We start from the raw sequence: 72,089 nt of genomic DNA, 5'->3' as shown, positions 1-72,089 counted from the left end.
AGCCAAGGAGCAATGGGATGTACCACTAGGTGTGTGGGTGGCCTTACCATCTAGCCTTGTGTAAGCTCATTCTGTGGTGTTCACACAATGATGGAATTGCCGAACAAAGCATTTGTCAGAAAATATCTCTGTTCTCAAGTGATGAATGACTGCAATGTGGTCAAAGCAGGACTCCAAAATAAATTCTTAGCTTTGAATATTTCATAATAAAAGGTGAAAACAAAATGAAGCATTCTAACTAAAATTTTAAAATAAATAATTATAGTGTCTACTTAAACAGCATGAAACCATGAAACTCAGCAATAAATATTTTAGAAAAGACTAACAGAATAACTAAAATACTAGTTATTTTAGTATAAAATATTACACTAAATATAAAATAAAATGGTAATGAAATAATATTAGTAATATTAATTAGTAAATAAATAGTAATTAATATTAAATAAAATATACTAAATACAATACTAAAATAACTGGGGCTGGGGATGGTGGCTCACACTTGTAATCACCTTCGGGAGGCCTAGGCAGGTGGATCACTTGAGGTCAAGAGTTTGAGACCAGCCTCACCAACATGGTGAAATCTCTACTAAAAATACAAATGTTAGCCTGGCCTGGTGGTGCACACCTGTAATCCCAACTACTTGGGTGGCTGAGACAGGAGAATTGCTTGAACCCGGGAGGCAGGTTGCAGTGAGCAGAGATCACACCACTGCACTCCAGCCTGGGCAACAGAGTAAGACTCCATCAAAAAAAAAAAAAAAAAAGAATAACTAAAACACTAGCAATTTTCAAAACATGAGAGAAAAAAAGGAGGTGTAACAATAGAAAATAATAATGCACTTTTAATGCATTATTATAAATGCAATTATGAGGTGTACATAATTATATTCTGAAATTATGAAACATCTCAATGAGATGTATTATTTTTACATAACATAAATTGATAATGGCAAATTGATGTAAGATCAAATAAGAATTTGAAATTATACTAAGGAGCTTACACAGTATGGCCGGCGACATTAACTAGTGCTCGCTCTACTCTCTCTAACGGGAAAGCAGCAGAGTACAAGAGACTGAACTGTATCTGCCTCTATTTCCAAAAGACTCACGTTCAACTTTTGCTCACACAAAGCTGGGAAATTTTTATTAGTCCTTTAAAAAAAGTTAATATAAAATTATAGCAAAAAAAAAAAAAAAGGAACCTGAACTTTAGTAAAACAGCTGGAACAATACGCAGCGGCAGTGGCAGAAGAAGAGGTTTATTTAGTTGATTTTCTGTGGTTGTTGGTTGTTCACTAATCTCACGGTGATGGAAGCTGCACATTTTTTCGAAGGGACCAAGAAGCTGCCAGAGGTTTGGTTCTCCCGGCAGCAGCCCGATGCGAACCAAGAATCTGGGGATCTTCGCACTATCCCAAGATCTGAGTGGGACATACTTTTGAAAGATGTGCAATGTTCAATCATAAGTATGACAAAAACTGACAAGCAGGAAGCTTATGTACTCAGTGAGAGTAGCATGTTTGTCTCCAAGAGGCGTTTCATTCTGAAGACATGTGGTACCACCCTCTCGCTGAAAGCACTGGTTCCCCTGTTGAAACTTGCTAGGGGTTACAGTGGGTTTGACTCAATTCAAAGCTTCTTTTATTCTCATAAGAATTTCATGAAGTCTTATCACAAAGTGCACCCACACCAGAATTTCCAGGAAGAAATAGAGTTTCTTAATGCAATTTTCCCAAATGGAACAGCATATTGTATGGAATGTATGAATTCTGTCTGTTGGTCCTTACATACTCTGGATTTCCCAGAGAGTCGGGTAATCAGTCAGCCAGATCAAACCTTGAAAATTCTGATGAGTGAGTTTGACCCAGCAGTTATGGACCAGTTCTACATGAAAGATGGTGTTACTGCAAAGGATGTCACTCGTGAGAGTGGAATTCGTGACCTGATACCAGCTTCTGTCATTGATGCCATAATGTTCAATCTTTGTGGGTATTCAATGAATGGGATGAAATCAGATGGAACTTATTGGACTATTCACATCAACTCCAGAAACAGAATTTTCTTATGTTAGCTTTGAAACACACTTAAGTCAGACCTCCTAGGAAGACCTGGTCAGGAAAGTTGTAGAAGTCTTCAAGCCAGGAGAATTTGTGACCACCTTGTTTGGTAATCAGAGTTCTAAATGTCGCACAGAGCTTGCTTCACCCCAGAAGATAGAAGGTTTTAAGCATCTTGATTGCCAGAGTGCTATGTTCAATGATTACAATTGTGTTTTTATCAGTTTTGCTAAGAAGCAGCAACAACATCAGAGTTGATTAAGAAAAAAGAAGAAAAAATGCAAAAAGAGAACACATGTAGAAGGTGGTGGATGCCTTCTAGATGTCGATGCTGGGAGCAGTGCTTTCCATAACCACCACTCTGCAGGTGCAGAAAGCCCTCGATGTAATTACAGCATAATCATTTTGAATTGTGTGCATTATTATATCAAGGAGTTAGATATCTTGCATGAATGCTGTCTTCGGAGTTTAGGTATTCTCTGCCACTCTTGCTGTGAAATTGAGGTGCATGTAGAAAAAACCTTTTACTATAGGAAACTTTACAACACTTGTGAAAGCAACTCAATTTGGTTTATGCACAGTGTAATATTTCTCCAAGTATCACCCAAAATTCCCCACAGACAAGGCTTTCATCCTCATTAGGTGTTGGCCTCAGCCTAACCCTCTGGGACTGTTCTATTAAATTGCTGCCATGATTTTACATCCAGTTACCTCCACTTTCTAGAACACATTTTTTACTAATGTTATTGAAATCAATTTCTACTTCATACAGATGTTTTTTGAAACAGCGATTAAAGTTTTTCTTCCATGAGTTGAGTCCTTAAGAAAATGATTCCAGTTACACATTTTGCATATTTACTATTTTAACATTATTGGACCCTGCATTTGTAGTCCTTTGATGTCTTCCCTCTTCCTGGTGTCTCCCCCAGGACCCCAAATAAAGCAATACACTGTTAACACTGTGGGTTTATGTACTAATTCTATACCCCAGATGGGGAATGGGGGAGATAGTCTCTGGGCTTAATATTCTTTAAAGGGCATGGCAATTTAGCCTCCTTTTTATTGTAATGTGCTCTTTTGGGAAACAGTTGATTAGCAGGGAAGACTCAGAGTTGTAGATTGAGATCAGGATGTACTAGCTGAACTGTGGAAAACATATACAATTCTCTGTTCCTCAGTAAATGAGATTAGCATCTAATGAGTAGCACACCTTTACTAACTTACTAAGTGGTAGTATAAAATGATTTTTATTTAGTTAATTGCCAGAGAGATTTAGCGTAATTTTGCTCTGGAGTCAGTAAATCAAGTCAGCTGGGATCATTCATCTTAACTTTTCCTTTAGCAGCCATTTCCACTAGTTTCCACTAAGTAGTGTTCTATAAACTTTGATCCAAAGCAGCATCAATGTCTTTTCCACCTTGTGACTTGAAGTTCTGAGACTGTGATGCATGTGAGTGTTCTGACTTCATCTGTTCCTCTAAGGTGTTTCCCTCACCATGGCATTCATAGGATGAGATGAATTCAGATAAACATCATGAAGCAGAAGACATGAATAAATAAGTAGAACATAAATAAAATTGCAAAATACTCAATGGGAAATGACTAGTAATATAGGCTTTCAAGAGTTGGTACCTTTTAGCTATATTTGCAGATAATCTGGGATTTTAAGGAACTGAGAAAACAGCAAAGTTGACTAAATTTTATGTTTCTTGTCCTCTAAATATTTTGATAGTTTCTGGATTGATGCAGTGATGTTTTTGTTCCTTCCATATTTATAAATGAAACATCTTTTTTAAGTGTTTCTATACCTAAAATCTACTTGGTTTGAAATCAAGTGGTTTGAACACTGCTTAACTTTTATTTGAAGCATGTTGTTGACTGAAAGTTTCATTAAGAAAGTTTTCAATCGGCCGGGCGCGGTGGCTCAAGCCTGTAATCCCAGCACTTTGGGAGGCTGAGACGGGCGGATCACGAGGTCAGGAGATCGAGACCATCCTGGCTAACCCCGTCTCTACTAAAAAAATACAAAAAACTAGCCGGGCGGGGTGGCGGGCGCCTGTAGCCCCAGCTACTCAGGAGGGTGAGGCAGGAGAATGGCCTCAACCCAGGAGGCGGAGCTTGCAGTGAGCGGAGATCCGGCCACTGCACTCCAGCCTGGGCGACAGAGTGAGACTCCGTCTCAAAAAAAACAGAAAGTTTTCGATCAGTTTGATTCTATAATGAGCACAGCACCTAATATTTTGAAGAGCTCTGTTTTTAGGACCAATGCTTAAGGTGGACTTTGTTCGTAAACAATATCCCAATAGATTCGTCGACTTGAGGTCTGTTCTTTTTCCCTAATAGAATTAAGAATTCTAATGTTGAAAAACTGCACAAATTTGGGACAAAGCCTAGAAAACAGAAATGTAGATTGAATCATAATCTAAATCATGGTATGACAGAAGAGGGAATGTTTTGGTGCCATAATTTCTCCTTTCACTGGTGTTGGACTTAAATCAGTTTAAATGTATTTCTACACCACAATTTATCCTTCAATAAAAGTTTGTCTATTGACATTCAGAAACTTTTCTGTCTTGTTTTTTAAAATAGTCTGCTTGACCAAATACTATATATCTGAAGTTTAAAATCAATATAACAATGTGTATTTGTGAGTTTGGAGTTAGAGAAAAATTTAAAGTGTTAGGTCCCAACCTTTATTATAGACTAGATTCTTAAAACATTGGTTGAGGATGATCAAACTATGAATTTCCTTATTTCATTCAAGGTTATTTATGTTAAGCAGGACAAATTTATAAGCTTGATCATTTTCTTTATTTTTTTAACTTAGGGTGTTGTTCTGTTGTCCAGGCGGGAGTGCAGTGGTTGTTCACAGGTGCGATCATAGCATACTGCTTCCTTGAACTCCTAGGCTCAAGCAGTCCTGCTGCAGCTTCCCAGGTAGCTGGGACTGCAGGCTTCTGCCATCATGCTTGGCTTTGTCATTTTCTTTATTTGGCGACATTTTAGTTCTACAGTCAAATGTGCAATAAGCTGAAAATCTTATGAAAATGTATTTTCTGATCTTTCTCAGAATATGCTTCAGTTAGAAAATATTTCCTCAACTGTCATTAAAAACAGATAGTGTTCCTAGAAAAGCAAAATAGTACACATCTGTGCAATATGTAATTCACAAGATTCATTTGCCACAAACAGGTGAGTGAATTTGGGGGTTCATTAGTAAGCAGTCATCAAACTTCCATCATAGACACATAAGTGGAAATGTGATATTATTTTATTCTCTTGGATGGATAATTGTGATGGATTTGATGGGTTCCAGGCCTCAGGCTTTACAATCTCATCCACTTTGCCCTTCCTCTTGTCATAATGGAAGAGGTGTTGCTAGTTTGGATTCTATCCTTTCCTCCTTTCAGAGACTGTCCTGTGATTTCCTAAAACATTTCCATCAGTTTGTTTCAATTTTCTGATTTTCTTCCCTTAGGGCCCTCCACAGGCCTCTGTGCTAGTGCCTTGAATGATGGCAAGTGTCCAAAAACTTTTTCTTTTCTTTTTGAGACATTCTTGCTCTGTCACCCAGGCTGGAGTACATAGGCACGATCTTGGCTCATTGCAACCTCCGCCTCCCAGGTTCAAGTGATTCTCGTGCCTCAGTCACCCAAGTAACTGGGACTACAGGGATGCGCCACCACACTCAGCTAATTTTTGTAGTTTTAGTAGAGACAGAGTTTCACCATGTTGGCTAGGCTGGTCTTGTCTCCTGACCTTGAGTGGTCCACTTACCTTTGCCTCCCAGAGTGTTGGAATTACAAGCATGAGCCACCGTGCCTGGTCAAGTGTCCAAATTCTTATTCCAAAACTGAACTTTGGGCTGGGCGCCATGGCTCACACCTGCAATCTGAAAAGTTTGGGAGGCTGAGGTGGGAGGATTGCTTGGGCCCAGGAGTTTGAGGCCAGCCTGGGCAACATGGCAGGCCCCTGTCTCTACAATAAATAAAAGGAGGTTGAGGCTGCAGTGAGGTGTGTTCACACGGCTGTACTCCAGTCTGAGCAAAAGTGAAACCCTGTCTTAAAACAAAAATCATGACTTGTGCAACAGCCACCATTTTCCTAGATTCTCAACAGAATCTTATGGTGAAATTTGAAACACAAAGCTTGAGGTATGTGACTTCAAGATAGTAAGAAAACCATCAAACAGACTTGTCAAGGGATGTCTGATAAATTGTTGGATATTTGGCCTAGGGACCCAGACGATTGATTTTAGATTTGTAAACATCTTAATATGGAGGTTTTTTGTTTTGTTTTGTTTTGTTTTTAGATGGAGTCTCACTCTGTCGCCAGGCTGCAGTGCAGTGGCACAATCTTGGCTCGCTGTAGCCTCCACCTTCTGGGTTCAGGTGGTTCTCCTGCCTCAGCCTCCTGGGTGGCTGGGATTGCAGGTGCGCGCCACCATGCCCAGCCAATTTTTTGTATTTTTAGTAGAGACGGGGTTTCGCCATGTTGGCCAGGCTGGTCTTGGGCTCCCGACCTTGGGTGGTCCGCCTGCCTCGGCCTCCTACAGTGCAGGGATTGCAGGCATAAGCCACCGCACCCAGTCTTAATATGGAGAATTTTCAAACATATAAAGTAAACAAAATGATACACTAAACGTTTATATACAGGTTCCAACACCACCATTCTAGTTAGGCATATCTGTCTAGTGACTACATGCCCTTTTTAGATAAAATTTATTTAAATTGAAATACATAAATCTGACTGGGGATGCTGGCTCACGCCTGTGATCCCAGCACTTTGGGAGGCCGGGGTGGGTGGATCACCTGGGGTCAGGAGTTCGAGACCAGCCTGACTAGCGTGATGAAGCCCTGTCTCTGCTGGAGGTACGGAAATTGGCCGGGAATGGTGGCGCATGCCTGTGGTCCCAGCTGCTCAGGAGGCTCAGGCAAAGGAATTGCTTGGGCCCAGGAGGCGGAGGTTGCAGTGAGTTGAGATTGCCACTGCACTCCAGCTTGGGCGACAGAATGAGACTTCATCTCAAAAATATATATATATATATACATAAATCTAAGCTATAATTTTGGTAAATTGTTGTCCTTTGCCCACACCTTACCAGGACAAAAGGAGCTCACTTATCTCTACCCAGGCAATTAAGCAATCTCCACCACCACCACGCTCAAATGTTTTCATCATAGACTAGGGTTCATTTTTATTTCCTTCCCTGGAACTTTGTAATTCTTTCAGCATAAACATTGTTGAGGTTCAACAGTCCTTATTGCTGAATAGGACTCTATTGTATAAATATATTGTAATTTGTTCACCTGTTTTCCTGTTGTTGAACATTTTATTGGTTTCTAGATTTTGGTAAGTGTTATTAAACTGCTATGAACATTTGCACAAAAGTATTGTGACTTCTTTGCGTGTAGTGGTATCTTGTGGTTTCAGTCTGCATTTCTCTGACTAATGAACATGTTCTCATGTGTTTATTGGCCATTAATATGTCTTTGAGTTTGAGTGTGTATTTTTTAATTAGGTTGGTTTTTGTTACCAAGTTATAGGAACTGTTATGTATTTTGATTAAAATTCCTTGTCAGTTATTTTGCAAATATTTTCCAAATAAAAGAAATTATACTAAGGAATGAAACAAATGGTAAATATTTAATGTGGGTGTTTTCTGCTCCCTGTATTTACACAAAGACAGAAAGCTATAAAATTTATCCTATAAGGTAGATGTTCCTGTTCCCAATACCCTGACCAAGATAACCAAAAGTATTTTAGAATAATCTCACTTGTGAATACAAAACTATGTGATTAATAACAATGTCAGTAAGTAGAATTTAATGATACACTAAAATAATAATATAAAAGCATAAAGGGTTTATCCCAAGTATAGAAGTGATCAATATTAAGAAAAACATTAATATATTACTATAGCTTATATTACATCTCTGAAAAATGAGTCTATAAATCAGTAAATGAGTAGATATTAAAGGGTGTTTTATCAAGTCAATCCATTATTATTTTGAAGTCTTATAAAGACATGTAAGAGAATAATACTTCCTTAATATTATCAAGAGTATATTCTAAGCTATTAATAATAATTGACATTATGCTCCAAAGAGAAATAAGCCCTCTAAGGATTTCTTTTCAAACAAAGCACCTAACAAAAGTCCCCTGTTTATGTTTTTAGTTAATTCACTGAAAGTTATAAGAACCGGCTTTGTGTATCTTGGCTATCAAGGAGGTTGGAGACTCAACTTTCATCTGAAAGAACTCTAAGTATCTGATATAATTTGAATGTTTGTCCCCTCCAAATTTCGTATCAAAATATCATCCCCAATGTTAGACGTGTGTGGTCCTGGGATGGATCCCTGTGAATGGCTTGGTGCCTGCCCCAAGGTAATGAGTGAGTTCTTGCTCTGATAGTTCACTGAAGAGCTGGTTATTTATTTATTTATTTATCTATCTATCTACCTATCTATTTTGGGACGGATTCTCGCTGTGTCACCCAGGCAAGAGTGCAGCGGCATGATCTCAGCTCACTGCAACCTCCACTTTCTGGGTTCGAGCAATTCACCCGCCTCAGTCTTATGAGTAGCTGGGGCTACAGGTGCCCGCCACCATGCATGGCTAATTTTTTATATTTTTAGTAGAGATGGGGTTTCACTGCATTAGACAGGATCATTTCAATCTCCTGACCTTGTGATCCACCTGCCTCAGCCTCCCAAAGTGCAGGGATTACAGGTGTGAAGAACTGGTTGTTTAAAGGATCCTTGCACCTCCTCCTCTCTCTCTTGCTTCCTATCTCTCCATGTGATACACTGGCTCCCCATTCACCTTCTGCCATGATTGGAAGCTTCCTGAGTTCCAATCTTTGCTGTCTCATTCTTATAAGCCACCTGTCCTAAATCCCTTCTCTCTCAGGGTGTACTGGCTATTCTGGACCTAACTTTTAGAATAGTCTTTCTCCTTTGCAATAAATTACCCTACGGTGTAACTCCTTTGTTTGGTGTTTCTTGTTTACAGTTTTAAAAACTAAGACATCAAAAACTGAGGTCTCATAACAGCCATCAACACTATCATGCTTTGCTTTGTATTCTTTGTTATCACCATTTGCTTCTTTGATATGTCAATATTCACATTTTAAACACAGCCAACTGGTACTGAAGTCTACTATATAACATTGTTAAACCGAAAATTTAAATGATCACAAAATTATTTGTCATAAAAGCATGCATATTTCTCAACTTTCAGCTTTGTCACACTTGCTATCCAAATTTTTAAGAAATTCCTGACACAGTCAAATACATTTATCAAATTTAACTTTTTATTTAATGATTTAGATGCAATTGCAAAATGATTTATAGTCAAGTTTATTGTTATATTAACTTTTGGCTAAATTTGGCTTTCCAGACTAAGGAAAAACTAAAGCACATTTTCAAAAGTTTGAAGGACTTATGTTTACTGGTATCAATTGCTCTGTAGTAACATAAATAAATCAAACCTCATCTTTTTATCAATAGTATTTTAATAGTTATATGTCTGAGCACAAGCATCAAGGACAGAACACTAAATAATGTTAAGTGTGTATTTAAACTGATAAAGTAGACAGTGATCATCAGAGTCTAATAAAAATGATGGATGCAGCAACATAACATTTGACCAAACCATTCAGGGTATGTTTGACAAACAAGAAAGTTGCATAGGATCTGCACTTCACTACTAACATAAAGTGTTTCTGTGTGTGTGTGTGTGTGTGTGTAACTTTAGCCTTTTTTTTCAACCTTACAACCACCACATTCACATCCACAGAATACGAAAAAATAACTCCTTTTCCCAGAAGGCAGTGATTCATCTTTTATTTTATTACATCTGTTCCACATTGCTGTGTGAATGCTGTTGATGTGAACCCTCTTTCGCCAGAAGACTATCTGGGTGAGTTTGAATAGATTGACTCTGGAGAGAACCAGCTCAGCACAATCACTTGAACTGTCCCTTTGATTTTCAGGCAGTTAAAATGCCTTTGAAGAGTCTTCACTGCTGATTAAGTGAAGACTAATTAAAGTGACTAATTAATTAAAGTGACTGCTGATTAAGCAGAGAGTTTTACATGGAAACTAGTTTGTCAATTGTTTATGGACTACAACTTTAAAAATGTAAAATGTGTAACATAAATACTGCACAACAAAATAGGATAGAAATGATGGAGTTGGTCACAAAGGGCAACCAAAACTTTATTACAGCAGTATAGAAAAATATACATCTATGGTCAGAGGAAGGTAACTTGCAGGATTTGAGACATGTTCTCGAGGAATCTAAAATTATTTTTAGTTATGTTTTCGATAAAAATGTTTTTTAAGCATTTTTAATTTTCAAAAAATATAAATGCATGTTTTGTCAGTTTAGCTTTTCTGAAGAATTTAAATAGAATGGAGTAAAATAATACATATAAAAACAACTTTTCTGGTAATAGATCAGTTTAATTTTCAGACTAAAAAAGTTAAATTTTACAAATCTTAAGCTGATTAATTTGATCAGAAGTGATTTTTTCTTACAAGTGGGAGAAATGACAAAGATGCAGCTTTCATGTTGAGTGGGAAAGGAGAATATTACCAGAAGCTAGATAATTGTTTCACTAATCAGTGTTGATTTGCATTACTATTTTGCATAATCACTCAAATTATGTTAATAATAAATAGCGGCCTTGATCCAAAATTGTAGAGAAACTTATTTTTTTCAATCAGCCAAAATATTTACCAAAAGAAGGGATAGAAATAAAGGTATTTAACAGTTATAATTTATATAAAAAATAAAAATACTTCTAGAAATGAAAAAGGGGAGAAAAAAGAGATATAAAAACAAAAGAAAAGGAAGAAAGTGCTCACAATAGCTGAGGTATTGAATCAACCAAGTGTCCATCAACAGGTGAATGAATAAAGAAAATGTTATATATTTATGTAATTGAATGCTATCTGACGCTTAAAAAGAAGAAAGTCTTGTTATTTGCAACAACATGGATGAACCTGGAGGACATTATGCTAAGTAAAATACGCTGGCACAGAAAAAAATACCACATGATTTCATTTCTACATAGAGTGTAAAAGAAAATTCAAACTCATAGAAGCAGATGGTAGAATGATGATTGCGGGGGGCTAGGAGTAGACGACATGTTGGTCAAAAGTAATCAGGGATTTTTTTACATCACTTACCTTAACAAATAAGTTATTCTTCTCTCAGTTTGAAGGGACTTGAATCATATCCTGAAGAATTGAATCATATCCTGAAGGATCAAAACTGAAGGAATAATATATTTGTTAAAGCAATGCAGGTTGCACGCTAAAATGAGCAGAGCAGTAGGTCATCTGTAGATCTCAAGACCCTGATCTGAGAATGGGAAAACTCAGAGAGGTCCTTTGACAGTGCCTGGCCAAATAAGTGAGGACTGTATCAAAATCCCTGTGGCAGCACCATCCATGTTAACTGGGTTGTTTGGCCAAAGGGATCTTTGAAAGCAAATAGTTATTGAGTGTCAGGATGTAATGGTATACAGAAAAAGGCATCCTTTAGATCTAATACTGAGAACCATTTAGTTCCCTCAGGTATAGGGATTAGGTACCACTGCATGGATTGGAACTACAGCTTCATTAATGAGGCAAGGTGCTTCATTCCCTCTAGGTTTTTGCACTTCAATATTGGGGTATTGCAGGAGCTGTTACAGGGTTTGAGGTGGCCCCACATTTTCTGTTTATTAATAATGGCTTCTGGCCATTTCTTAGCCTCTGGCTTTAGGGGCTATTGTCTCTGTTAGAAAAAGAAGTGGGATCCTTAAGATGAATCCAGACTGGCCAAACAGTTATAGCTTGACCAATTCTTCCTTGAGTTGCCCACACTTCTGGATTAATATTAGCTTCCACCAGGAAGAGACAAAGAATTTGTCCTGGAACTATAAAGATACTGGCCCCCATGTGAGCTAAAATGTCTCTACTTCATAAAGGAATAGGACTTTCAGCCATGATTAAAAAGGCATGTGTAAATAATAGGCCCCCCAAACTACAGCTACAAGGACAGAGGAGGCCTGGACTGGAGAGGAGAAGAAGAAGGTTACCTCCAGTGTCTATGAGATCCACCCTCCTTTCTTCAGTTTCTCTAATCACCTGGGGTTCCTATGCAGTAATTGCATTTTGAGCCACTGGAGCCAGGAATTTGAGCCCCAGGACCTGTCAGTCCTGCTGGACTACTGTGATACTGATTCTGAATCCGGTGACCTCCATTTCTGGGGGCAGTCCAGTCTCCAGTGATTCCCACCACAGGCTGCACAAGGTCAAGGTGGCTTCTTGCTGCCTGGGCACTCCTTCCTAAAGTGCCCTGAATTGCCACACCGGTAGCAACTAGTAAATGCACCTTTGGGATCCTGGACTTTGCAAGTCTGCAATGCAGCTATGTCCTTTTCTTGTGCTTTCTCTTTCTTTTGAGCCTCTTCCTTGTCCCTATTATGAAAGGCTGAGGTGACTCTCCTCAGGAGGTTTTCCAAGGTGCTATCTGGTCCTACAGCTTGTTTTTGCAGTTTTCTTCTAATATTAGGAACTGCCTGTGTAATAAACTTGCCCTTTAGGATGAGGATGAGCTGTCTCTCAACTAAATTAGGGGGGAAGGAGGTATGTTTTATTAGTGCCTCTCTCCGCCTTTCCATAAAGCTCGAGGGATTCTCATCTGGCTTTTGGTCTTTTGGTGTATCACGAACAGTTTAGAGTAATTCAGAAGTTTGGCCCTAGTTCTTTGTAGGCCCTCCAATACGCACATTACAAAATGTTTTCTTTTCCATTCATCTATGGAGTCACTGGAGTTTCAGTCAGGGTTGTAAAGAGGTACTGCATCTCTTCCTATTGGAAATGATGGTTCCCCTAACTCTTCCCCTTTTCTCTTTTTCTTTTTGGACTACTACAGGAGACCTATTGCTCATCTCCAAAATTCTCTTCTACCTGCAGAGCTGTCTATTTTTCAGTGGTGGCTAGGGTTTTGTCTTAGGAGCAGCATAACATCCCTTCATGAGCGGTCATACACCTGAGTTAAATTTTGGAAAGCTTCTATAAACTTATCGGGGTCATCAGAAAATTGGCCTAAGGTCCTGGTCCTGCAATGTGAAAGGAGCTTGAATCCTAGTGGCATCACCTCCATTGGGGATTTTCTGTAAGGATAAGATTGAAGCTAGGGGATTGGGGAGTTTTGGAAATGGTGAAGCTGAAGGAGCTGATGGCATGGTTGGAGGGGGCCCAAAATGAGGAGAACAAGAAGGGCCCAGACACTCGATAGCTGCCTCAGATGATTCCCCTGGAAGTTTATTCTCTAGTTTTGGGGAATCACTTTTTGGGGCCTGCCAGATATGACTGCTAAAAGAGCTGAGTTGATTGTTCGATGTTTGCAAAGGTCTAGGTTGTCTTGCAGGGAAAAGAACACCTGTACATAGGGATCTCAGACCATTTCCCCTCCCATCTACAGGAAAGATCTAATTGTTAAGTGGATTTAAAACCAAGGCTTCCCTCCATGGGCCAGGCTAGTTCAAGATGGTAAGAAGGCCGGGCGCGGTGGCTCAAGCCTGTAATCCCAGCACTTTGGGAGGCCGAGACGGGCGGATCACGAGGTCAGGAGTTCGAGACCATCCTGGCTAACACAGTGAAACCCCGTCTCTACTAAAAAATACAAAAAAAAAAAGTTAGCCGGACGAGGTGGCTGGCGCCTGTAGTCCCAGCTACTCGGGAGGCTGAGGCAGGAGAATGGCGTAAACCCGGGAGGCGGAGCTTGCAGTGAGCCGAGATCCGGCCACTGCACTCCAGCCTGGGCGACAGAGCGAGACTCCGTCTCAAAAAAAAAAAACAAAAATGGTAAGAAGGCCAAGCCCTTGCACAAAAGAAAATTTGCTGTTTTTTTTTTAACAACAACAACAAAAAAAAACTCTTGGGGTCAAAGGCATCCCAATGCTTCAGAATACATTCCAGAGTAGTGCAGGTCGAGGATGATCTGTTACCCATCTAGAAAGATAAGTGAGAAAAAGTCTTCTTTTTAGTCTCCTTTCTTTTCTTTGGAATGCCCCAGGGTGGAGAGGAAGACAGTGGGGTGTCCCACAAACTGTTTGTCTTCCTTGGTCCCCTGAGCCACAGCACTTGTTAAAGGTGTACCCATGGATGCAAGTGTGACACTCAGCCATGGATCCAAAGGAACTAAGCAATGGAGTCAGTCATGCTTACCCATGCAGCTCTAGACCTTTACTGGGGATTTGCCTTTGACTTCCTTGGTTTATGTGATCTGTGTGGCTTCCCAATAGATAAATCTCAGGAAAGACTATGCACCAGTTGTATTTGGGCAAGGCTTCTTTAATGGAGGAAATGTACTGGATTGAACTCTATATTCTGCTATTATGGCCTGGACTAATATATTTATTCTTATAAATAAATGCAGTGACTCTAGTTAACTTCTGGACATAAAATCCCCTTACCATTTAAGTATATATATATATTTTATATATATATAAATTTTATAGATTTTATATATATATATATATATATTTTTTTTTTTTTTTTAGTTGGAGTCTCACTCTGTTGCCCAGGCTGGAGTGCAGTGGCATGATTTCGCCTCACTGCAAGCTCCTCCTCCCGGGTTCATCCCATTCTCCTGCTTCAGCTTCCCGAGTAGCTGGGAGTACAGGCCCCTGCCACCGTGCCCATCTAATTTTTTTTTTTTTTTTTTTTTTTTTAGTAGAGACTGAGTTTCACCATGTTAGCCAGGATAGTCTCAATCTCCTGATCTCGTCATCCACCCGCCTCGGCCTCCCAAAGTGGTGGGATTACAGGCGTGAGCCACCGCACCTGGCCTTAAGTACAATTTTTATTGGAGGAAGAATAGATGACTTAAAAGAACGTAGGGACCAAATGGTAATTTTCCTGCTGATGGGAAAGTATTGAGACTAAAATTTGGTTTTGGAGGACATTTTCCTCCTCGTTGTTGAGTTTTCCCATTCATAGAAGAAGTATAAAATTTGGTCTCTAGTAGAGGGGTTCAAAAAGGGAGAATTGGGAAACTGGATTATTTTAACAAAGGGACGGTAACAAGGTGCTGCATGAAGAGGATTCTTAGTCCACTAGGTGGCACTGTTGACCTTGAAATACCATGGGCTCGTCAGACCAAGGTTAAAGAGAGAGATGCTCACTGGATAGAAAAAGAAGACCCCCTGTTCCTAGAAAAATCACAAAAATGGCAATTCCTTGAGTTATGTTCCCAGTTACTATGGCATTTCCTGATCTTGCCTAACAGAACTATTTCCCTGAACTGTGAAAATTCCTGCAGCATTGCATACAGAGACTGGTTAGGAGACATGGTCTCAGACAGTAAAGAAGAGAGGTTGCAATAGGAAAAGCTTGGAGATCCTGTTGCCAACACCAGTCGGGCTGTTGGAGGCTGGGGTTACTCCAGAAGTCTTTGGGTAACACCAGGGTGTGACCCTGGACAGGAACCATCTTGACCTCTTGATGTCGTCCAGCAATGGATAGGCTCTGCATGGCGGGAAACCAGTTTGAAACAATGCTAACGTTGTCAGCACCCTGAGGGCACTGGGGGTTTGTTAAGTTCTCTACAGCAAAACTGTTGTCCAAATCTTGAGAATGATGGCCACGCTAAAGGTTTTTTTTAACTGGCCCAGTTTTTTAATTTTAAAATTGAGGACAGAAGGCCTCAAAATGAAAGGGAAAAGTTGGAATCCACTCCTATACTCACCCTTCTGATGAATCTACCTTGGATTCTGAATGGGATCCCACAATAAATAATTAAAGTATATTAAGTTTTCTCAGTGACTAAAATAAAAGAGATTGAAATTACTAGTCATTTACACTGTGGTTTTAAATGTTATTTAATGAACATGTGAAGTTTCTTTTAAACTCATTTTTAACAACCCATTTCTATTCATGCATAGCGGTGAATGTTTCTACACCAGGTCTTTTGAAATTCTATAAGCTAACATCTCTGAAACCTCTTGGCCTATAACCCAAGAAATGTTTTATTTCCAAATGTACAGCTAAAATAAATGACTCTACAGCATTATGTTTTATTTATTAACTACACTAGACAATAGAGTTAGTTTGCTACTCTACTCTTTTTGGGAAAAATGGTGAGTAGTTTAATCACATATTTCTTAGAATAAGCCATTTATTTTTGAAAATATGAGGCTGTGAAAATCATGCAAAATTACTGAATTAGGAAAAGAAAATATTTTTTAAAAAGTAAAATAAAATTCTTATGGCCATAGCCCAAGAATGATGAGACAGAGAATGTGGGTTATTTAAAACCACACTGCTGCAAATGCTCATTCCATCAAAACCATTCTGATGAAAAAAAGGAAAGAATAACGGGCCAGAAGTGCTTTTAGAATACTTTTCTGATTCTACTGAAATATCTAATTTTTATTTGTCTTTATTATTTGCCATATAGACATCTGTACTTACACAAAAGATGCCATGAATTCCAAGATAATATGCTCACACATATATTCCCCTAGAAGGGCCCTGGTGTGTTTGCAATCAAGGTGTAGCCTTTCTGGCCTTCCTTGTGCTGCTGTGTTTGTGCAAAACAGGAAGGCAGGAAGTAAAGCAGAGTCAATCAAAACATGTCCAGTTTCTACAGCCAGATGCACGTTGATGTTTGCATGACGTTGATGTTTGGACACTGAATAATTTCATTGCTCAAGTAGTGTACATCATACCTGATAAGTGGTTTTTCAATGTTTGTCTTCCTTCCTTCCTTCTTAGAATTCCCAGTGTTTATTTTTCCACCTTTGTTTCCATGTGCACCCCATGTTTAGCTCCCACTTATAAGTGAGAACATGTAGTATTTTTCTGTTCTATGTTAACTTGCTTAGAATAATGATCTTCTGCTGCATCCATGTTGCTGAAAGGACATTACTTCATTTTTTTTCTGTGACTGTATAGTATTGCATGGTGTATAAGTATCTCATTTTTCTTATCCAGTCTAAGATTCATGGGTTCCTAGCTTAATTCTATATCTTTGCTATTTATAAATAGTGCTACAATAAACGTGTGAGTGCAGGTGTCTTTTTTGATAGAATAATTTATTTTCCTTTGGGTAAATACCCAGTAATGGGGTTGATAGGTCAAATGGCAGTTGTATTTTTAGTTCTTTGAGAAATCTCCAAACTGCTTTCCACTAAGGCTGAACTAATTTGCATTTCTAGAAGTGTATAAAGATTCCCTTTCTTTCACGACTTCATCATGTGTTTAATTTTAGTAACAGCCATTCTAATTGGTGTGGGATGGTATCATGTTGTCATTTTGATTTACACCTCTCTGATGATTAGGAATGTTGAGCAACCTTTTTTTTTTTTTTTTTTTTTTGAGACAGAGTCTCACTCTGTTACCCAGGTTTGAGTGAAGTGGTAGAATCTCAGCTCACTGCAGCCTCTGCTTCCTGGGTTCAAGTGATTCTTGTGCCTCAGCGTCCTGAGTAGCTGGGACCACAGGCCTGGACCAACACACCTGGCTAAGTTTTGTATTTTAAGTATAGACGGGGCTTCACTATGTTGGCCAGGCTGGTCTTGAACTCCTGGCCTCATGTGATCCTTCTGCCTCAGCCTCCTGAGTAGCTGGGACTACAGGCATGCACAAACACACCTGGTAAATTTCATATTTTAAGTACAGATGGGGTTTCACTATGTTGGCCAGGCTGGTCTTAAACTCCTGGCCTCAAGTGATCCTTCTGCCTCAGCCTCCCAAAGTGCTGAGATTATAGGCATGAACCCCCACTCTGGCCAATTTGTTTTCTTTTTTTTTTTGGCAGCTTTTATGTCTTCCTTTGAGAAGTGCCTATTTATCATTTGTATGCTTTTAAAAATTAAATTTCTTATAGATCATATATATTAATCCCTTGTATTCAGTTTGCAAATCTCTCATTTCATACTATAGATTGTCTATTTGTCGATAGTTTCTTTTGCTGTGCAGAAGCTCTTTAATTAGGTGCCAACTTCCATTTTTTTTTTTTTGCACTCATGTTTAAGGTGTTAGTCATAAATTGTTTCTAGAGGCCAAAGTCTAGTGAAGTACTTTCTAAGTGTTCTAGGATTTTTATAGTTTAGTCTCACTGTCAAGTCTTTAATCTATCTTGAGTTATATTTTTGATGTGGTGAGAGGTAGGGGTCCAGTTTTCCCCCTGTACCATTTATTGAATAGGGGGTTATTTCCCTTGGTTTATTTCGTTGACTTTGTCACAAAGAAGTTGATTGTAGAAGTGTAGCTTTTTTTCTGGGCTCTCTCCTCTGTTTCATTGGCATATACATACACATATACATACATACACACACACACACACACACACACACACACACACATATATATATATATATAGTACCAGAACTATGCTGTACTGGTTACTGTAGCTTGTAGTACATACAATTTGAAGTCGGGTCATGTGAGACCTCCAGGTTTATTGTTCTTGTTTAAACTTGCTGTGGCTATTTGGGCTCTTTTATCCTTCCATATGAATTTTAAAATAGTTTACTTCTTCTAAATCTATAAAAAATGGCATTGAAGGCTGAGCACAGTGGCTCATGCATGTAATCCCAGTGCTTTTAGAGACTGAGGTGGGCAGATCACTTAAGATCGGGAGTTCAAGACCAGGCCCTAGCCAACATGGTGAAACCCCATCTGTACTAAAAATACAAAAAATTAGCCCGGTGTAATGATGTGTGCCTATAGACCCAACTACTCCAGAGGCTGAGACAGAAGAATTGCTTGAACCCGGAAGGCAGAGGTTGCAGTAAGCCAAGACAGAGTGTACTTATGGGTTATCATTAAGCATCTGTTATACAGTAAGCACTGTCATGTTTCTTTGCTGCATTTATATATAAAAACATCATCCTGGTCGGGCACAGTGGCTCACGCCTGTAATCCCAGCACTTTGGGAGGCCAAGGGGGGCAGATCACGAGGTCAGGTGTTTGAGACCAGCCTGGCCAACATAGTGAAACCCCGTCTCTACTAAAAATACAAAAAATTAGCTGGGCTTGGTGGTGGGTGCCTGTAATCCCAGCTACTTGGGAGGCTGAGGCAGGAGAATCGCTTGAACCTGGGATGCAGAGGTTGCAGTGAACCGAGATCGCGCCCACTGCACTCCTGCCTAGGCAACAGTGCGAGACTGTCTCCAAAAAAAAAAACCTGACTTACGAAGCCTCCCTAGTACATACCATAACAAATTGGCTCACTACATACATTTACTTATGTCAATTAAAAAATCTGAAAGCAGTTGGGCACGGTGGCTCATGTTTGTAATCCCAGCATTTTGGGAGGCCAAGGCAGGCGGATCACAAGGTCAGTTCAAGACAACCCTGGCCAACAAGGCAAAACCTCGTCTCTACTAAAAATACAAAAATTAGCAGGGTGTGGTGGTGGGCACCTGTAATCCCAGTTACTCAGGAGGCTGAGGTAGAACTGCTTGAACCCGGGAGGTGGAAGTTGCATGAGCCAAAATCGTGCCATTGCACTCCAGCCTGGGCAACAAGACCATGCCTACGTCTCAAACAATACAAAATCTGGAAGCGGCAATAACTAAAAGTAGGCTTACTGCCGGGTGCAGTGGCTCACGCCTGTAATCCCAGCACTTTGGGAGACCAAGGCAGGTGAATCACCTGAGGTTGGGAGTTCAAGGCCAACCTGACCAACATGGAGAAACCCTGTCTCTACTAATACAAAATTAGCCAGGCATGGTGGCACATGCCTATAATCCCAGTTACTCTGGAGGCCGAGGCAGGAGAATCATGTAAACCCAGGAGGCGGAGGCTGCGGTGAGCCAAGATCGTGCCACTGCACTCTATCCTGGGCAACAAGAGCAAAATTCCATCTCAAAAAATAAAAATAAAATAAAATAAAAGGGAGACTTATATAGGGTTCTCCAAGTAAAATAACAAAATGGAATGTTCTAACTAAAATACACTAATTGTGGAATTACATCTAAAAACTATTTTTGTGTGCAATTTTATAAAAATAATTTATAATCCCTGATGAGTTCACATAATGAATACTTCAAAAACTATAAAACAAATTATAAGAAACAGAAAAATTATGGGTCTAGCCTGAGTACCAGGCAAGTAAAACAGAGAAATTGCCTGGGGAGGTTATGAACCATAAGCCATAAGATCTTATAGTCATGAATTAAATACAAAGCAGCATATAGATTTGCCTTACACATATTTGAGGTTTTTAGTTTTCTAGTAGTCACCTTATTAAAATGTTTTCTCAGTTTCTTCTGAAAATAGAAATTCATACTTACAAAAACATACTTCATAATTTTCTTACACCTAAGGTTTATCTTTTGAGTAATATATCTTTCTGTAAATCAAAACTAAACATCTGTGTGCGTTTGCAGGCACAGAGGCCACATGTTCAAAGAAAAATATATAACAAATTTTTAAAAATAAAATTTAGGTCTCAGAAATATGGATTTTATTTTTACTTCTGTATAATTATTATTATGACCATAAAAATGACCCTGTAGTCAATAACAATTGTACATTTTAAAATAAATAAAAGTGTAGATAGAACTGGATTGTCTGTAATACAAAGAATAAAATGCTAGAGGTGAATACCTCATTTACTCTGATGTCATTATTACATATTGTATGTCTATATCAAAATATGGCATAAACATATACACACATTATGTACCCACAAATATTAAGAAAAATAAATTTAAATTAAAAAGATAAAAATTTAACCTATGGGAACACTATTCTTTAATGTATTTGCAGTTTAAGCCACTGGAAAAGATTACTACAGATGTAAGTCCACTGTGTTACCAAATAACATACTGTCACCATCTTTTACCCCACACCCTTGAGTAAGGTGGAATAGGTTAAAGTTAGTGGCAAAATAACACTTCATCAAATACACAAGTCTTAGCATGTTAAAAAAATGTTTAATTACAAAATTAAGTTCACACACAATCTAAATTTTTTTAAAGTACTGCATTTTATTACATAAAAGCACAATCAACAAAATGATACACTAATTTTAACTGAAAATGTTTTTTTCTCACTATACTGCAAAAGAATCAGTCTAAACATATACCTCAAGCAGCACTTAATATTCTAAGTTAACCACAAAGAGCATCTCTACATTTTCCTCATGCATCTTATATTTTAATTTTCGTACTCTTCCACAGAAAGGGGCATAAATAACACCCACCTTTAAAAAAGAATCTCTCGTATCTCTGATTCAGCAACAACTGATCACTTGATTTCACATGTGAATACAATAGGAATGAAGAAAAACATGAATTTGAGTTAAATAACATTATTAATTGCTTTTCAAAAAAATCTGTAATTTTTTTTTCCAAGAAAAAAGTATACTTTGAATGTAATTATAAATCTCCAAAAAATCTTCCACTTCTTTTAAAGTTATATATAAATAACTTATCTAACAATTCTAGTTTTGGATTTCCTATACTCAACACTCTAGTGTAATGTCTGAAGTGTCAGTGCCTCATGCCTTATGATTTCTACTGTGAATTCTCTGATATTTACATAGACTTAATTTTGGATTAAATATTTTTCATATTTACTGCACCTGCAAAAATATATTTTAGAATGAACTGTTTTCCAAGCTGTAGTTTTTGAAAAAAATGTTTTTCCATATTTATTACATTTGCAGGGTTTTTCTCCAATATAAATTCCCTGATATTGAACAGTTTGAGCAACTAATGCTTTAGGGTTTTCCTCTGGTACAAAATGTGTACAATAAGATCTATCACAAAAGTAAAGGTACTACAACCCTCTATTTGCAATGTTTGTTTTAAGAATACTCTTCTTCGTGTTAAAGGCTTGTATTTTCTGAAAGATCTTTTGACAGTAACTGCATTTTATTAAGTATGAACTCTCTGATGCTCAGATGTGAGCAGATATAAATGGCTTTTCCATATTCTTTATAGAATTTTTCTCAAGTATAAATGCTTTCCTGTGTAATAAGGTGTGAGGATTGGTTATAAGTTTGCCACATTCTTCATACTTGTAGGATTTTTCTCCATTATAAATTATCTTACCTACAATCAAGTGTGACAACCATTTAAAGGCTTTGTCACATTCCTCACATTTCTAGGGCACCAGTATGGTTTATGCTTAGAAAAGTTTGAGGTGTAGTCAAAATCACTCTCACATCTTTCAGGTTTGTAGTTTCTCTTTAGTATAATTTGAGGATTTGTTAAAGGCTCTGCCACATTCATGTTTGTAGGGTTTCTCTCCAGTATAAATTATCTGATGTGTAATAAGGGTTGAGAAGTTGTTAAAGGCTTTGCCACATTCTTCATATTTGTAGGGTTTCTCTCCAGTATAAACTATTTTATGTGCAGTAAGGTTTGAGGACTGGTTAAAAGCATTGCCACATTTTTCACATTTGTAGGATTTCCCTTCAGTATGATTTATCTTATGTTTAGTAAATATTGAGGACTGGTTAAAGGCTTTGCCACATTGTTCACATTTGTAGGGTTTTTCTCTAGTATGAATTATTTTATGTTTAGTAAGGGTTGAGAATACACTAAAGGCTTTGCCACATTCTTCACATTTGTATGGTTTATCTTCCATATGATTTCTCTTATGTTTAGTAAAAGCTGAGGACCAGCTAAAGGCCTTGCCACATTCTTCACATTTGTAGGGTTTCTCCCCAGTATGAATTATCTTATGTTCAGTAAGGGTTGAGGACTGTTTAAAAGCTTTGCCACATTCTTCACATTTGTAGGGTTTTTCTCCAGTATGAATTCTTTTATGTTTAGTAAGGGTTGAGGACTGGTTAAAGGCTTTGCCACATTCATCACATCTGTAGGGTTTCTCTCCAGTATGAATTATTTTATGTTTAGTAAGGTTTGAGAACTGGTTAAAGGCTTTGCCACATTCTTCACATTTGAACGGTTTTTCTCCAGTATGAATTATCTTATGTTTTTTGAGAATTGAGAATACTCTAAAGGCTTTGCCACATTCTTCACATTTGTAAGGTTTATCTTCCATATGAATTCTCTTATGTTTATTAAGAATCGAGAACTGGTTAAAGGCCTTGCCACATTCTTCACATTTGTAGGGTTTCTCTTCTGTATGAATTCTTTTATGTTTAGTAAGGGTTGACGACCGGTTAAAAGCTTTGCCACATTCTTCACATTTGTAGGGTTTTTCTCCAGTATGAATTATCTTATGTTTAGTAAGATTTGAGGACCGGTTAAAAGCTTTGCCACATTCTTCACATGTGTAGGGTTTTTCTCCAGTATGAATTATCTTATGTTTAGTAAGTGTTGAGGACCAGTTAAAGGCCTTACCACATTCTTCACATTTGTAAGAATACTCTCTAGTATGAATTTTCTTATGTTGAGTTAATTGTGAAAGCATGCAAAATGATTTGCCACGGTTTTTACATTTGAAAGGTTTCTTTCCAGTATGTCTTATCTTACTTCTATTTACATTTGAAAATTTATGAAAGACTTTCACATATTTATCACACTGATATATTTTGCTCTCAGTAGTTGTCAAACATTGGTTAAGTCCATTATAACCTCCTTTGTACACCTTACATGCATCCATGCTTTTATAGTCTTTTTTTAGCTGTAAATTCTCATGTCCATACTTTCCACATGTTCTCAGTATCACTTTTTGGAAAGAATCTTTTATGCTCTGCTCTGGCCAAACATCTTGGGCAAAATGAGAACACATAACTGAAAAAAATTAAAATAACAAGTTACTTCACTTACTAGACTCAGATGAATATATTTTACAAATTTAACCTATAAAATTATACAAACTACAACATAAGCAAGATGGCATAGCAAAATACTACAGGCCCTAATTCCTTATGGAAATATAAATGTAACAAAAACACACTGACCAAAATACATTTGTGGAAAAGTTATAAATGAGTTAAATGTGTACAGTGCCCCAGGTGAGAACAACACAAAGGGCTACATAGAAGGAAAAGAAAACTGTGTTACGTTTACCCAACACAGCTCTTCCTGCTCCTCAATAACCTAATGCCTTTAGCAGTAAATTGCCAATTCCTGGTTTCTTTTTCAGAAGACAAGAAAAATACTGGCACATACATCTTTATTTCTGACCTCTAGGGGCCTTTCCAGACACTGGTTTCTGTCTCCCATGCCATAAAGTGCTGAAAGAAATGGTGGTATACTTTGGAATGACAGTTTGTCTGCTGAGATCAAAGGTAAACATTACAGCAGCAGAGAGAATGCAGCAGCACCACGGACAACAAACACATGTAGCAACTGATTACTGACTTATCAAAAAACACAAATCAATTCCTTTAACTAAAAAGTAAACACAAAATTTCAGACAAGACACATCCTAAGAACATGTTTGAGAGACTCCGGGAATCTCTAACCAAGACAACTGGTTTAAGATTATGCCAGGGCAAGGCTACATAATAAAGATTGTAACAGGCAGCTTTTTTTTAATGTCCAAATCTCAATCAAAGATTACAATGTATACAAAATATTAGGGCAACATGGTCCGTCAAAAAATTATACAATTTTTAGAAAGCAACCATAAAAAATAAAGTTATAAATTAAAGAAATTGAAAATAAATTGAATAATATTCCATGAGTGAAATAGAAACACAGATGATTTTTGACAATCAGACAAATGACGATAACAACAAAAATATTAAAAATATCAACACCCCTTCAGAAATTGCAGAGGTAAAAAATACAAGAAAAAATAATAACTAAAAATCATAAAATAAAAAATGAAGAAGCTAGACAAACTAGGATACACACAAAGATACTTATAACACATATACAAGCACAATTTCAGAAGTTACAGACCAGAAGAGAGCCTTGGGAGCTGCAAGACAGAAGTAATGTGTCATTTATATGCATAGTCTTATGAGATAACCAGTGAACTGTCAACAAAAATTTTGCAGGCCATAAAGAAACTGCGTGAAACAGTCCAAAACAAAATTAAAACACAGAATGTAAAATTATTGGACACCATCAACTAAATCAATATATTCATGGAAGAAATCTTAGAAGAATATAGAAAAAAAAGTAGTACAGAGGATACTTGAAGATAAAAAAGGCTGAGAACTTTCCAAATTTTGACGTAATAAGAGAAAAAATACTCCTAACCAATAACACTCGGTTAGAAATCGTTTTACTTTAAAAAGAAAAAAATAGATTTTCCAAAATAAAAGGTAAGGGTGTTCATTATCCCTTGCACAGTCCTATAAGAAATGCTACATCGTAAGCAGGCACCATGGCTCATGCCTGTAATCCTACAGCTTTAGGGGACCAAGGCAATCAGATCACTTGAGACCAGGAGTTCAAGATCAGCCTGAGCAACATAGTGAGACAGCGCATATACAAAAAGAGAAATGCTAAAATGAGTCCACTATGTTGAAAAATAAAATAATGCTGGACAGCATCAGAAAACCATATATAAATAAAAAGCTCTCTATTAAATGTAAATATAGACAAACATAGAATTCTTTACTATCATAATGATGGAGCATCAAACCCTTAAAGTTCTTCTATAGAATATGAAAAACAAAATATAAATCTGAATAAATCTGTTAATAGAAACACAATATAAAATAATTTGTAATATTAGTAACAAACTAGAAACTGTTTTAAGATGTTTTTTATAATCTTCATTTTTCAAGATGATTACAAAGATTTTATAGAAACTATGCAAAACAAAAAATAAAGCATGTCACGATGAGATTAAACAAAAATTTAAGGAGTAAAACAGGAAATGAGAAAAAGCATATCTACACAAGAAACAATGAAACTGGTAATAGTAACATCGTTTCTTTAAAAAATCATTTTAAATATAAATTAAACTACTTAATAAAAAGAAATGTAATCCCAGGACTTTGGGAGGTCAAGGTGTGCTGATCACTTGATTGCAGGAGTTTGAGACCAGCCTCAGCAACATGGGAAAACCCTGTCTCTACAGAAAATACAAAAAACCAGCTGGGTATGATGGCACACGCCTGTAACCAGCTACTTGACAGGTTGAAATGAAAAGATCATCTGAATTTGGGAGGTTGAGGCTGCAGCTCATTGCCATGACCACACCACTTCAAACCAGCCTGGTTGACAGAGTGAGATCCTATCTCAAAAAGAAATAAATATGTAAATAAATATGTAAATAAATAAGAAAGAAAGCATGCAATATACTGCCTAAAAGAGATTCACTTTGGCACTAAGTCAAATAGGCTGAAAGTAACAGAATGAAAAAGATCTGTATCTATGCAAATAGCAACCACAATTGGGTGAGGTAGTCATAATTATATCAGACATATATGCTTTAAGTCAAGTACCAGCAAGAGATAAAGACTGATATATAATAGTAAAATGAGTCAATTTACCAGGAATCTATAGTTACCACATCTATCTACTCTTTTAATAAACAAGCTCTCACTTGAATTGATGGAGTGTATACTTTTTGATTACTAAGAGGACAGTGCCAAGCCATTCATAAGGAATTTGCCCCCATGACCCAAGCACCTTCATCCAGGTCCCACATCAAACATTGAGGATTACATCGCAGCATAAGGTTTGGAGAACGTGAACATCCAATCAATATCATAGACCAACTAGGCTTAACAGACATGTATAAAACTTTCTAGTCAAAAGCAAGGGAATACCCAAGATTCTTATTTGCAGCTGGTGTATTCTGTCAGGACACATATCAAGTCTTATAAGAATACTAGCTGGGTGCAGGGGCTCATGCTTATAACCCAACACTTTGGGATTTCAAGGTGGGAGGATGACTTAAAGCCAGAAGTTTGAGGCCAGCCTGGACAACATAGTGAGAACCTGTCCCTACAAATGATCAAAATATTAGCCAGGCATGGTAGTGCATGTCTGTAGTCCCAGTTGCTCAGGAGGCTGAGGAAAAGGATCACTTGAGCCCAGGAGACTGAGGCTGCAGTGAGACAAAATTATGCCGTTGCACTCCAGCCTGTCTCAGAAACAACAATAAATAAACTTAAGACCAAAATAATAAACTGTATGTTTTCTGACCAAAACTGAAAGAAACTAGGAAATAAAAGAAAGAAATGTGAAAATAAAACAGATTCTTCAACATATTTTTTTGCTCAAGGGTCAAAAAACTTCATTTTGGGCCGGGCACAGTGGCTCATGCCTGTAATCCCAGCATTTTGGGAGGCCGAGGCGGGTGGATCACCTGAGGTCAGGAGTTTGAGACCAGTCTGGCCAACATGGTGAAACCCCGTCTCTACTAAATACACAAAAATTAGCCGGGCATGGTGGTGGGTGCCTGCTACTCAGGAGGCTGAGGCAGGAGAACTGCTTGAACCCAGGAGGCAGAGGTTGCAGTGAGCTGAGATCGCACCAGCCATTGCATTCTGGCCTGGGGAACAAGAGCGAAATGAGGTCTCCAAAAAAAACAAACAAAAAAACTTCATTTTTTTAAGATGTCAATACAACCTACAGTGGTAAAGAAATTCAACATAATCTCTATAAAAATACCATAGCACACAGTTTTTAACATATTGTCTAAATTTTTAAAATTTGATTAAAAACTATAATTATGCAAACACCCATGAAAAAGAACAAATGGGCATTATACTTTCTGATTTCAAAACATATTAAAAGCTACAATAACAAAAACAATGTGGTACTGACACAAAGACAGATAAAGAGATGAAAGAACAGAACAGAGAGCCTAGAAATGAACCCTTCTGTATATGATCAAATGATCTTCCACAAAGTTGCCATGAGCACACAATAGAGGAAAGATAATATCTTCAAAAAATGGTGAAACTGGATATTAACACTTACAAAGTCGATCCTTTCCTTGAACCATATACAAAAAATATTTTAAATAAAACATTTAGACATAAAAAAACTAACAAATCTCTTAGGAAAAATATAGAAGAAAGACATCATGTTGGTCTTGGCACCATTTACAATATTAATGCACGAGCAACAAAGAAAAGAACAGAAAAATTGAATTACGCTATACTTCAAAATTTTTACACATCAAAGAAAACATTCAAGAGAGTGACAATGTCTCCTACACAATAAGTGAAAATATTTGCAAATCACATGTGATAGGAGTTAATATTCAGAATATATAAATAACTCTTCAAACTGAACAATAAAGTTGAATAACTTGATGAGAAATGAAGGTATGAAGAACAGAAATGAAGAAATTGAACTTTACCATATAAAGTTCATCATATAAAGTATCTATAAAGTTCAGTAATATTGAACTTTAACTGAATCTTTATCAAGAGATATATACATGGGAAAAAGTGTTTGAAGGACAGACGAAATTACTAATTTATAGAGAAATGCATAAGCAGCACAATGAAAAACAAAATCACCTCATACCGGTTAGAATGGCCACTATAAAATTTTTTAAAAGGCACCAAATCTGTTGATGATGCAATGAAAATAAAACCCACGTTATTTTTTGGTGAAAAACAAGAATGCAGCCATTATTTTAAAATATTATATGTTTCTCAAATAATTAAAAATGGAATTATTATTAAACACAGTAATCCCATTTATGAATCTATATCCAAACTATGCAACATAGGATCTTAAAAATATATTTGAACATCCATGTACCAGTATTCACAAAAGCCAAAAGGATGAAGCAACCCAACTGCCTTCTTGATTTATAAACACATCCAAAAATGTAACATATCGATACAATGGAATATTATTCAGCCTTTAAAAAGAAAATGTTTGTCACATTTTAAGATAAACTTTGAGTATATTTTGTCACCTGACATAAGCCAGTAGGAAAATGATGGATACTGTGTGATTCCACTTATATGAGCTATCTTAAACAGTCACACTCATAAAAACAGTAAGTGGAAGGGTGTTTGTCAAGTGCTGGAGAGAGGGTAAAATGGGCAGTTATTGCTTAATGGGTACTGAGTTTCAGTTTTACAAAATGTAAAATTTCTAGAAGTCTTGCATAATGATGTGAATATAGTTAACACGCCTGAAATGTACAGCTTTTTGGAGACAGGGTCTCACTCTGTCACCCAAGCTGGAGTTCAGTGGCACAATTAAGGCTTACTGCAGCCTCAAACTTCCAGGCTTAAGTAGTCCTCTCCCCTCAATCTCCCAAGTAGCTGGGACTACAGGTGACAACCACCATGTCTGGCTATTTAAAAAAAAAGTTGTAGAGAAGGGGTCTCCATATGTTGTCCAAGCTGGCCTCAAACATTTGGGTTCTGGCCAGGCGCGCGGCTCACTCCTATAATCCCAGCACTTCGGGAGGCTGAGGCGGGTGTATCACCTCAGGTTGGGAGGGGGAGAACAGTCTGACCAACATGGAGAAACCCTGTCTCTACTAAAAATACAAAATTAGCTGGGCGTGGTAGCACATGCCTGTAATCCCAGCTACTTGGGAGGCTGAGGCAGGAGAATCAATCACTTGAACTCAGGAGGCAGAGGTTATGGTGAGCCAAGATGGCGCCATTGTACTCCAGCCTGGGCAACAAAAGTGAAACTCCATCTCAAAAAAAAAAAAAAAAAAAAAAAAAACTGGGCTCAAGTGATGCTCCTGTCTTGGCCTCCCAAAATCTGAGGATTACAGATGTGAGCCACCACCATGCCTGGCCAGGAAATGTAAACTTAAGTAGATTTAAGATGGTACTACTTAGGTGTTTTTACAACAATTACTTTTTAAAAGAAAAACTAAAAAAAAACAGAATTATAAATCTTTCCAAAAATTACCTTCAAATTACAAAAGTGTCTCTCTTACCCAAAGGAAATTATATAATATTTATCATTAAACACACGGTGAAAAGAAGAGTATTTCCAGGACTACTCACTTAGACAAAACAACCATTGAAAATCAGCTAAGAAAGAATATACACAAGATATGCTGTAACCAAAATTAAGGTCATATTTATAGATAAAAACACACACATATATAATCAGACTATGATGGACATATGGCTGACTTATTTCTTAGTTAAACCCAACATTCACTTCAAGTGTACAAACAGTAGTGCAAATTGCTAAAACTGTAAAAACAAGAAACAAAATAAACTGATAAGAAACCTAAACAATAAACAGTAATACGGAACTGTAAAACATTAAGAGAAATGTTTACTCATAAAATCTAGTTTGCAATATTGATGTACCATTAAAAAGAATTTGTCTAGATAACTGCAATATTTGACTGTAACTGTGTACTCATGGAAGGCAAGTATGTATGGCAGTAAAATTTCAGAGAAAATGCAGTATAATCATACATAGAGGATTCTAATAAAAAACTTTTAATAAGTAAGCATTTTTAAAAATTGAGATAATTTTTGTTTTAAATATATGCTATTCTTACACAAGGTGAAACTGCTGCAATCCAACTTTAGAAGCAAAGAATAGCTTTACGTTTGCCAAATAAAGAAAAAATTTGTATTCTGCTGAATATAGTTAGTGCCTCTGATATATAAAACAAATATTTGGGGGATACATTATGTTATTACTTAGATATAGGCTAAAGAAAGTGGGTGAATGAAAATACTATTCCTTTTTGCCTGCAGCAAACTTAAATTTATAAGTAACTATTTTAGTAACTATGGAGTGCCTACTAATTATCTAATTTACTTCAGGCATAACATGTAAGTTCTAGCATATTGTCTGTCCTAAAGGTCTGATTCTAAAGCTACAGACAAATTTGAAATAGAAAACACAAAGTAAAAATGTATAGGAAGAGTGACATCAGAAGATAGGACAATAAAAGGTGCCTTATTTTGTTATCCTCCAACAGCAAGCAAATGCATCAGCCATCCCTCATAAAAATGCCTTTTGAGAGAGTCAGGGATCACGGCTCACACCTGTAATGAAAGCTACATTATACATTAAGGTTGGAGAATTGATTCAGGCCAGGATTTCAAGAACAGAATGGGTTATGAAGCAAGACCTCATCTCAAAAATAAGTGCCTTTAAGAGAGCTTTGAGATCCAGGGAGGCAGTTGTGAAATGCTAAACCCAAGATTGAGGAGTGTTGTTTTCAGAAGGCAGGCCCTCATTCAGGTGGCAAACTAAAGGACTCCTGTTCTTGGCTACAGACCAGAAAATGGCCCACCAAACTTGGTCCCACTGAGAATTCTGAACTTACTCGGTAACCGTCACAAACTTCTCCCAGCCACAGTCTGGAAAAGGTCCTGCCCTTCCAGTGGCCTGAAGGAAGACAACCATTTATAGCCATGCAGGCAGGGGGGCCTGCAGACTTTGACCTTTACTGCGGTCTCTGAAGCAGTTTAATGACTCAGTTCGAACTCTCTAAGCCACAGTTTATGGCCAGTTATATCTACACAGAAACTTACACAGTGGCCTGGGGAAATCCTCTCTGGTACTCAGTGAAAGTCATACTAATCCACATCCTGATATAAGGTCCACTATACGCAGACAGGACTACAGAAACCCGCCCTACTGTCTGCCCTACAGAGCAAAGTCCTGGAGGCTATTCAGTCTGTTCAAAAATAAAATGGAAATTACAATTACCCAAGCCCCTTGTAACAAGCCAGTAAAGGTGGACCCTAGTGTAGACCCAGCAGCCTTGTGACCAAGCTACACCCCTCTCTACTACAAATCCAGAGGGCATCCCATCACCCTGGGAACCCAACAAAAGATTTTTACCTTCTAAAATCAGTTTATCAAAACTTGAAGAGGTGTTTGCTCCTTCAAATTTACAAACACCAATGCAAAACTATATTGTGCCAATTTCAATGCTTCTATTTTAACACAGCACTGGAAGTATGTGGCAAAAGAATTTAAAAAGTTCTAAAAAGCCATTGAAATTGAAGACAGATAAGTAAAAAGTTGCTGTTTATAGATCACATAATTTTATACAGAGAAAATCATAAACATTTAAACCTGTCTCAACTAATACTCAGTAAATTAGCACAATATAAAATTAACATACAAGCTATGGTTCCATATACTTAAAATAAGCTACCTGATATAGTAGAGGAAAAAACAATCTTATTTGTAATAGCATTAAAACAATACACTTTTCCATCCTGACTAACACGGTGAAACCCCATCTCTACTAAAAATACAAAAAATTAGCCGGGTGTGGCGGTTCATGCCTATAGTCCCAGTAACTTGGGAGACTGAGGCAGGAGAATGGCATGAACTCAGAAGGCAGAGCTTGCAGTGAGCTGAGATCGCACCACTGCACTGCAGCCTGGGCAACAGAGTGAGACTCCGTCTCAGAAAAATAATAATAATATTAATAATATACTTCTGGGCTAGGCATAGTGGCTCACACCTGTAATCTCAGCACTCTGGGAGGCCGAGGCAGGCAGATCACGTGATCTCGATGGTCAAGCGATCGAGACCATCCTGGCCAACGTGGAGAAACCCCATCTCTACTAAAAATATAAAAATTAGCTGGGCGTGGTGGTGCACGCCTGTAGTCCCAGCTACTTGGGAGGCTGAGGCAGGAGAATTGCTTGAACCCAGGAGGCAGAGGCTGCTGTGAGCCAAGCTCGCACCACTGCATTCTAGCCTGGCAATAGAGCGAGGCTCTATCTCAAAAAAACAAAAAGAAAAGTAGTTTAACAGAGTTTCTCAAAATTATGCAGTTATTTGTGTGTCCTCAAAAGCAACGGAAAAGCAGTCAGATTGTGCAGTCCCTTACTGCCATGAAAAGGACTTTGGCTTTCACTGTAAACTTGAAGGAAGATCACCTTAGAAAATTTAAAAGCATTAGACAGAAGATGCCCCTATGTGAGAGCAAAACAAAAGTTTGAGGCTTCCCAGAAACTTTCTTTTTTGGAAACAACTTCCCAAATTACATTTTAAAGACTAAGGCTGGGTGCAGTGGCTCACGCCTGTAAATACCAGCACTTTGGAGAGGCTGAGGCGGGCAGATCACCTGAGGTCGAGAGTTCGAGACCAGCCTGACCAATATGGAGACACCCCATCTCTACTAAAAATACAAAATTAGCCAGGCGTGGCGGTACGTGCCTGTAATCCCAGCTACTTAGGAGGCTGAGGCAGGAGAATCGCTTGAACCTGGGAGGCAGAGGTTGCAGTAAGCCGAGATCGCACCTTTGTACTCCATCCAGCCTGGACAACAAGGGCAAAACTCCGTCTCAAAAAAAGATTGGCCTTCTCCTCGACTTTTGGACCTCTCATTTGTGTCGTCTGTTGTATTAACTGTCACCTACCTGGGGTTTTGTCTACCATCTCACGTCTCTTCATATTCCAGGGCTCTTTTCTTTGCTCCAGCCAGGTGATCAGGTCTGGCTTAGAGACAGCAATACCTGTTTTATTAAAAACAAGTAACATAAATCTTGCTCACATTCTCCAATTACCAACATAGTACATGCTCAGTAAAGAAGATGTAATAGCTTAATCTAGTAAATTAATCCCCAAATACTAATTTATGACAAATATCTAAATATTTTTAAAATATTTTAAATTTGTAGATTTTTTGTTTTGTTTTGAGTCAGAGCCTCACTCTGTCCCCCAGGCTAGAGTGCAATGGCACGATCTCAGCTCACTGCAACCTCCACCTCCCGGGTTCAAGCAATTCTCCTGCCTCAGCCTCCTGAGTAGTTGGATTACAGGCGCCCACCACCACGCCTGGCTAATTTTTGTATTTTTAGTAGAGAAAAGGTTTCACCATGTTGGCCAGGCTGCTCTCAAACTCCTGACCTTAGGTAATCCACCCACCTCAGCCTCCCAAAGTGCTGGGATTACAGACATGAGCCACCATGCCTGGCCTACATTCGTAGATCTTTAATTTTACTTAATACTGTCCAGTACTACTAAATCTACTAAATGAAAAATTGGTGGTAGCAACAATATTTTATGCCAATAAATTTCTGGAATTACCACTAATTTAGAGTAAAGGATAAAGATCAGCTCAGGAATGTGGAGAGTTCAGGTCAAAATGAAACATCTTGAAGAAGTTCTTTTCTACACTGACAAATCTGTTTTCTTGAAAACTGGGATCTGAAACTCATTTATGCAAAGCATAAATTACCAAAAGACATTCTACAAAGAAGAGAAATGAAATCTTTAGAGTACGTTAGGAATTATGTATTGAAGTTATCCTCACCAAGGAAGACCAGGTTTCTGTAGTTCTCTAACATCACATCTCTATACAAATTCCGCTGTGCAGCATCCAGGCATTGCCATTCCTCCAGAGAGAATTCTATTTTCACATCCCTAAATGTCAGTGGCCCCTGAAAAACACACACACACACACACACACAAACACACATATGTTTACTAAGTGGCCATGGGCAGAATTTTTTATTTGACTTATGGTGAAACGAAAGAGTAAAGAGAACAAGTTCTGACTTACAGGAGTGACTGAAATTATCCAATAAAATAATTTTCAATACAGAAATATTTTCTAATATAACTCTGAGAAAAGGGAATGACATGAGATCCATAACACCAGTGTATATATGATACTTTAATGGATGATAAAGTATAAAATTAAGGGCATGAACACAAACATACATTTTTGTGTATATATGTTTCAGATGGAAAAGACGTGGAGTTAGAGGGACCTCTCAAATTTTAATGTGTATGATAAACTGAAGATCTTGTTATGCATATATTTTTTCAGAACATCTGGAATAAAGTCTGAATTTCTTAATTTCTAAGAAGATCACCAATAATGCCAATGATTTTTGCCCAAGATTATTCTGTCAAGCATCCAGTAAGTGGGAGGAGTGTGGGTTTTCCCAGTTTTTCTGACCTATAAACAAAGATGAGAGCCTTCATTTTCCAAAGACAGATATATGCAAAGAAAACCTAATAAAGAAGGGCAGCTGCCGGATTAACTGTAATGGTTTATGCACATCAGCTGCATAAAGATATTTAATAATCGGCTGGGCCCAGTGGCTCACACCTGTAATCCCAGCAGTTTGGGAGGCTGAGGTAGGCAGATCACCTGAGGTCAGGAGTTCAGAGACCAGCCTGGCTAACATGGTGAAACCCCGTTCCTACTAAAAATACAAAAAATTAGCCAGGCATGGTGGCACGTGCCTGTAATCCCAGCTACTCGGAAGGCTGAGGCAGAAGAATCACCTGAACCCAGGAAGCGGAGGTTGCAGTGAGCCAAGATTGCGCCATTGCACTCTAGCTTGGGGAACAAGAGTGAAACTCCGTCTCAAAAAAAAAAAAAGAAAACACTTAATAATCAAGAGGAAAATTACTAACTCTACAGTGAAAAAAATCTGTCAGAGAGCTCTTTAACCAAGTGAATCATTAATATCAACTGAACTAGGACAAATTTTTATAATGTGCTGATGAACAGAAGGACACAGCATCACTGCTTCACTGCTGAGATATTACTTCCCCAAAAAGTAAATTATAGCCTGAATTTAACCATAAAGAAACATCCATTTTATGCCAAGTTCAAGATACAGATATCTCCCATGTTCTGTAATTTTTAATAGAAATTTTAAATAGTCTTTCTTTAGCACCCTAGAGAACACATATCTCCTAATAATTTTCTTCAGAACTTTCTGGGTAGTAAATGTCATCCTGTTTCAAAAAGCATTTTCTTAATCCTGTTCTGCATAGAGCTAATGGAGAAGACAGATGAAACCTCAATATTACGTGTTCTCCTCGATTAAGGACCCCAGCTTTTCCCCAATAGGAATCTTGAGTATATTCATCCTCCGATATTAAACAGCCACAAAGGGAACATTTTTAACATTGCAGATCATAAATCCATGGTGAGAATTCTACATGGCATTTAAGAAACCATGGTGTAGAGAAGGCTCCAGTATATAGGAAAGAAATATTTGCCCGGGCGCAGTGGCTCACACCTGTAATCCCAGCACTTTTGGGAAGCCAAGGCAGGTAGATCACAAGGTCAGGTATTCAAGACCAGCCTGGCCAACATGGTGAAACCCCGTCTCTACTAAAATACAAAAATTAGCCAGATATGGTGGCATGCGCCTGTAATCCCAGCTAGTTAGGAGGCTGAGGTAGGAAAATTGCTTGAACCTGGGAGGCGGAGATTGCAGTGAGCCAAGATCACGCCACTGCACTCCAGCCAGGGTGACACAGCGAGATTCTGCCTCAAAAATAAGTAAATAAAAATTTTTCAGACACTTGACTATAATGAAAAAATTTTTTCAAGTAGTTAAAACAAACTAATTAGGGAGGAAAAACACAAGTAGAGAAGTAAAGGTTTGTAAGTACTAAACACATGGCATTCCAGGAGGCACAGTGGACACAGCTCTTACTCTGAGACATTTTTAGCTGAAAAATAGCCATTTTTTCCTCCTTCTCCTCCTGCTCTAAGATTCTTTCTCAGATGAGATTCTCTGGAGAAATTACACCTGAATCTGGAGAATATGCCTTTAAAGGTGTCGGCACCACCTGTTTACCTGCTACGATCACACCCACAGGCAAAAGGTCCAAGACCTGCAGAAAAAGCCCACCCATTTCTGTCCTTTATAACAGAAGAGATTCAAGAAAAATAAGCTGCTCTATGGAGATAAAGATGTAAGTTTCTCCTTTCCTGTCCTCAGGTGCCCTCTCCTACCAGACACCAGCAATTTTTGCTAAAGTAATGGAAATATGGGCCACTCTGCCTTGTCCCTACCAAACCCAAAGAGAACAGGCCCTTTAGTGCAAAGACAGAACTTAACATTCACGAATGTATCTTGAACCCCTCATACTTGATTCTGGCCTCAACCTTAGAGTCACATGAGGCCCTTAAAGCAATATGGATGCTTCCAGAACAACAGAACAGAATCTGTGGGGAGGGCACAAATAGAGATTTCTGCAAACTGGCTACGTAATCTTAATTAAAAGCCTGGGCTGATAAAACACTTAGCTAAGTATTATCTCTCAAGCATTGATGAGCTTATAAATCACTTGGTGATTGTGGCCCCACTCTATATAATGTGATTCTGCAGGTTTGAAAAGGGTCCATGAACGGGTATTTTAAACAAGTCCTCTATAGATGTTGATGTTGCTCCCCCTGCGCTCATTATTAGCACTAGCTAGAGAAAGCAGGCATATCACAGAGTCCCTTACACTCAGCACATTTGTCACAACATAAATACTTCTGGTACAAATAAAGACAACCAATCTTCATCCTAAAGTATATTCTTTGCTGGCTCTTTACAGAGGAAACAGAGGCCAGCAATGTCCAAAGAAACCTGCATTTGGAAAAACACATTTACACATACACCAATGCAATGTTTATTAAACAGGTACTATGTCCTCAAGAGTATGTTACAGACCACTGCTGGGAATAAAACATTACATGATTTAATCCTTGTAACACCCTGGGAGTTGTTTAATAATTGCCAGAATTTAAATAAAGGGTCCAGCATTTTTATTTCTCCTTTGTCATTTTTTTTTTTTTTAATGTACAGAATAAAAGCTACATATAGACAGACGAGAGGAATAAAGAAAAGCGTTTAATGTAGTTTGGAGGAATTTTTATTGTGTTTATATTTACTTGTTTGTGGCTTGTGGAGCAACTACTAGGTCTTCAGGAATAGAATAAGGAATAAGTTGCTAAATGGCATGTCTCTGCAGGCACTGATTTCAATACAAAATTAAGAAATTCAGGCCCTAAAACATTAGTTTATTTTTCCCATTTATCTGCTTTTAGATTTCAGGAAATTCTCAGCAACAGCTCTAGAAAGGCAGCAGAATTCATCACCCAACACTTACCTCTTTTAATCAGTTCTACGAGGCTAGACTCCAAGGTGAAGCCAGACCTCAATAAGGCCTCCAAAAAGGGTGATTCTGAACAGAATTGGGGCAGGGAGAGGACACTATGTAGAATTCTGCTCTCTATGCCACTGGGGTATTTCCTGTTTTGTTTTTCCTAAGCTTACCTACGAGAAACTTAAATCCCACAGTTTGTGTAATTTAATCTTTTTTAGCCACTGCCCTGTCAATTGTATAACATATACTAATAAGCAATTTAAACAAATCTCTTAGGGTTTTCTAGGGTAACTTGGTTAGAAGATAAGCATGTATTCTTAACAAGGTAAAAAGAAACAGAAATAATAATAACAACTCTTCTGTCCATAAACATCCATTCAAATGATGACCTCAGAAGTTACAGCAATATAAAGAAGTGGCCCAAATGAAGCCCACATTTTTTGGCATGACTCATTTCTCTTACACTGAGACAAAAGCAGAATTAACCACTCTTGTCAGCCTAACACAGTTTTACTCTGGACATCCTCAAATGTTTCAAGGATGCCTAGGTGATTGTGAGAGGGTTCTCAGTGATCCTGGGCTGATGGCCCAATGATAAGCCAGGCAGGAGAGACTCAGGCTGATTCTAAATAAAAAACAGAACTGCCCCGGTGGAGCTCCAGAACCTGGCTCACCTGTCCTGATCAGGTAGTCTTTGGGTAAGAGGAAGGACAAGAATACTCTACTCCAGTATCACATTTTTTACAGGTAGTTATAGTTGTAGTCATGGCTCTGGATACTTTGTGACCTTGATCTCTCACTCCTAAGATGCTTTGTGGACTTGATGTCTCAATCCTAAGATGCTTTGTTTACATTTATAGATTCTGCCATCAGATTCTATTTATACCTGGCACCTCTCACGTAACAGTAACAGGTCACTGAATAAGATCTGAAAAGCTCAAATAGCCACACTATAAAAGGAGGTAGCTTTAAGATGTCTATGTTGACATCTCACAATGCAGAGAATGCCTCCTGTTGGTTTTCTGTACATTCTTAATTCAAACTCTGGTACTGTCTTGTAAATCCCAGGCAGAGGCCAGATCTTATGTGTGGATTCTAGGTGGGGTCAACCTGGCTCTGCATTACTGGGTGTTACAGCAAGAAAAGTACAACCAAAGGAGAGATCCCCTCATAAAGGCTGCTCTGGTACATTCTAAATAATACGTCCTTAATTTCCTCCTTAACAGGAAAAAACTGAGGAAACATGAATATAAGTAGACAGTTCATTGGGCCGAGCTTAAAGATTGTAAACTGGGAGCAAAGATTCAAGTTGCCTGGAATCTAGCAGCAGTTACAAGTGGATTTTTAAAGGCAAAAAGAGACAGAGAGTGGGCTGATGCAAAATTGTTTGTCAGGAATTCTTATTTACTAAAAATAACCTTGATTACTGATTGACATACGTTGCTAAACTGTATAGGGTGTGGGTTATAGTGTTCAGTGTGGCATTATTAATTTATAGCTACTCATGGCAATAGCAAGCAGTTTCAAGAGATAAATACAGAGCTCAAAGGAGAGAGAGAGACATAATTGAGGTCTCATTTTGATGTCTCTTTGAGCTGTGTAATTAAAAGGATTTGCATTTCTCAGATAAAAGGCTTACTGCAAGACCCAGATTCAGAATGTGGAGCCACTGGTTTAGATCCTGGATGGGTGGAATAGCAGTGTTACCTGCACATTTGTGGGCATTTTAAAAAGAGGAGGAAGGGGAAAGTGGTGATTCTCATGCCTATATGTCTACTCAATGCATGCACGTTACTCTAATTGGGTTTCTGGGCCCCATAGTCTCTGAATCAGTTTCAGGTCTAAAGATACAAGAGTCATTGAAAGAGGTAAAATGGTTGACTGCTGTTCTGTGACGTATTTAGAAATTGGGTCTAGCCTCTCTAGATGTGACCATACAGGATTAGATACCAAAGAAGCAGAGGCACGACTCTGCCTGCATATTTTGGGAACAGCATGCATTTTGCAGCATAATCATGAGTTGACTGGAAGCCTGAGACAAAAAGGCCCATCTAGATTAAAGCTTGGTTGGTACCTTATATGTTTATATCATGTGTGGTAAGTTTAAACAGTGTCTGGAAAGTATAATTAAAAGAAAAGTTTTCTCCAGCCCCAGAGTAACTCCACAATGACAAAACAGAAAGAAAACTGTTTTATTACACAATTAAACCAGAATGTGACATGCTCCACAGTCAATCTGCTTAAGAGATTGCAAAGACAGAAAGACGGTCACAATAATTAGTCCATAAGTAGAATTTACGGTCCCAGGTAATGCATAGTTCATCCTAAATTCACCTGGCAACTGGGGAGGCCATTAGTGTAAGCTAATTGGCTATATTCAATGACAAAATAAACTTTTCACATCTCCATGACAGGAGGTAGTTTTGCAATTTGAAGCCAGGTGCACTCTCACTCTCCTACAGAAATGGTTGCATATAGTGCTCTCTTTTTGGCTATTTGCGTTTTAAAGCAATAGCTCTCTACTCTGAGCACTGGGCTGCAGCACTCCAGCTCACTGTCTCCTGGTGGCTGGTATCTTCTCTTGATTCCTACCATCTTCCACTGATACACCCACAGCACACAGCTCACAGCTGGCTGATTACATCTTATGTAAACCCCTTTTGCCACAGCAGCACTCCAGAACCACATCAGAGAGTGAAGCCTGGGCTGCAGGAGAGCCTGCAGGCCTCCTAGGTAGGAATGTACCTTCACAATAATGGGAACAAGAGCACTGTTTCAGCCTCAGTTTCTACTTATAGTGCTAGATTTCCAGCATGAGTCAGGATAGAGCGAGCTCTAAGAGTTCTCACTGTGACAGCCCAACTCATTCACAGACTTCTGACACAGACACACAAAGCATTCAAGAGAAAAACAGCTCTCAGTCTGAGAAAGAGTACATTGAGAGAAAAAACGAAGTTAAAAGCATCTTAAGGCTGGGTGTGGTGGCTCACATCTGTAATCCCAACACTTTGGGAGGCCAAAGTGGGTGGATCATGAGGTCAAGAGATCGAGACTATCCTGGCCAACATGGTGAAACCACATTCCTACTAGAAACACAAAAATTAGCTGTGTGTGGTGGCATGTGCCTGTAGTCCCAGCTACTCGGGAGGCTGAGGCAGGAGAACCACCTGAACCCAGGAGGCAGAGGTTGCAGTAAGCCGAGATAGTGCCACTGCACTTCCAGCCTGGTGACAGAGCAAGATTCCATCTCAAAACAAACAAACGAAAAAAAAATCTTAAGAAAGAACTCAGATAAGAGATTGATCAAGTCAGTCAGAAAATATTCCCCTAAAACACATTTCTCTATAAACAGTCAAAGTGCACAGCTACCCTCAGCATGAGAAACATGAGCGTTATGAAGAAAGAGGGCATATTCTCAGCAGAATTTTATAAGGTTTCTTTTCCATCTCTGCTGCTCTCTCATCTCCTAGCCATTGGATGGGAGTCCTATACTGAAATACATCTGACAGTTTCCACCAGAACTTTTTGATAAAGAATTGGAATCTTTTATTCTTTCTGAATCCACTAAATAAAAAGTAGGGTAACAGGGTTTCTACTGATATGTTTAGTAGAATGTTTACAGTTTTTATAGTTTTATGATTTTAAAAACAAACAATAAGAAGAGATTTTAAGGAACTTCAGAGCAGTATATATTCTGTCTAAACTCAATGAATGTTTTAAAGTTATAAAACAGGCATTACTAAGCTGTATTTTTGCATTGAAGGAGATATGACTATAAAGTAGGGAGAATTATTTTTGTGGATAGACCCATTCTCTTTATCTAATAGTCATAATTTAGTCAGTGAAGAGACAACATCTGGGGTAACAACTATGGAGGAGACGCTCAGCTTTGTGAGTTTTGTGCCAGGCATTTTTGCTGAAAATGGAGATGGCAGCAAGTGTGAATCTGGGGGAATACTGAAGTCTTAAGAGTAGGTGGAGAAAGAAGGGTCAGACTCCTACCAGAATAGTTCCTGTGGAGACAGGCAGATGAGAGCTCAGGGTATGAAAGTGGGCCTGAATAAGGGTCCTGCTAGAGAACCTGCAGATGGAAGCTGAGCAGTTACCAACGCTAATGTGCCAAGTATACCAAGCACAGCATGTGTTCTGTATAGGAGCACTATTTTAAACAATGTTCTCCTATCATCTACCAAAATAATTGTGGTAAAAGTATAGTAGTTTATTTTTTTTCTTTTATGTCAGCGATATTTTAAAATATTGATCTGTTTATCTTATATTTTTGTGGATAAATGTGGTATTTGCCTCATGATTGTGAGCCACTGAGAGTGCACTGAACCTATTCACACGTCTTTAAGATGCTTTGCTATGTTAAAATTTTAGGAGAGAAAAATGCAAGTGAATAACAATTTAATAGGCATTTATTTATTTTGGAGTTGAATTCTGTAATTTGAAAAAGTTCAGTAATGCAAAATGATCTGTAAGAAAAAAAAAAAAGAATTGGAATCTGATTTAGTTCATATAGTAAAATATATCTGAGCTTGCAACATGGCTAACTAAAGAGCTACTATGTTTTTTGGGTGGCCACATCACCTTTATTTGTCCTATAACAGCAGCACTCCAATTTACTGAAATGGAAAACACTAAAACCATGCTCATCTGTAATTATCCCTATGGGAGAAATTAATAAGTCTGTCATGCTAGTACCTACTGTAACAATTTGGTAGTGGATTTTCTTTGGATATCAGATGTAAATAAGTATAAATATTTTAATGTACTAGTCATAAGGTATGTAGAATTTTTAAAAATTGTCTGTAAACATAATTCAATTAAAACTTTATATTTTAAAAGTATAGATAACAGGCTGGATGTGGTCGCTCACGCCTGTAATTTCAGCACTTTGGGAGGCCGAGGCAGGTAGGTCACCTAAGGTCAGAAGTTCAAGACTAGCCTGGCCAACATGGCAAAACCCCATTTCTACTAAAAATATAAAAATTAGCCAGGCATGGTGGTGGGTGCCTGTAATCCCAGCTACTAAGGAGGCTGAGGCAGGAGAATCACTTGAACCCAGGAGGCAGAGGTTGCAGTGAGCCGAGAGCTTACCACAGTACTCCAGCCTGCGTGACACTCCATCTCAAAAGAAAAAAAAAAGTATAAACAACAATATTAACAAGGGATTCATTTCAAGTAAATACTGTGGCCTTATATTCATACTATGTAGAAAATACTGTTTAATTTACATGAATGCATTTATCTACAAACATTATGCATAACTACGCTAATTGTTCTGAAGTAATAAATAGAAAGCAAAATACAACTACAGACTCCACTATTCATACACTGAACCGTGCTTTTGCAGTGTAAGTACTTTAGCCCGAAGATATTAGATAATTACCTTGGAAAATCAGTTTTTTGTCAAAATTACTCACTATCTTTTAGTCTTTATCATTCTGCATTGCTGAATTTAATGCCATCTTTGTGCTCGACTTTTCTGTAATCTTAAAATGAACTTAAACCTAAACAAGTCTGTGTCTATTTTTTTATTTTTTTTTGAGACAGAGTCTCGCTCTGTCACCCAGGCTGGAGTGCAGTGGCAGAATCTCAGCTCACAGCAACCTCCGCCTCCCGGGTTCAAGCGATTCTTCTGCCTCAGCCTCCTGAGTAGTCGAGATTACAGGCATGTGCCACCTCACCCGGCTAATTTTTATATTTTTAGTAGAGATAGGGTTTCACCATGTTGGTCAGGCTGGTCTCGAACTCCTGACCCCTTGATCCTCCCACCTCGGCCTCCCAAAGTGCTGGGATTACAGGCATGAGCCACTGTGCCTGGCCCTGTGTCTACTTTAAAACACTAAAAGTGAAAAAAATAAACATTTGCCAAAGCAAAAACAAAGCAATGAATTCGAGATCCTAGATAAAGACAATTTTGATTCAAAAAGAATAACAAAAAGCTTATTTGGCTGTTAATATAATTTACATATATTTCAAAAAAAAAGTACATTTAAATGCTTTTAAGAAAAGAGATGAGCAAAATCTTTTATTTTCAGGTAGAAGAATTAAGCCTCTTCTTTCTAATTTATATTTTCTCCTACAACAGCCAGGTCTCTGGACATTTTCTTAATCTCTTCAACATCTGATTTTCAGTAGACACTGGCTTTAGGAATCTAAGGAGTAGTCTTGGGCATACTGTATGCACTTGAAAGAATGTTTATAGGGGAAAACAGCGGAAGAGAGAAAGGTGTTATAAAAATTCATGAGTGCAGATGAATAAAGCAAGTTCTTAGAGACCTAAGAAGAGACTTAAGACTCTGACACAGTAATACTGGGAGACTACAACACCTCACAGACACATGGTGAAACCCCATCTCTACTAAAACTACAAAAAATTAGCCAGGCATGGCAGCACACACCTGTAATCCTAGCTACCTGGGAGGCTGAGGCAGGAAAGTCACTTGAACCTGGGAGGCAGAGGCTGCAGTGAGCCGAGATCATGCCACTGCATTCCAGCCTGGGCAACAAAAGTGAAACTCCATCTCAAAAAAATAGAAAGGAAAAAATATCATTAAAATTGCCAAACTGCCCAAAGAAATTTACAAATCGAATGCTCTATCAAACTACCAACAACATTCTTGAGAACTGAAAAAAATTGTTTTTAATTTATACAGAACCAAAAAAGAGGCCAAATAGCAAAGGCAACCCTAAGCAAAAAGAACAAAGCTGGAGGCATAACATTACCAGACTTCAAACTATACTATAGGGCTACAGTAACCACAGCAACACGATACCAGCACAACAGGCTCAGAGACCAATGCAACAGAATAGAGAGCCCAGAAACAATATGGCACACCTACAATCATCTTATTTTTGACAACGCTGACAAGAGAAATGTAAGGGAGATTCCCTATTTAATAAATGGTGTCGTAATAACTAGCTAGACTATGTAAAAGATTAAAACTCGACTCCCTGCTTACACTATATCCAAAAATAAACACAAGATAAATTAAGGACTTAAATGTAAAACTTAAAATGATAAAATACCCTGGAAGATAACCTAGGAAATACAATTCTAGACATAGAAACGGCCAATGATATTATGAAGAAGATACCAAAAGCAATCGCCACAAAACCAAAAATCGATAAATGGGACCAAATTAAACTAAAGAGCATCTTCACAGAAAACAAAAACAAAAACCACAAGACACTATCAACAGAGTAAACAGACAACCTAGAGAATAAAGAAAAATATGTGCAAACTATGCTTCTGACAAAGATCTAATATCCAGAATCCATAAGGAACTTAAGCAAGTTTACAAGAAAAAAAAAAAAAAAAACCTTATTAAAAAGTAGGCACAGGACATAAACACATGCTTTTCAAGAGAAAACAGGTGGGTGCGGTGCCTCACGCCTGTAATCCTAGCACTTTGGGAGGCTGAGGCGGGCAGATCACAAGGTTAGGAGTTCGAGACCAGCCTGGCCAATATGGTGAAACCCCGTCTCTACCAAAAAAAATACAAAAATTAGTCGAGCATGGTGGGGCGTGCCTGTAATCCCAGCTACTTGGGAGGCTGAGGGAGGAGAACTGCTTGAACCCAGGAGGTAGAGGTTGCAGTGAGCCGAGATCGTGCCACTGCACTCGAGCCTGGGTGACAGAGCGAGACTCTATCTCAAAATAAAAGAAAACAAGAAAGCATACATGTGGCTAACAAGCATATTTAAAAATTGCTCATCACTAATCATTAGAGAAATGCAAACAAACAAAAAAAAAAACAAAATACCACAATGAGATACCATCTCACACCAGTAAGAATGGCAATTACTAAAAAAGTCAAAAAATAATAGATGTGCTGGCAAAGCTGCAGGGTAAAGAGAATGCTTATACTCTGCTGGTGGGAATGTAAATTAGTTCAACCATTGTGAAAAGCAGTGTGACAATTCCTTACAAACCTAAAAACAGAATTACCATTTGACCCATCTCCTATTTAGGTATATACCCAAAGAATATAAATTATTCTATCATAAAGACCCATGCACATGCATGTTCACTGAAGCACTATTCATAGTACCAAAGACATGGAATTAACCTAAATACCCTCAATGGTAGGCTAAAGAAAATACATTATAGTTGGGCATAGTGGTTCACGCCTGTAATCCAGCACTTTGGCAGGGTGAGGCAGGTGGATTGCGTGAGCTCAGGAGTTGGAGACCAGCCTGGGAAACATGGCAAAACCCCATCTCTACAAAAAATACAAAAAGAAAAATTAGCCAGGAGTGGTGGTGCATGCTGTAGTCCCAGCTACTTGGGGGGCGTAGGTAGGAGATTTGCTTGAGCCCAAGAGATTGAGATTGAGGCTGCAGTGAGCCAAGATCACGCCACTGCACTCCAGCCTGGGCGACAGAGTGAGACCCTGTCTTCAGAAATAAATAAAATAAAGATTTCATAAAAACAAAATATGGTACATAAAAATAATGGAATATTGTATGGCCATAAAACAAGAACAAGATCATTTTCTTTGCAGCAACATGGATGGAGCTGGAGACCATTATCCTCAGTAAACTAATGCAGAAACAGAAAACCAAATGCATGCTATCATTTATAAGTAAGAGCTAAATAATAACACATGGAGACAATAAGAGGAACAACAGACAACACTGAGGCCTAGTTGAGGGTAGAGGGTGGGAGGACAAAGAGGATCAGGAAAAAAATACCCATCTGGTTCTACGCTTAGTACCTCAGAGACAAAATAATCTACACCAAACACCCACAACACAATTTTGCCTATAGAACAATCCCACACGTGTACCCCCGAACCAAAAATAAAAGTTTAAAGAGAAAAGATCCATGGATGGGGGAGAATGCAATGTAGGTGGAAGGACTGGTTTGTGCTACAGATAGTGGCCAGGTGGGGCTGTCCTCTGATTTATTTGTGTCCATGCAGGCAGATGAGATTATGAACAGGTGGTGCAGAATGCAGAACCCTAGGTTGGGGGAGAAAGCAGGTTGCTGCTGCAGATTCAGTGTCTGGAGATGGGGATATGCCAGGACACTGTAGACAATTTTGTGGGCAAGAAACAGGTTCAAAAATGCTGCGGTGAAATTCCTGAGGGTGGCGCCTAGTCCTGGGAGGAGTGTGTGCACATCAATGTCTAGTGAGTATGTTTGTGAGTGGGTGGGAATCATGCGGTGGCAGCTGTGGGGAAAGGATGTCTGTTTTCAGAGCTTCCTTCCTCTAAGTTTTCAGTCCTCTCTCACCATAGCAGGAAACCTGGAATTCTAGGACAATGGGCAGTGTGACAACCTGTGTACGGGAGAGCAGAGCCTCCCATTCCCAAACACCCAGAGTTTCATTCCAGGTCAGGCCTCTGTGATATCTTTCTTCTGTCCTCAAATCTACAGATTGGTGAACACAAAGCAATTATCCAACACCAACTCATTTTCTAACATTTGAATTCTGACACTATCCAGAGTTAGCACAGACCCTGATTCAGGGCTCAGTTCCACAACATTGTCCTCACTGCAGATGTCAGTCACAAACCTCATGGGTCCATCTATTCTTCTTAGCTACTGCTTAAAAACTGAGGACTCCCATAACCTCCCTCCAGTTCAATAATTTGATAGAGCTGCTCACAGAACTCAGCAAAACACTGTAGTTATGTTGACCAGTTTATTATAAATGATACAACGTGGGAAAAGTCAAATGGAAAAAATGTATAGGACAGAAAAAAGATGTAGGGAAAAATGAAGCACATAGATAATCATGGTAAATAGCTGTGATTAATAAAATTGTCCATCCTTTGTGTTCTCCAGGAACAGTTCATGGAAAGAACCACCCTTAAACTTACCATTATGACTTAGATGGTACACTCTTTTCTTACATACCACATAGCCAGATAAAGACTGCACATTTTTTTTTTCTCATTAAAAAAATCAGCTGAATTTGGCTTCAGTGGTCAAAAGAAAAATACTTTTTTTTTTGTGAGACAGAGTCTTGCTCTGTCACCCAAGCTGGAGTGCAGTGGCGCCATCTCGGCTCACTGCAAGCTCCACCTCCCAGGTTCACACCATTCTCATGCCTCAGCCTCCTGAGTAGCTGGGACCGCAGGTGCCTGCCACCACACCTGGCTAATTTTTTGTATTTTTAGTAGAGATGGGGTTTCACCATGTTAGCCAGGATGGTCTCGATCTGCTGACCTCGTGACCCACCCGCCTCAGCCTCCCAAAGTGCTGGGATTACAGGCGTGAGCCACCACGCCCAGCCAAATATACTTCTTAATCAAACTTTACTTATCTCCTTCCCACCAACTCCTGCACTTTGAGCTACCTTCAGTCTGAGCCAACATACAACCCCACTTTATGTCCCTCCTAAGAACATACTGACTTCAGGGTAAAACATTCTCTCATCTAAAATCTAATTTTTTTTTTTTTTTTTTTTGAGAGAGTCTTGCTCTGTCACCCAGGCTGGAGTGCAGTGACGCTCAGTTCCCTGAAACCTACATTTCCCGGGTTCAAGGGATTCTCCTGCCTCAGCCTCCTAAGTAACTGGGATTATAGTCGCCCACCACCACACCCAGCTGAGTTTTGTCTTCCAAAGTGCTAGGATTACGGGTGTGAACCACCATGCCAGGCCTAAAGTTTGATTCCCTCTATTTGCAGTTCCCCGCCCACCTTCTTTCTAATCTTGTTTGCTCTTCCTTATGAAAGAAAGCCCTTGTCTGCCTAAACTTTGCAGTCCTGAAAGATCTTATAGTTAGTACTTCCTCCTGCTGCAATACTCCTTTGGAATCCAAATGTTTTTACACAATTCTAACTTTGTTTTATTTCAGAAAGTAACTGCCAGGCTGGGCACGCATGCCTGTAATCCCAACACTTTGGGAGGCCGAGGTGGGTGGATCAGGAGGTCAAGAGATGGACACCATCTTGACCAACATGGTGAAATCCCGTCTCTACTAAAAATACAAAAATTAGCTGGGTATGGTGGTACCTGCCTGCTACTCAGGAGGCTGATGCCGGAGAATCACTTGAACCCGGGATGCAGAGGCTGCAGTGAGTCTAAATTGCATCATTGCACTCCAGCCTGGCGACAGAGCAAGACTCCATCTCAAAAATAAAAAGGAAAAAAAAAAAAGAGTAACTGCCTCAAAATAAACTGCCTCTAGAAACTGCCTCAAAACAATGACAGCTTTATCTTCAGTAAGACCCTCCCAGTCCCCTTCCATCTTAATGTTAAGTGCATCTGCCTGTGGGTCCCCAGCTTTCCAGGGCTCTGTAGCTTCTCTCAGTATAAAGGCTTCTTCCATGGCTGGGGTGAGCAGGCTGGGACATCTGCAGGGGAGGCTCCCCAAAAAGAACCTAACTGGGCCTTTAATAACCTCCTTTTGCAGGCTCAGTAACAGCCATAGCTTGGAGTCACTGGGCTGAAGCTTTAATTTCCATGTTAGAGTCACTCTCTTGGTTTTTGAAACTAAGTGTCTGAAAAATCTAGCAAAATTACTCAAACACAGTATAAATATGAGTGAAGGAAATTTTAAGGTGCTTACATTTCACACCTCAATAAGAAAAGCAAAAGTATCTATTACCTTCAGACAACAGATTTATTATTTTATTTCCATTAAAAATCATGTAGTCATATGGGAACACTTTTAGTAGGTACCAAGTTTAATCTCATAAAATTTAGCGTGCAACTCAGAAATCAAGATTACATGGTATAGAACGGACATATTCACTGTAACAAATTTACTCTGCAAAGTGAACCTATGTAACTGACCAATTATCTACCACATTTTCTTGTGGAAATGTATTCATTTTCTACAGTCAAAATGGAAGAGAGATTATCCCTATTCTTTTCCTTGGTAGCATTCTAAAAGCTAAGCCTTAGAATTGTGTTTGTAATTAGCTAGCCATAAAAAACACAAGTGAGCTAGGCGTGGTGGCTCACACCTGTAATCCCAGCACTTTGGGAAGCCAAAGTGGGCAGATCACGAGGTCAGGAGTTCAAGACCAACCTGACCAACATGGTGAAACCCTGTCTCTACCAAAAATACAAAAATCACCCGGGCATGGTGGCATGCACCTGTAATCTCAGCTACTCAGGAGGCTGAGGCAGCAGAATCGCTTGAACCCGCGAGGCAGAGGTCGCAGTGAGCCGAGATCACACCACTGCACTCCAGCCTGGGTGACAGAGTGACAGTCTGTCTCAAAGAACAACAACAACAAGTGAGAAAACTCCTAAATTCATTCTGGGAAAAAAGAAAAAGGTAAAAGAATTTTTAACAAATGGAATATGTCATTAGATAATAATTTTTTTCCTGAAACTCACCTCTTTTATGCCCTTTGTAAATATGTCTTACCTTTCAAGCCCTAATAAAATGAAAGTCAAAATAAGTAAAAAAAATCTTTTCAAGATGGCAAACCCAGGAAGTGGCAGTGCTGATCAGAAAACAGATTTGTCAGCAGGCGTGGTGTCTCACGCCTATAATCCTAGCACTTTGGGAGGCCAAGGCAGGTGGACTGCCTGAGCTCAGGAGTTCGAGACCAGCCTGGGCAACACAGTGAAACCCAGTCTCTACTAAAATACAAAAAACTAGCCGGGCGTGGTTGTGCGTGCCTGTAATTCCAGCTACTTGGGAGGCTGAGGCAGGAGAATCACTTGAATCCGGAAGGCAGAGGTTGCAGTGAGCTGAGCCCACGCCACTGCACTCCAGCCTGGGCAACAGAAGGAGACTCAGTAACCACCCTCTCAGAAGACGCTCTAAATTTCCTGAACCGCTCTTTGATTAAATTCTTTAATAAAAATACCTTCACTCCCATAAATTTTTAATAGGAAAAAAGAGGACCTGGGAACCGCACAGACCAAAGCTCTTCCCATTCATAAACCCCGCACCCCAAGTCAGGATTCTCCTCTGACGATTCTCCCGTGGTCCCTGCACACTCGGCGAGAGATGCGGTTCTGCGGATGCAGAGCTGCCCACAGAGGGCTCCAGGCCAAAGCACAGTCACTGCGCAGGGAGGAGACAGGACGCCCGGAGTCCCGGCTGTCAGCCCAGCCGCCATCTTAAGGCTGAAGGAGACAGAGGGCCGAGCTGCGCCAAAGAGAACTCGGGCCGCTGATTTCCGAGCAGACTGCGGGGAGGCCCGAAGCCCGCCACAGCCACTTCCAACCGGTTCCAACCAGACCCTCCCCCTCTCTCGGGATGTCGGACCCAGCAGGCTCACCATTTCTAGACTTCCAGGGGATCCTGGCATCTTAGTTGTGAAGCTCCAAGTTCTTGCTGGTAACAGGGTCACATCGGTGACCCTGGACGCAGAGGAGACAGAGCAGTGAAGAGGAGACGCGGAGCGCCGGCTGCAGCAAGAGACAAAGGCCCCGCCAAATCCCGGAAGCTGTGCTGTCCGCTCCAGCTGCGTGCCTGATTGGACGGTTCCCAGCCCAGCGTTCCTGATTGGGTAACGTTTAAGGCCCCGCCCCTTCAGGCCCTGAGTGACAGGAGATGTGATCAGCTGCTGGGCTGAAGGAAGAGTGACAGCCTAAGCTGCAGCCTTTTCAGACAGGGCTTCCTCCCTGAGCCGAGTCAGGCCCACCCTAGAGGATATTTGCATTTAACCTTGTGAATAAGGCCATATGCATTTATAAATAATATATTATATGGGTATTCACAAATGCAAAGAATATAATACCAATTATTCAAAATTTTCAGATTTTATGACCTTCCTGGCTTCTGGTTTTCTTGTTTTGTTTTTGTTTTTTGTTTTTTGAGACGGAGTCTAGCTCTGTCGCCAGGCTGGAGTGCAGTGGCGCGATCTCAGCTCACTGCAACCTCTGCCTCCTGGGTTCAAGCGATTCTCCTGCCTCAGCCTCCCAAGGAGCTGAGACTACAGGCACGCACCACCACACCCAGCTAATTTTTGTATTTTTAGTAGAAACGGGGTTTCACCATGTTGGCCAGGATGGTCTTGATCTCTTGGCCTCGTGATCCACCCACCTTGGCCTCCCAAAGTGCTGGGATTATAAGCGTGAGCCACAGCGCCCAGCCGGCTTCTGGTTTTTTAAGCAGGCAGCCTGAAATTTTAAAAAGAAGGCAATCCTCTGAAATAAAATGTGGGTGACACATGAATTCCACATTTTTTAGGAGCCAAACTTTAAAAAGAAATAAGAAACAGGTGGAATTGATTGTAACAATTTAACCCAATATATCTAAAACCTTATCATTTTAATATGTGCGTGATATGTAACTATTAATAAAGTATATATATTTATTTGGAACTGAATCTTTGAAATTAACTCTGTATTTTACCTTTCTAGCACACTGCAGCTCAGACCAGCCACATTCCAGGCAGCCAGTAGCCACACATGGCCAATAGCTGCCACATTGAAGTGCAGCCCTGACATCAGGAGGGTGAAGGGCCTGAACATCCCTTTTCTGCCAGAAGTGAAGGGACAGCCTCTCTTTACCAACATCCTTCTTCAGTTTTGAGGATGGAACAGATAGTCACCACAGAAAAAGCAGAGGGCAGCAGGAATAAAATAACCACAGGTACACCACTGCTGGCCACCTGTTGCCCACCTTTCTTCCAGAGATCAGACAGTAAACAAAAGATGATGGGGCCACAGGAGATTAAAACTCTATGTCTTCAGATCTCTCCACAGTCATCACTTCCAGTGTTTAGATATAGAGAAAATAGATTAAAGGTAAACTTATCTTGCTATTTGGCCTGGCCTTAGTGGCCAGGGTGTGTTTATCTGTTTTCTCCTGTGGTGTGGGGATTATGTGAGTACAAGTACCAATCACATACAAACATGCCTACATATTTTTCTGCATTACTCAATATTGGTCTTAAAAAATATCCAACTTTAAAGCAGAAAACAAAAAAAAAAATCAGTACTTTTAGGGTGCTAACTGTTGGAAGGTAACTATAACAACCAGTAATCAACCTGCCATTAAATCCTGGCATCCTAACTCCACTGGGTGCACGTATTAGTTAGGTATTACAGCATAACAAACCAACCAAGACTTTTTTTTTTTTTTTTTTTAAATACGAAGTTTCGCTCTTGTTGCCTAGGCTAGAGTGCAATGGCGCAATCTCAGCTCATGGCAACCTCCGCCTCCTGGGTTAAAGCGATTCTCCTGCCTCAGCCTCCCAAGTAGCTGAGATTACAGGTATGTGCCACCACGCTCGGCTATTTTTACATTTTTAGTAGAGTCAGGGTTTCTCCTTGTAGGTCAGGCTGGTCTCAAACTCCCAACCTCAGGTGATCCACCCACCCCAGCCTCCCAAAGTGCTGGGATTACAGGCATGAGCCACCATGCCCAGCCCAGCCAAGGCTTCTTAGCTCACAATTGAAATGGTCAGTCATTTAAACTGGGCTCAGTGGAGCAATTCTTCTGATCTCAGCTGAGCTCCTTCAGACGTGTTATCAGCTGCTTGTTAACTAGGCAGCTGTGCTTCTGGATGTGAGCTTCTGCTTCTGGAGCTGTCAACAGGGACACCTTGCTTCTCCTCCCCATGGTATGTTATCCTCCAGCTGCCCAGCAGGGGCTTTTTGTCATGGAGATGGCAGCACTGTGAAAGAGAAACAGGAGCATTCAAGACTGCTAGTCCCCAAACTAGCACACTGTCATGTTCACATATTTTTACTGCCTTGAGCAAATAAGGCCAGCCAGATCTGGGTTTCAGAAAACAGATTCTGGATCTCAATGGAACAGCTGTAAAAGTCCCTGGCAATGGGCATGGATATAGAAGGGATAAAAAATTGCTACCATTTTTGCAATCAGTATCATTCTGCCTTATTTTTTGCATATGTGGTTTATAGAACTCTTGCACATCAAGAAACTTGTCCAAAGACCCACAGCTACTAAGTGGCTGGGCTGAGATTCAGGATCATCTCTGTCTGACCCCAAAGCCCATGCACCTCCATAAATAATAATACTAAAGTAACTGCCTTAGATGCTTGAAATCCTGGCGAGTGACACTTCTAGAATAGATGCCAGATTCCTTTCAAATTTGTGACCATATAGTACTGTTTAATTATTGGTCATACTCCTCTCAAGAACTGCAGATGCACTCAGTGGCTCATATCTGTAATTTTAGCACTTTGGGAGGCTGAGGTGGGAGAATCACTTGAGCTCAGGAGTTCAAGTGCAGCATGGGCAACATAGTAAGATCCTGTCTTCATGAAAAAAGCTAAAAAATTAGCTGGGCATAATGGCATAATGGTGCATGCCTGTAGTCCCAGTCACTCGGGGAGCTGAGGGAGGAGGATTGTTTGAGCACGGAAGATCAAGGCTGCAGTGAGCCATAATTGGTTACACCACTGCACTCTAGTCTGGGTGATACAGTGAGACCCTATCTCGAAATTAAAAAAAAAAAGAAAGAAATTGCAGAAGCATTTTGAAAGAATGCAGAATAATTCAGGAAAATCATTGAGGGATGAGTTTACAAAATCAAAGGCCAACACATTAGTTTTTTATTGTAAAAAATTTGAAAACTTAAAAACAACCAACTTTAAAACCAATCAGAGTTTAACTGAGCAAAAAATAATTTGCAAATCAGGCAGCCTGTGGATCCAGAAGTAGGCTCAGAGAGACTCCAGCACAGCCACCTGGTGGAAAAAGATTTATGGACAGAAAAAGCAAAATGACACAGAGAAAATGAAACTGAGGTACTGAAACAGCCAGATGGATTACAGCTTGGGATTTGCCTTATTTGAACATTGTTTGAACAGTTAACTTTTTTATTGGCAAAAACAGAGTGGTTAGTACAAGAATGTGTTACAGTCTACTTATATATCTAGTTAGGTTTCAGTTTACTATCTTGAAAAACACCTATTGACCAAACTTATAAAGGAAAGGGGGCAGGTTTAGGCTATAATTAAGTTAACAATTTCTCCCTTTTGGTTACCTTCTCAATTTTCAGATGTAGACCAAAACTTTAGACATTGATATCAATCTATCACCATTAAAAATGTACTTATTTAGTTTCAAATCCCACTGTGAAGTAAGAGAACTGTGGGTTTTGTAAAGTGGAAATAAGGGCTTCAGGTTATTATATTTTTTAAAGGCTTACAGTAAGAGGACCTCCGTGTGTGGAAATCTACTGTTTACACAAGAAAAACAAAACCTGGCCTATAGATCTTAAGGATCTACCTCTTTCCTTAAATTTTCAGTTTATGTGACATTTAGCATGAGGGACTCCATTTTGGTTTGGTTTGGTCTGTTTGGGCCTAGTGCACACGCTCAGTCAGGAATAGTGGCCTCTGATAATTTTGTTTTAAAAATTCTTTCCATTTGGTTAAGTTCTCCTGTAGGTCAGATTGTGACCAAAACTCAGGGCCTTAGTGCCACTTAGTTTCCATTGTTTTGGGTTTTTGTCCTTATCTGTTATGTTATAGGTTATGGTGTCCTCATGGTCACATATGCTTTGAGTTTTTGTTATTCCAGTTAATGAGAAACCATTTGACATTCTAGAGATGACTGCATGCAAACATTTATAACTTTTGAGAAAATACAGTGCGGTAGGGAGACTACTATTTTGACATCAGGAGGGTAATACCAAGAGATTGAAGTATGCTTTTTAGCCAGGGTCCCCATGAACAAACCAACTAAAATTAAATAAATCAAATAATTAGCTATATAAACATCTATTCATTTCAACCAAGCATCCTGTTCATTAATCTCCTGTAACTGAATCTCTGTAATATCCAATGTATTTCTCTAGTGCAAATACAAATATTAGCAACTGCACAGATACTTCTTTGTTTATCCAGTAAGCAATCCAGAGAAATTCATTATTTAGCACAACTTTAACAAGAAAGTTTAAAGTCTATCGTGTAAGCAACCATAGCCTTTATGGTAGACTCTGCTATAGAACCAATTATGGGCGATAAATTTCTGTCCATCGCCTCATTTACTCTAAACCATGGGGAAAAAAGACCTAAAAATTATGCCCATTCAGAGGAGTAATGGCTTCCTGGCAATGCTCCCTAACCAATTCTGAACAAGCTCTCTTTAACTTATGAAGTAGGTTAACAGCAGTGGACCAATATTCTGTTTCTGGTATTATGAGGCAACCAATGTCCCATTAAAATTTCTCACCTGCAATGACCCTTCATCTTTTACCTATCAAGGCCTAAGTTTGTTCTTATATAAGGTTTGGTGCAAAATTCTCTACATATAAAAGTATAACCCATGAGTGCACACAAGAGACCCCTTTTTTATTTTTTTATTTATAGAGCCATAAAAAAATCTGAACTAAGAGTGTCATGATAGCAGAGATGTCTTGATTTTTGATCTTGTGTAAACAGCTATTTACATCAAGGTTGCCATCTTCTTTTGAGAAGAATCTTCCCTGGTTAGCTTTACCTTAACAATTGCAAGAGATTGGAGGGCCCCTTCTGAGTTATAAGATTATCAAATCAAGGTTCAAGATCCTCAAGTCTTGCTGCAGTGCAGATGCAAGCAGACTCAATCTCTGGGTTCTAGAGTATAAAGGTTTTACTATCCTCAGTCAGTAGACTATTAGCTTTCTTTACCTGGTGAAAATATGCTTGGCCATAATGCATTAAAGCCTTGCTGAATTTAGTGATAATTAGACTTCGGTAGCAGAAGATGCATGAGGTTCTATTATTAGGGGCATAGGCCTTCCAGTGACTATTTTATAAGGGTCAACACATTTTTTCCACTCTAAGTGGATCTGATTGTCATCAATCTGCAACTACAAAAGCAATCCAATCAATTTACTTAGCTTTGCTCAATACTAGTGGATCTATAATACCTTATTTAACCGTTTTACAACTATTTTAATGAAATAAGTATCCTTATCATTGGAGACTTTTTCAGAAATGTCCCATGAAGAAAACATGTTTCCTAATATCCTTTAAGCTTCTGTTATAACATCAGCCTTCTTGCATAAGAAAGCTTTTATACTACCAGGAAACATGCATTAAAAATTACAATAAAATATCTGTATAAATGTTTAATTGGCCCACCATGTAGCAGAAATGTACACAAAGTTTCAGTTGTCTCCTTAGGATTGTATGTTTTGTTTGTTTGTTAGATGATGTAACATATAATCTACAGTTGCTTCTTGGGGGCATACTAAGCATGTCTGCTAGGTCTAGTTATTTTTACCTTTTTACCTTTTTTGTATTTTTAGTAGAGACGGGGTTTTGTCATGTGGCCAGGCTGGTCTCAAACTCCTGATCTTGTGATCTGCCTGCATTGGCCTCCCACAGTGCTGGGATTACAGGCATGAGCCACCGCGCCTGGCCAATGTTCTAGTATTTTAACACAAAAATGACTCAGAAATGTTATGATTATTATTAAATTACCATAATATGATTTTAATATTTTAAATTATAGAAAAGGATTTTGAAACTATGAAACAGGTATTATTCTCATTGTATTTCCCAGTCATCTTGGCTCTTAAGTAAGCATGTGGCACACAAGATAGCTATGAAAGGCAGGTTTTGAGTAAGTCATGAATTTACATACCAGGTGTGGAGCACAGGGCAGAAGAAAAATCCATCCTCTTAAAGAAGAGCAAGGAGGCAAAGCTGGAACAGAGAAGAAGGAGTCATATTGGGCTTGATTCTGTCTGGTAGCTGCCAGTGTAGGCACTGAGAACTTGTTGCCAAGCCTCAACATGGCCACCCATCCTGACACCTGAGTCCACAGGCTCAAAACCAAAAGTTTGCTGAAGTATTGAATTATATTTAAATGATTATTATGAAGACTTTTTTTTTTTTTTTTCCCTTGAGATGGAGTCTTACTCTATTGCCCAGGCTGGAGTGCAGTGGCATGATCTTGGCTCACAGCAACCTCTGCCGCCCAGGTTCAAGTGATTCTCTGCCTCAGCCTCCCGAGTCACTGGGATTACAGGCACCCACCACCACACCCAGCTAATTTTTGTGTTTTTAGTAGAGATGGGGTTTTGCCATGTTGGCTAGGTCTGTCTCGAACTACTGACCTCAAGTGATTTGGCCTCCCAAAGTGCTGGGATTACACGTGTGAGCCACTGTGCCGGGCCTACAAAGCCATTTCTATTTAACCAACAATTTAAAAACTACCTTCATTTGCCAAGTATGGTCACATACACATAACACATATAGACATAAGGACAAATATATAGAAGCAGATCTTATAGCTTTTCTAAACAATTTTCATCTGCTGGCTTTTAAATACTTTTTATTTTTCTCATTTAGCCTATCAAACTTCCAGTTGCCTGTTTCATTGCTCCAAGCAATTTTTATCTAGGCAACAAGTCTGCATTTCTAACGGGACAACTTAGGTGAAACAAAAAACGCATATTTCTAAAGCACAGAACTAACAATTTAGGCTAAAATGTTGTATTATTTTTTCAACCAAGGAAAATACAGTGTAAGTAAAAGTTTAGTTAAGAGAAGATGGTCAGAAAAGCATATTAAATGTATGACTTGTGTAAATTTAAAACAATACTAATTTTTTTTTTTTTCTGTCACCCAGGCTGGAGTGAAATGGCCTGATCTTGGCTCACTGCAACCTGCGCCTCCTGGGCTCAAGCAATTCTATTGCCTCGGCCTCCAAAGTAGCTGGGATTACAGGCACCTGCCACCACGCCTGGCTAATTTTTTTATTTTTTTGTATTTTTAGTAGAGATAGGGTTTCACCATGTTGGCCAGGTTGGTCTCAAATTCCTGACCTCAAGTTATCCACCCTCCTCAGCCTCCTAAAGTGCTGGGATTACAGGCATGAGCCACAATGTTCAACTAAATATTTTTAATGTATTGCAGACACCTTACAAATGGAGATTTCCTTTATAGACATAGATTTTTTTTTTTTTTTGGACAATAGGATTTCAAGATAAATTTCAGGAAGTCGTAATTTAGTTCAAAAGGTGGTCTTTCTAACTTTGCTATTGTTTCTTAGCTGTAATTACTGAGTTCAGCATGGAGCCTATTAAGAAATAGAGCCAAGAAAAAATTCTCTAAGGCTGGACTAAGCATGGATAAATCTGACAAAGAAGCAAGCCTGCTTTACCTGAGGGTGTACTTTTACAAGCACTTCATTTAGGATAATTTTCTTTTCACCTTCAAGGAGAAATGTCTATGTATCTGTACAGATTTATCGCTATCATCAGTTTCTAATTTTCTTTCACTGCGGTTAGAGAACACACATTGCATTTGTTAAATATTTAAATTGTATTTTTTATTTCTATGGCATTGAAGCAGTGCATTGGCATGATCTTAGGTCACTGCAACTCCACCTCCCGGGTTCAAGAGATTCTTGTGCCTCAGCCTCCTGAGTAACTGGGACTACAGGCATGCACCACCATGCCCAGGTAATTTCTGTATTATTGGTAGAGATGGGGTTTCACCATGTTGGCCAGGCTGCTCTCAAACTCCTGACCTCAAATGATCCGCCTGCCTTGGCCTCCCAAAGTGCTGGGATTATAGGCATGAGCCACTGCACCTGGTCCTGTTTAATCTTTTTTATATGTAATGTTGTTATTTATATAGCTGTGCTTATATTTGTTATATTATTTTCTTTTCTATATATCTCATGCATTTTGTTACATTTTTCTACTTCTGCTTTGTTTTGCATTAAGAGAACAATTATTGTGTAACATTCTAATTTCTTTCATAATTTTCTTCACATATTTTTGGAATTATACCCTTAGTTGTTTCTCTAATTCTTACAATTAGAATTAGAGATGGAGTCGTGCTCTGTCACCAGGCTGGAGTACAGTGACATGATCTCGGCTCACTGCAACCTCTGCCTCCCAGGTTCAAGTGATTCTACTGCCTCTGCCTCTGGAGTAGCTGGAACTACAGGTGTGCACCACCACGCCCGGATAATTTTTGTATTTTTAGTAGAGATGGGGTTTCACCATGTTGGTCAGGCTGATCTCGAACTCCTGACCTCATGATCTGCCCATGCTGGCCTCCCAAAGTGCTGGATTACAGGCATGAGCCACCATGCCCAGCCTATATTCATATTTTTATACAATTGTTTGTTTGAAATGAACAAAAATCATAAAGAAAAAAGTAATGTTCTTGTATACTTTCTTTTGTAATAACAATTACATTTACCAATACTCTTTGTCATTTTATGTGAATTCAAATTATCTGTGGTCAGTTGATTTTAGCCTTAAGAATCTTCATTCAATATTTTCTGTAAGATGGGTTGGCTAGCACCAAAGTTTCTCAGTTTTTTTGCTCTGGAATGTGTTTATTTTACATTTAGTTTTAATAAATATATTTTCTCAATATAGGATTTTTACATGACAATTTTTCTTTGAGGAATAAAAAAATTTCAATTGATAGTGAAAGGCTTTCAAGAGTTATTAGTTTTAATCATTAAAGCCTTAATAACTGAGGCTTATATAGTTTACTAACTAAAGCCTTTAATAACTAAGGTCTTAGTTATTAAAACTAAAAGGTTTTAGTTTTAATTAATATATTTTCTTAGTACAGGATTTTTACATGACAGTTTTTCTTTGAAAAATAGAAACGAATTTCAATTAAACTTGAAAGGCCTTTCAAGAGGACAAATCAATACCTAAAAACTCCAACTGGGTTAACATAGGAAGGCCTATCAATGGCAGAAGATAATATATTAAATTGGGTTGGAGAGAGCAGTGAGAATAAAACTTGTGGACAATAAAAGTATATAAGGTGAGCCAGGTGCGGTGGCTCATGCCTGTAACCCTAGCACTTTGGGAGGCTGAGGCAGGTGGATCACCTGAGGTCAGGAGTTTAAGACCAGCCTGGCCAACATGGTGAAACCTTGTCTCTACTAATACAAAAACACAGCCAGGCGTGGTGGCGGGTGCCTGTAATCCCAGCTACTCCAGAGGGTGAGGCAGGAGAACCACTTGAACTCGGTAGGCGGGATTTGCAATGAGTCAAGGTCACACCACTATACTCCAGCCTGGATAACAAGAGCGAAACTCCATCTCAAAAAAAAAAGAAAAAAGAAAATAAAATGAAAAATTATATAAGGTTATAAGGTGAGTAGTTCTGACTGAGGTCAAATGAAGAGCTATTATTACTATTCTTTTTTTTATTTATTTTTTGAGACGGAGTCTGGCTCTGTTGCCCAGGCTGGAGTGCAGTGGCACAATCTCATCTCACTGCAGCCTCTGCCTCCCAGTTCAAGCTATTCTCCTGCCTCTTCATGATCTGCCCGCCTCAGCCTCCCAAAGTGCTGGAATTACAGGAATGAGCCACCACGCCCGGCTGAGGAGTAATTTTTTAGAGAATCAAAGATGACACATGACAGCATATCATGCTGAACATAAACCGGCTGAACTGTTGTTCTGTTTTAAGATTCATAGGCTTACAGAAAGAAAAAGATTGCTGAAAAGTGGGTACTTTCCTGTTAGTGTATGAAAGAAAACACTTCTATGAGCATAAGCCACAGAGGAGATAGAAGAATGGGTTGACCAAATTCACCACAAGAACTGCTTGATACATCATATCTAAGTAAGATCTCTTTTTTTGTTGTTGTTCATTTGTTTCTTTTTTTGAGACAAGAGTGAAACTCTTGTCTCCCAGGCTGGAGTGCAGTGGCCCGATCTCGGCTCGGCTCACTGTAACCTCTGCCTCCTAGGTTCCAGTGATTCTCCTGTCTCAGCCTCCCGAGTAGCTGGGATTACAGGCACCCGCCACCGCACCCAGCTAATTTTTGTATTTTTAGTAGAGACTAAAAGGTTAACTTTAAGGTTCAACATAGGTTTCACTATGTTGGCCAGGCTGGTCTTGAACTCCTGACCTCAGGTGATCTACCCACCTCAGCCTCCCAAAGTGCTGGGATTACAGGCATGAGCCACCATGCCCAGTCAAGATCTCTTGAAGAAGACAGGTTATCTCAAAACTCAGGGAGTTTAAAATGGAAGCATTGTGCTCTTAGTGAATGCACCTAAACAAGTTAGTAGAGAGAAGCGGTAAAAAGCAGCCTGTATTTTGCTCCCATGTCTAGTCCACTGGCTCACAGATGTGTTGTCTGCAAGACTGAGGACTTTGCATAGGGAAGTCTGATAGAGGTAGCATTTTTCTAATTCCCACAAAGGTGCTTTGGGTGTAATTCTGACTGTGAAAAAACTAGAGACCACTGGAGAATATATGTAGAAGACACCCTGAATCACTTCAACCAGTGGGCATACATTGGGAAATCTGGCACTGTTTTCTATTTATTTTAATGTTTTGGTTATTAGGAGGTATTGGTTTTGTTGCCAAAGACTAAGACCATAGAATCTACCAGGCCAAAGTTAACCTGGAAAAGTGAGCTCACACAGAATAATTTAAAACCCAATTATTCCTATTGTGTTTTCTAGTAATTCAGTTCAGTTTTTCCTTTTGTGGCTCCATTTCTAATTATCAGAAAGCTACAGCTTGTCATCCTTATAGAGTTTACATTAAAATTATGGGCCTGGAGGGGAATGAGCTAATGGCATTACTTCCTTGTAAGTATATATTGGGGGCCTCATCCCTCATACACAGACTCACTTCAGGACTCATTTGGGTAAATGTCTATTTGTCAGCATTATTAACAGTGAGAGTTCAAGACCCAGGTAAGTGATGGAATGAGGTAGAATTTTCTCAATAAAGTGCTAAAATAATTCCCTTCTAATAATTTCAGTAATATATCTTACTGAGTAACAGCTAAATGCAGTAGAAGTTTCCAAATTAAAGGATCAATTTGTTGAATTTTATTAGGCTATAAATTTTGAAAGGATTTTAAAAATTTTGAATTTGTAATATTACCTTTGAATTAGAATTGCATTAACATTTTCTCATTTTTCTAATTTTAATTTACAGTATATATATAACTAAAATTTTGAATGTTATTATTATAAAAGATATCAGAACTTGTTCAGAATTCAGTCATCTTTTTTTTTTTTTTTTTGAGACAGAGTTTCGCTCTTATCACCCAGACTGGAGTGCAATAGAGTGATCTTGGCTGACTGCAACCTCTGTCTCCCTGGTTCAAGCGATTCTCCTGCCTCAGCCTCCTGGGTAGCTGGGATTACAGGCGCTTGCCACCATGCCCAGCTAATTTTTGTATTTTTAACTCCTGACCTCAGGTGATCCACCTTTTGTATTTTTAACTCCTGACCTCAGGTGATCCACCTGCCTTGTGCTAGGATTATAGGCATGAGACACAGCACCCGCCCATTTTTTTTTTTTCAGAATTGGAAATACTTTAGTATATTTTATACTCTTTACAACCATTTAAAATTGAGATGTAATAAACCCTAAGATTATTATTCAGCCTTTCTCATTTATTAGCTTGTAGCAGATAACCATAAAAAAAGTTTAATTCTGTTATAGCAATTGCTAATACAAAAATGTTCTAATTTTTATAAATTAGAAATATCTGCATTTGGCATTTATTAAATTTTTGTAGAGTTACTAAATAACAGATATAGAAGCCTTTAATAAGCATAATTATAAATATAAACATAAATTCAGTTATAGTATTTCATATCTCATCACGAAACTAAGTTATAAAATATTACTCATGTTAATCGACTGGGTAACACTTTTTAGCAATAAAAGAATAATAATCTGCAAAAATTGAAGAAGATAGCATTCCCTTTTTATTAAAAAAAAAACTCTGGGCCGGGCGCCATGGCTTATGCCTGTTATCCTAGCACTTTGGGAGGCTGAAGCGGGTGGATCACCTGAGGTCAGCAGTTTGAGACCAGCCTGACCAACATAGTGAAACCCCATCTCTAATAAAAATACAAAAATTAGCCAGACATGGTGGCGCATGCCTGTAATCCCAGATACTAAAGAGGCTGAAGCAGGAGAATCGCTGGAATGCAGGATGCGGAGGCTGCAGTGAGCCGAGATGGCACCACTGCATTCCAGCCTGGGCGACAGAGTGAGTCTCTGACTTAAAACAAAAAAACAAAAACAAAAAAAACTCTGAATTTTTTACTCATACAGTCTCATACAATTTTAAATTTGCAATTTGCTTTTTAAGATATATTCACAAATTTGAAAAGTATGTTTCAATTTTGTTAATAAAATGTACACGTTAATGTTTTATTTCAGTAGGGATAGTGTCCTTTTGTTGTCTATGATTCTTAAAATGAAAGACAAAGAGTATGAAGTAAGGGTACTTTGAAATCAAAAGAAAAAAGATATTGATAATAATTATTTGTGACCAATGAGGGCATAAAATTGTTAAGAAAATTAAACAGTACAAAATTATGTAATCACATAAGTGTGTTAATATTAGATAAGACATTTTTAATTCTGTCTGTTGTGCACTTAGAGATAGTAATGTCAGAGAGAAAAGAACTTCAACTACTTTCAGTGTACATGAAAAGCAAAAGATGCTTTTCTTTAAATTCCAATTTCCAACTTGGAAATATCCCTCCAAATTTAATATTTGACAGTATGACTCTCATTATCTCTTTACTGTTATGCACATGGACATGATGACAAAGGATATTGGAAGCCTTTAGATTTAAAAAGTGTTTATTCACTAATATCTTAGTTGGGATGATCAGAAAACAATCGACAACAACAACAACAAAAAGAAACAAAAAACTGGCCAGGCGCGGTGGCTCACACCTGTAATCCCAGCACTTTGGGTGGCTGAGGCAGGCAGATTACGAGGTCAGGAGTTCAAGACCAGCCTGACCAACGTGGTGAAACCCTATCTCTACTAAAAATACAAAAATTAGTCAGGTGTGGTGGTGCATACCTGTTATCCCAGTTACTCAGGAGGCTGAGGCAGGAGAATCACTTGAACCCGGGAGGCAGAGGTTGCAGTGAGCCAAAATTGAGCCACTTCACTCCAGCCTGGGTGACAGAGTGAGACTCTGTCTTAAAAAAAAACCAAAAAACAATAAACAAAACAAAACAAACAAACATAAAAAAACTTCCATTAGAACTTTTACGGTTTTCTAATACTGGCAACACAGTATTTGTGACCAAGTCCCTCCAGAGTTTTTCTGTGTGCTACTTTTGCCTATGCTTCCCCTGCCTATGCTTTTTCCTAGGGCATCTGAGAATTAAGTGTCTTGAAATTAGCAATATGCTTGTCAGCAAGAATTGTGTTTTCAGTTAGACCCTATACTAAGTTTAATTTCTAATAAATGGTTGATGCATTGCAGTGATTTGATGACATCTGATGATTATAATATTTCTTATTCTGTCATTTGTGTGCTTAATAAAGATCATGCATCTTAAATTTCAGTATCCATAATATTTCATGAAAAAGAATATGAATGATGTCAATCTAATACAGAAGAACTTCTTATAGCTTTAATGCAGCAACAATTGATCAAATGCTTTTTAATAAATGCTACAAATGAAGGCATAGCATCAAGTGATGAGAGTTTAATTACATCAATATTCACATTTCAAAAAATCTAAACTTAATATAAAACAATAAACTTCAAATATAATTATAAATCTTCAAAGATCAAACTCTTGCTTCTTTTAGTTTTACATAAAAATAAATTATGTATTTTAACTTCTTTTTTGAGACAAAGTCTTGCTCTGTCACTTAGGTTGGAGTGCAGTGGCGCTATCTTGAGTCACCATAACCTCCACCTCCCGGGTTTAAATGATTCTCCTGCCTCAGCCTCTCGAGTAGCTGGGAGAACAGGCGCCACACCACGATGGTTCTGCTAAATTGTTTTAATTTTTAGTAGAGACAGAATTTCATCACGTTTGCCAGGCTGGTCTTGAACTCCTGACCTCAAGTAATCCACCTGCCTTGGCCTCTGAAAGTGCTGGGATTGGCATGAGCCACCGAGCCCGGCCTTAACTTTGGATTAATCTCTATAATCAACACTCTGCTTAATGTCTAAAGTGTTGTGTGTGCCTTAGTGATTTCTCCTGTGAATTATCTGATGATTATTTCGGCTATATTTATTTTTTTACATTTACTGAATCTGAAAAATATCATTTAATGTGAACATTTTGCTGTTTTCTAAAAATATCGTTTAATGTGAACATTCTGATTTTTTCTGATATTTTCAGAACAAACAGTTTTTCTTCATTTATTATATTTGTAGTGTCTGTCTCCAATACAAATTCTCTAAAGTTGAATAAAGTGTGAGCAACTGTTTGAGGATTTCTCTCCAGCATAATTTCTCCTGTGTACAAAAAGATCCATGATATAAGTGAAGGCATTGAACCCATCTTTGCTTTTTTTTTTTTTTTTTTTTTTTTTTGAGACGGAGTCTTGCTCTGGAGTGCAGTGGCCGGATCTCAGCTCACTGCAAGCTCCGCCTCCTGGGTTTAAGCCATTCTCCTGCCTCAGCCTCCCGAGTAGCTGGGCCCCCTCGCCCGGCTAGTTTTTTGTATTTTTTTTTTAGTAGAGACGGGGTTTCACCGTGTTAGCCAGGATGGTCTCGATCTCCTGACCTCATGATCCGTCCGTCTCGGCCTCCCAAAGTGCTGGGATTACAGGCTTGAGCCACTGCGCCCGGCCTGAACCCATCTTTGTATTTGCAATGTTGTTCTTCACTAAAATTTTGCAATCTAATCTAAATTTTGTAAAATGTTTTTAGACAGTAATTACATTTATAACACTACTAGTCAGTATGAACTCTTCCATATCAAGTAAGATAACAGGTATTACAGACATTGCCACATTCTTCACATCTGTAAAATTTTTCTCAGGTTTAAATTTCCTCATGTACAGCAAGGTATAAGAACTGGTAGAAGACTTTGGCACATTCTTTACATTTGTATGGTTTCTATTTGGTATGAGTTGTCTTATGATTAGCAAGATTTGAGTGTTAAAAGCTTTGTCCCATTCTATACATTGTCAGGGTTTCCCTCCAGTATGAACTTTCTTATGTTCATTAAGGTGTGAGCTCTGATTAAAGGCTTTGCCACATTCTTTACATTTGTAGAATTTCTTTCCAAGATGAGTTATCTGATGTCTAGTAAGGTATGAAAACCATATAAAAGCTCTGCCACGGGTGGATCACGAGGTCAGGAGATCGAGACCATCCTGGCAAACACGGTGAAACCCCGTCTCTATTAAAAATACAAAAAATTAGCCAGGCGTGGTGGCGGGCGCCTGTAGTCCCAGCTACTCGGGAAGTTGAGGCAAGAGAATGGCATGAACCCAGGAGGCGGAGCTTGCAGTGAGCCGAGATCGCACCACTGCACTCCAGCCTGGGCGACAGAGCAAGACTCATCTCAGAAAAAAAAGAAAAAAAAAAAAAGAGCCACATATTTCCCATTTGTATGGTTTCACTGCAGTATGAATGTCCTTATGTTGCGTAAAGTATAGAAACAATTTAAAGGCTTTGCCACACTCTTCACATTTGTAGGGTTTCTCTCCACTACAAAGTATTATACGTTTAGTAAAAGTTGAAGACTGTGACTATGTCACATTTGTCACATTTATAGATTTCTCTCCAGGATGAATTCTCTTATGTTGAGTAAGGGATGAGGACCACTTAAAGACTCTGCCACGTCGTTCACATTCGTTGGGTTTCTTTTCAGCATAAATTCTCTTAATAATAGAAAGGGTAGAGCAAGATTTAACCACTTGGCCACATTCATTACATTTGTAATGTTTCTCTCCAAGATGATTTCCCTTATTTTCAGTCAAGTGTGAGCACTTATTAAAGCCTTTGCCACATTATTTACATTTGTAGGGATTCCATCCGGTATTGATTCTCTGATGTTAACTTAGAATTTAAGACATTTAAAATAATTTGTTACTTTTTTTAACATTTAAAATCTTTCCCTCCAGTATGTCCAGCATGTCTTATGTCTATTTATTATTGAAGATTTACTAAAGACTTTCACACATTTATCACATTGAAAGATTTTGCTATGAATAGTGGATGAACACTGGTTAAGTGCATTGTAACATGCCCCATACACTCACCCACATGTTTTCAGTCTTTTCTTACATGTAAATTCTGAAGATTGCAGTTTCCATGTCTTCTCCATAATACATGGAATTAATGTATTATGCTTTGCCCTGGCAATTTATCTTCAGTGAAATAGAAGACACTATTGGAAGAAAGAAAAAAAATTATCCCACTTACTAGACTCAGGTGAATATGCTTTACAAATCTAATGTATAAAGTTCTACCAAGTACAAGAGCAAGATGGCATAATAAAATACCACAGGTATTTTATTTTTTACATTTTATATACATATACATATACACTTAACAAGAATATACTTAACGAAATTCCATTGTAATAATTCTAAAAATTAAGAGTTTGCAGCACCACAGGTAAGCACAATGCCAAGAGCCAAACAGAAGAAGGAAAGTGTGTTACATTTACCCATCACAGTCCTTCTTCCTCTCTAATGCAGCATGATGCCCCTAGAAGTAAACTTCTGACTTCTCCCTCAAGAGAGAAAGAAAATACTGGCACAGATGTCCATAATTCCAGCTTTTAGGGAACTTTTCAAAGACTGTTTTTTGCCTCCTATAACACAAAGTGCTAAAAGGAATGGTGCTACACTTTGAATGGCAGGCTGCTTCTGCTGAGAGCAAAGATAAATAATTCTCACAGCAGCACAAAGAGGTCAGTATCACAAATAAACAACAGGTGCAGCAAGTGATTATAGTCTCTTAAGAAGAAACGCAGACAAACTTCATTAATTTACTTTTTTTTTTTTTTGAGACGGAGTCTCACTCTGTCGCCCGGGCTGGAGTGCAGTGGCCGGATCTCAGCTCACTGCAAGCTCCGCCTCCCGGGTTTACGCCATTCTCCTGCCTCAGCCTCCCGAGTAGCTGGGACTACAGGCGCCAGCCACCTCGCCCGGCTAGCTTTTTGTATTTTTCAGTAGAGACAGGGTTTCACCGTGTTAGCCAGGATGGTCTCGAACTCCTGACCTCATGATCCGCCCGTCTCGGCCTCCCAAAGTGCTGGGATTACAGGTTTGAGCCACCGCGCCCGGCCAACTTCATTAATTTAAAATATGTACACACAATTCCAGGGTAGACATCTCCTGAAGAACAAGTTTGAGAGGGTTCTAGAATCTCTAGCTTGGTCAACTGGTATCAGACACCCTCATGACAAAGCCACTTTATAAATACTGTGACAGGAAGCTTTTTGTAAACGCACAAATTTCAATAAAAGCTTACAACATATACAAAGTTTCACCATAATATGGCCCCCAAAACCCTCTATAAATATCCATATATCAACCCTAAAGAAATGGAGATATGAATTTTACCTAAAAAATTCAAAATAACTACCTGAGTGATGTTCAATGCATAAAATGGGAAAACAGACAAGTAAATGAAAGCAGGAAAATGAGAATATCAACCAAAAGATTAAAAGTATAAAAAGAAACAAAAATTATGGAGCTAAACAATATATTAAGATATAATGACTGAAAAATCCTCAAACATAAAGAAAACACTTGTAAAAAATCAAGAAGCTTAACATACTTTAGGATAAACACAAAGTGACTCATAACAAGACAGATTATAAACAAAAATGGTAATGTCATAGACAGGCTGTGTGTGGTGGTTCATGCCTGTAATCCCAGCGCTTTGGGAGACTGAGGCAGGCGGATCACCTGAGGTCAGGAGTTCGAGACCAGCCCAGCCAACATGGTGAAACCCTGTCTCTACTAATAATACAAAAATGATCTGGGCATGGTGGCGGGCACCTGTAATCTCAGCTACTCGGGAGGCTGAGGCAGGAGAATTGCTTGAACCTGGGAGGTGAAGGTTGCAGTGAGCCAAGAATGTACCACTGTACTCCAGCCTGGGCAACAGAATCAGATTCTGTCTCAAAACAAACAAACAAACAAATAAATAAATAAATAAATAAATAAATAAATAAATAAATAAAATTATAGACAAATACAGAATCTTGTAAGCAGCAAAATAAATCTAATGTGTTGTCTATAAGTTTGTTCCAATGAGATTGGCAGTGGATTTATCCACAGAGTCCCTACAGGCCAGAAAAAAAGTTGAGAGATATAGTCAAAGTCCTGGAAGAGAAAAATTTCCAAGGAAGAATACTATAACCAGAAAAATTATTCTTCAAAATGAAAAAAAAAATTACAAGGTAACCAAATGCTCATTAATATTCATATTTCAAAAAATCTAAAATTCTTTCAATGTAAAACAATAAACTTTATTTTATTTTTTTCTTTTTAAAAAATTATTATTATACTTTAAGTTCTAGGGTACATGTGCACAATGTGCAGGTTTGTTACATATGTATACATGTGTCATGTTGGTGTGCTGCACCTGTTAACTCATCATTTACATTAGGTATATCTCCTAAAGCTATCCCTCCCCCACCAACCCCACGACAGGCCCCGGTGTGTGATGTTCCCCACTCTGTGTCCAAGTGTTCTCATTGTTCAATTCCCACCTATATGTGAGAATATGCGGTGTTTAGTTTTCTGTCCTTGCAATAGTTTGCTCAGAATGATGGTTTCCAGCTTCATCCATGTCCCTACAAAGGACATGAACTCATCCACTTTTATGGCTGCATAGTATTCCATGGTGTATATGTGCCACATTTTCTTAATCCAGTCTATCATTGATGGACATTTGGGTTGATTCCAAGTCTTTACTATTGAACAATAAACTTTATATATAATTACAACTCTTCAAAAATCAAACTCTTGCTTCTTTTAGTCTTACATAAAAATAAATTCTGTATTTTAACTTTTTTTTTTGAGACAGAGTCTCACTCTGTCGCTTAGGCTGGAGTGCAGTAGTGCTATCTTGAGTCACCGCAACCTCTGCCTCCCAGGTTTAAATGAGTCTCAAAATAAATAAATAAGTGAAAATGTACATCGCTAGTAGACCTGCCCTACTAAAAATGCTAAAGGGAGTCCCTTCCATCGAAAATAAAATGCTAGAAAACAACACATCATACGAAAATACATAACTCTCTGGAAAAGCCATATACGTAACACATATATAAAACTGTGCAGTGATAATATGATGATGCAGCAAACACTGACTATACTCATAAACATGATAGACAAAAGAACAAATAGAGTTATAAACACCTGTTAATATAAAAAGATACAATTAGTGACATCAATAACAAAGTTGAGGGTAGATGTACTTTAAAAAAATTAGGGATGGGCGCGGTGGCTCACACCTGTAAATCCCAGCACTTTGGGAGGCCGAGGCGGGCAGATCACTTGAGGTCAGGAGTTTGAGACCAGCCTGGCCAACACGGTGAAACCCCGTCTCTAGTAAAAATACAAAAATTAACTGGGTGTGCTGGCACGTGCCTGTAATCCCAGCTACTCGGGAGGCTGAGGCAGGAGAATTGCTTGAACCCAGGAGGTGGAGGTTTCCGTGAGCTGAGATTGCACCATTGAATTCTAGCCTGGGAGAAAAAGCAAGACTCCGTCTCAAACAAACAAACAAACAAACAAAAGAATTGGATGCAACTGAAGATCTTTCCAGTTTAAAATATATTGTTGTAACTTTAAGAGGTCTTGTGTAATGCCCATGGTAAACATAAATAAACTACCTAGAAAGATATTCCATAAAAAATGAGAAAGGAACTAAAATCTGTCAATATGAAAACAAATGAGACAGCAAAGAAGACAAAGTGAAAGAAAAAGAGAATGCAATAGTTACAGTAATAGAATAAAAAAATTAGTAATACGGCAATAGTAAGTCATCTTCTTTCAGAATATTATTTAAATATTTAGGAACTAACTTTCCCAATTAACAATCATATATTGCAAAAAAAAGTTTTTAATTGGATTAAAAGCTCCAACTATATTCTGTGTACAACAGTTTCACTTTAGATCTAATGACAAAAATAGACTAAAAGTGGCAGTATAAAAAAAGATATTTCAGGCCTGGCACAGTGGCTCATGCCTGTAATCCCAGCACTTTGCGAGGCCAAGGTGGGTGGATCACCTGAGGTCAGGAGTTCGAGACCAGCCTGGCCAACATGTTGAAACTCTATCTCTATAAAAAACACAAAAAGTAGTCGGGCATGGTGGTGAGTGTGTGTAATCCCAGCTACTCAGGAGGCTGAGGCATGCGAATTGGTTGAATCCGGGAGGTGGAGGTTGCAGAGAGCCAAGATTGCACCACTACACTCCAGCATGGGAGAAAGAGCAAGACTCCATCTCAAAAAAAAAAAAAAAAAAAAAAAAACCCACATATTTCAAAAAACAAACAAACATAAAGGTATTTCATGCAAATGTTAACTGAATGAGAGCATAAGAGATCACAATTAATTAGACAAAATACATTTTAAGTCAAAATTTGTCATAGTTCATAAAATATATTTTAATTCAAAACTACAAGAATCAAAAAAGACTAATAAAAGAGTTCATTCATTGAAAACCTATGACAATTGTATATGTGTGTCTGTCTGTGTGTTCATGTGAGCATATCTTCATTTATATCTCACATC

General features: G+C 38.7%; 1 protein-coding gene and 1 pseudogene across 4 annotated transcripts; one reads left to right on the top strand and one right to left on the bottom strand.

Annotated features, from left to right (window-relative positions):
• The first annotated feature begins 1,309 nt into the window (after nucleotides 1-1,309).
• Nucleotides 1,310-2,344, top strand: LOC111529401 (annotated as a pseudogene).
• An 18,697-nt stretch (nucleotides 2,345-21,041) lies between these two features.
• Nucleotides 21,042-51,147, bottom strand: LOC111529409 (zinc finger protein 92). Of its 4 annotated transcripts, XM_023196307.2 has the most exons (4): nucleotides 50,954-51,147; nucleotides 34,151-34,277; nucleotides 33,255-33,350; nucleotides 21,042-23,784 (listed from the first exon to the last, which is right to left on the bottom strand). In XM_023196307.2, exons 1-4 carry the CDS (start codon nucleotides 50,981-50,983, stop codon nucleotides 22,250-22,252), a joined length of 1,788 nt encoding a protein of 595 aa, XP_023052075.1. In that variant the 5' UTR covers nucleotides 50,984-51,147; the 3' UTR covers nucleotides 21,042-22,249. The 4 variants fall into 4 exon arrangements, with proteins under 4 accessions (XP_023052075.1, XP_023052076.1, XP_023052077.1 ...); XM_023196308.2 differs by lacking the exon at nucleotides 33,255-33,350 and having other exon boundaries at nucleotides 21,047-23,784; XM_023196309.2 differs by lacking the exon at nucleotides 34,151-34,277 and having other exon boundaries at nucleotides 21,047-23,784; nucleotides 50,954-51,097.
• Between the last annotated feature and the right edge of the window lie 20,942 nt (nucleotides 51,148-72,089).

This window comes from Piliocolobus tephrosceles, chromosome 8, assembly GCF_002776525.5.
Source record: "Piliocolobus tephrosceles isolate RC106 chromosome 8, ASM277652v3, whole genome shotgun sequence".
NCBI lineage: Eukaryota > Metazoa > Chordata > Mammalia > Primates > Cercopithecidae > Piliocolobus > Piliocolobus tephrosceles.
This window is presented reverse-complemented; position numbering and strand designations above follow the sequence as displayed.

Bases quoted from the DNA above. Each gene is read 5' to 3' on its own strand.
- LOC111529409 (XM_023196307.2), bottom strand. From the start codon at position 50,983: ATGCCAGGATCCCCTGGAAGTCTAGAAATG. The intron at 34,278-50,953 runs GTGAGCCTGCTG...TGTGTTTTTCAG, and splicing joins CCCCTGGAAGTCTAGAAATG to GGGCCACTGACATTTAGGGA. The intron at 33,351-34,150 runs GTGAGGATAACT...TTAATAAAACAG, and splicing joins CAGAAACCTGGTCTTCCTTG to GTATTGCTGTCTCTAAGCCA.